The following is a 68,601-nucleotide window of genomic DNA, read 5'->3' as shown; positions in this document are numbered from 1 at the left end:
CCCCATCTTTCGTATTCATGTTCTTTTTTATTTAGAGGGTTAAATTGTTAATTTCATAAGGTTTTGATTGATAATAAGTGTTTTATTAATTAGTAGAGATTAATCTTTATTAAAGCCAATTGGTCTTTATTTATATTCTCGTAGTGTGATGAAATCTGTGATATTTCGATGAATACGCTTTTCCGCCAATCTCACTCGTTCCAGAGCCGAGTAAGACGAGAGAAACAAATACGTATACACAGGGTTTCAATACTAAGGCTCGTGGAGTATTAACTAATTGTAGAAACCCTAACGTTCAAATCTCCTTTCTAAGCACAAGAAGCAAAATATGGAAATAAGACGAAGAATACAAGGATAGACAATGTCATACCCCTACCCGACCATGAAAATATGGAAATATTTTCCTTTCATGATCGAAGCTAGGATTAACGCAAAACATTAATCCAGATGATCCCTAGTTCAATCACCACATGAATATTGCCTTTGTGCATTCGACCCTAACAAACGTCTACAATCACCACATGAATATTGCTTGGACATTTGATCTACAATCCCTATACTCACCTGTCCATTCTGTGTCAGTCTTAACTAAACGTCTACACATATTATTGATTTTTCTGATTTGAATTGTAATTAATTTCATATCTAGAAAGCCTTATGGGAAGGCATATTTATACATAATACAAAGAAAGCTTCGGATGCAACAGCACACATGCACATGCAATTCCTTTCCCTGCTGTCCATGAGTCAGCAACAAAGAAAGCTGAAAGCTTTACACCCTTGCTGTCCTTTACACCCTTGCTGTCTTGTTGTGCTGTGCTGTCTGTACACCCATGTGCTTTGAGTGCACACCCTTGCTGTATGCTTGCTGTGCTGTGCTGTCTGTACACCCATGTGCTTCTTCCAATACTCCCCCTCAAGCTGGATCCAGTAGGTTGATGGATCCAAGCTTGGAGAGGAGTCTTTGAAACTGATGAGAAGCCATAGGTTTGGTGAATATATCAGCCAGCTGATCGAAGCTTTTTACATAATGTGTCTGAATCACCTGCGACTGTACTTGTTCACGGACATAGTGACAGTCAACTTCAATATGCTTCGTCCTCTCGTGAAAGACGGGGTTTGATGCTATGTGCATGGCAGCCTGGTTGTCACAAAATAAGGTCATTGGTTGAGCTGTGAACACACCTAAGTCACATAAAAGTCCTTTTAGCCATATCAGCTCACACGTGGTTGAGGCCATTGCACGATATTCAGCTTCGGCACTTGATCTTGCGATGACAGTTTGTTTCTTGCTCTTCCACGTGACCAGGTTTCCACCAACAAAGGTACAATAACCAGTGGTGGACTTGCGATCGATTGCGTTTCCTGCCCAATCAGCATCACAGTACCCCATGATTTGAGTGTTGTCATTCTTTGCCATGAGGATGCCACGACCAACAGACCCTTTTAAGTAACGTAAGATTCTTTTGACAAGGTTCAGATGCTCGATGGTGGGAGAGTGCATGAACTGACTGGCAATACTTACTGAATGTGAGATGTCTGGTCTGGTGATCGTTAGGTAGATCAGCTTGCCGACAAGCCTCTGATATAAGCTGATATCCGAGAGTGGCGTGCCTCCCAAGTCAAGCTTGAGCTTGCTATCAAGAGGGGTAAGTGCAGGCTTGGCATCACTCATATTGGCATCTTTAAGTAGGTCCATGATGTACTTTCGTTGATTAAGAAATAGTCCTTTGTAAGAAGATGCCATTTCGATTCCAAGAAAATACTTCAACACCCCAAGATCTTTAACCGCAAATTGTTGTTGAAGTGACTGTTTGAGTGTGGTGATTTCAGCAGCATTATCACCTGTAATTATTAAGTCATCCACATATATCAACACAACTAATTTGCTAGCAGCTCTTGTGCGAACAAATAATGATGAATCTGCATTACTCCTTTTGAAACCAATGCTATGAAGAACGGTACTTAGTTTTGCATACCAAGCACGTGGTGATTGCTTCAGTCCATAAATTGACTTATGTAACTTACACACCAAATTAGGCTCTTGGCTTTGAGGGTGTCCTGGTGGCAATCTCATATAGACTTCTTCTTCAAGATCACCATGTAGAAAGGCGTTCTTCACGTCCATTTGATACATAGACCAACCTTTATTGACGGCAACAGACAATAGAACCCTTACTGAGTTCATTTTTGCAACAGGAGCAAATGTTTTCTTGTAATCCACCTCAAATGTTTGAGTGAATCCTCGAGCCACCAGCCTGGCTTTATGCCTCTCAATCGAACCATCAGAATTAAACTTGATCTTATAGATCCACTTACAGCCCACTGCCTTTTTTCCTTGTGGAAGTTTGGTGATGCTCCAGGTTTTGTGTTGGTCTAGTGCTTTGAGTTCATCTCTCATTGCTTCTTTCCACACAACTTGATTATTAGCCTCATAAAAGTTTTGAGGCTCACTGTGACTTGAAATGTTGTTAAGAAAGGCAGCATGAGATGGAGTTACCTTTTGATACGACACGCAATTTGAAATTGGATGCCTCGGTTTATATGTGACAAAATCTTGAAACCTTGTGGGAGGTTGTCTATCACGCCGAGGATTGCGTCGAGGTACTAGGAGATTTGTCTCATCCTCGTTCAGATTGTCATCCACACCTTGAGGATTTTCTATGTTGCCGTTGTCATCATCATGCACCGAGTCATCATCATCCACAGAATTATCAGGATGAGTACCTTCATTATTGACTTCAATGGGAGGTGTAGAAGTACAAATTCTTGGTAGAGGAATTTGGTCTAAGATGCACTCCCCCTGACTTGTGGCTTCATGTGATTTGCTGAAAAAAGGGTTAGCTTCATGGAATCGTACATCTTTAGATACAATTATTTTTCTTAGTTGAGGATCATAGCACTTATATCCTTTTTGTGTTGATGAATAACCAAGAAAAATACATTTGAGAGCTCTAGGGTCCAACTTATCTCGATGGTGTGACTGTATATGAACAAAACAGACACAGCCAAAGACTCTAAGATGTGAAAGGTCGATTTTTCTTCCTTTCATGACTTCAAGTGGAGATTTAAACCCCAAGACTCGGCTAGGAAGTCTATTGATGATGTACACAGCCGCCATGACTCCTTGTGACCAAAATCTCTTTGGTACGTTCATTTGTAACATTAATGCTCTCGTTTTTTCCAGAATGTCACGATTTTTCCTTTCAGCTACACCATTTTGTTGAGGTGTGCCGACACAACTTGTTTGATGCATGATACCATGCTTGCTCAAATATAATGACATGATATGGGACATATATTCGGTGCCATTGTCAGATCTTAGGGTTTGAATTCGAGAGGAAAAATGGTTCTTAACAAGATTGTGAAAATCCTTAAAAACTTCAATCACTTCACTCTTAGACTTTAAAAGGTACAACCATGTGGCTCTAGAGAAATCATCGACAAAAGTTACATAATACTTATAACCATCAAAAGATTCAAACGTTGGTCCCCATACATCTGAGTGAACTAGTTCGAAAACTTTACTAGTCCTAGATAAGGATGAGGTAAAAGACAATCTGGTGGCTTTAGACAAATGACATGTTTCACACGAAATTAAATCATTACCTAAGTTTGGAAACAAGGAAGACAAAACAGGTTGGGAAGGATGAGCTAAACGTTGATGCCACAATTGACTATCTTGGGATGGACTGGACTTGGCTTGAAATCCTCTGGGACTGTTTTTTGATATGTAATAGAGGCCATCAAGGTAAAACCCTTCACCAATCGTCTTCTTGGTGAGGCAATCCTGAAAAATGACATTGTGAGGAGAGAAAATGGCCAAACAATTTAAGGTATTGGTGATTTTTCCCACAGATAGAAGTTGAAATGGAAAAGAAGGAACAAATAAGGCTACTGACTCAATTCTGTCCGATATTAAGTTGATATTTCCCTTCCCTAAAACTTTAGAACTCTCACCATTGGCAGTTGAGACTTGAGACGGTTTTGAAAATTTTTCAAACTTGTGAAACTTAGAAACATGGTTGGTCATATGATCTGTGGCACCCGAATCAACAATCCACAAATCATGCATCATATTTACATTAAGAGCAGTTTTAAAAGCAGTCATGATACCTTGCATGTCATCTTGGGCTATGTGTTGTGTTTCTGTCAGAAATCCAGCAAACTTGCCTAGCAAAGCTATTGAATTTCCATCTTCAAAGCCGACCGTTTGGTCACTCTTAATCCTTTCTTTCTTGCTTTGAAGATACACTGCAAACTCATTTATGAGTACAGCTGGATTTGCAGTGAAGCTCTTGAGTGCATCAGACCTATGAGAGGTTGAGGTAGTTGCATTGTTGGCTCTATAAGTGTGGATTCTTCACTTTGTATTTTCTTTCGTTGGCTAGATAAGCCCTTGCTTCAGTTACATTGGTCTTTGTGCCAGTGTTCATGACTTTCCTTCGTACTTCTTCACGTTGGATTGTTGCACATACGCTGGTGAAGGAAGGTAGTTCGGGGTTCATGAGTATGTGGCTTCGTAGGTCTTCGTATCCTGGATCGAGACTTGACAAGAGTTGGAATATCTTGTCTTCTTCTGCCCTTTTCAGTAGTAGGTCGATACATTTCCAGCTCATTCCACATGCTCTTCATGCTGCGTAGAAGTTGAACAAAGGGCTTTCCTTCTTGATGTATGTTGGAAATGTTCTTCTTCAATTGAAACACACGTGCAGCATTGTTCTGGCTGCCATACATTTCCTTGACTGTCTGCCATAGTTTGAATGATGATTCAGAATAACTGAATATTTCAGCTAGTTTACGTTCCATGGAATTTAGGAGCCATGACATAACTAGCTGATCCTTGCAAAGCCAGATTTCATAAGTTGGTGAAGAAACATCAAGAACTTCGATGCTTCCATTTATGAACCCTAGCTTGGACCTTCCACCTAGGGCAAGACTCACTGCTCTTAACCAAGGTAAGTAATTAAACTCATTTAACAAGACCGAGCTTAATCTTTGATTTGGATTGACATCCACCTCAGACACGGTTGAGGAGGAAGGTATCTGGGAATCTCCAAACGAATAAGAATTCTCTTCCACCATATAAAGACCTATAAGAATAAAGAAAGAATTTTTCTTCCTTTTTTTTTTTTTTTTTTTTTTTTTTTAGTGAAAACTAATATAAAATTAAATTAAAAAGCTAGGGGAACATAAAATATATTTATATCAGCTTAATTCCCACGCGTGCTTGATGAACTGCCCGGATCAAATCTTCTCAAGCTTCTCGGCTATGACCAAAGGGTTACTCCTGGCGATCTCCTCCCTCCCGAGGGTCTTGAAATCGAACGAGCACGCGTGCTTCTCGGGGTACCTGTGAACACCGCAGAACGTGGTCCCGCACCTGCACTTGAACCCGGTCAACCCGACCCGTTTCCTGCAAACGGTGCACCGGTTCGGCTGCGACACCACCACGGAGTTAGTTTGGATCTGGCAGTTGCAGAATGCCCATGTACGCCGAGGCTTTGAGCAGCGTCTCGAGTTCTAGCTCCTTTGCGTCGTCGACGGTCACCAAGAGACTCCGAAGGGCATGGAAGCCACACTGCTTCGATTGCTGCAGGCAAGGAGGTGCCAGCAGGTTACTTTGGGCTAGCTTCCGGAACTGCCAGAGGCAGTGTCCCCGATTCTAGGATTGCTGTCTACAAAGTTTGCTGGGTATCTGGATGTGCCAGTGGCAGATATCCTTGCAGCATTTGATGATGCAATAGCAGATGGAATCAACTTCACTTGGCTCTGACTTTCCACTCGAATACTTGCTGCTTGGTTTCTGACCTCTGCTGGAAACTCTGGGCCTCTTCCGAAAGCGGTTTCCAGTTATGCACCTCGGATTCTGACGGTCACTACCAGAACCATTGACAGAGTTAGTTGCGAAAGCATACTTGGGAATGGAGAAATTTACAATGTGAGTTTGACACTGATCTGCACCTTTTCACTCAGAGTCTCCTCAGGTCTCAACCTCCGTCTTTGAGCCATACAACAGCGTGCTTTCCACTCACTCCCTCTTGGAGCACACCGATGTGTCGGTTCTCCTCGACATCGAAGCCATCTACGACATGGATAAGATGATGCAGAAGCAGGTTATTTTTCCTGCTCTGATACCATATTGATTTTTCTGATTTGAATTGTAATTAATTTCATATCTAGAAAGCCTTATGGGAAGGCATATTTATACATAATACAAAGAAAGCTTCGGATGCAACAGCACACATGCACATGCAATTCCTTTCCCTGCTGTCCATGAGTCAGCAACAAAGAAAGCTGAAAGCTTTACACCCTTGTTGTCCTTTACACCCTTGCTGTCTTGCTGTGCTGTGCTGTCTGTACACCCATGTGCTTTGAGTGCACACCCTTGCTGTATGCTTGCTGTGCTGTGCTGTCTGTACACCCATGTGCTTCTTCCAATACATATGCTTATAAATTATAATTACTTGGAGATTTGATCTACATATTAATATTCCTTTTGTGGCCCTGGTAGAACTGGGGCACAGCAGAAGTTAGCTACGGGCGGGGGTGTTGGGCAGCAGCCGGAAGGCGTGGTTGACGGCGTCCTATAAAACTATCTTGTCATTGTTGGTGTTTTTGAGCCGGAGAGTGACGAAGAGGGTGGAGTTTTTGGTGTCGACGCTCAGCCACATGAAGAGGGCTGTGAGGCCGAGAGTGAATATTAAGCTGAAGCAGCAGCTGCAGCACCCGGCTGATTGATCCACCATGTTTGTGGTTAGAGAGAGAGAGAAATGAAACGACGGTTAGAGGGAGAGAGAAATGATTGGAAAAAATACTCTTGGTCACTTCACTTGGTGTTTATGTAATCTTAGGCACTGTTAAGGTCTTTGGTATTGTGATCTTTAATTAATCTTTATAAAAGTCTTTGGTATTATTTAATCTTTATTAAAGTCACTTGGTCTTTATTTATATTCTTGTAACCAGGTATATACTCGCCAATACATTGTATGTTGCTTCCCCGAGTGTACACACTTTTGTGTCAATTTCACGGGACTAGTGCGATAGAATTTGTGATATTCCGATGTATACATTTTTGTATTAGTCTCACTTAGTTGCGTAAACGAGTTAATTGAGAGAAACAAATATGTATACACACGGTTTCAAGAGGCACATTATGCCCTACCTTCTTAGCAATCAATTTTGCGCATGGACTTGAATGCTTGAGTCGCTGATGGTAAAAGCTTAGCAGTTTCCTTGGAGTTGTGTGTAAGGGTTTTTTGCTTAATTATTTAAAGGGATTAGTCTTCTTCTAGCAGACTTCTTGGAACCTTCCTTCAATCCTACTTTTCAATCACTCAAAAACATCCAACTACATTTTTGATATTTTATATGAAACTTCAATAAAGTGATAATTAAATCTTGGATAACTTGGGTAAATGTTTGGTACTCTATTTGAATTCAGTTTTTTTTTAACTCAAAAACACTTTTCTATGTTTTAAACTTTAAAAACTTATTTGGCATGACTATTTTAAAAAACTGAACTCAAGCTTAACCTGAAAAAAAAAAAAAAAAAAAAACATATTCTCTAAAAACATAAAAAATGAGTTTTTAGAGTTTTTAAACTTAAAACTCACTTATTTATTTTCTCCTTCCTCCCTTCTTACTTTGAATTTTTCTTTTCTTCTTTCTCTCTTCTCTAATCTGTTGGAGAACAATTTATAAACAATAAAATAACAGAAATACAGAACCGAAATACTTATACTTTATTATTCAAAAATACTTGCAATACAGAATGCAATTATGTTATAGTAACAAAAAATTAAAATGATACTAACTTGAATGAATTGAAGGTAGAGGCTAGCGCAAACGCTATGTCCTTTGAACAATATTTCCGTCCCACTCATGTGCTTGTGGTTCTACAACGTCTGCTCGACCAGGATACAACTACCTAATTCTACAACCCGCGCTAGATTATAGAACTCTAGCGAATTAATTTGTGTGTTTACTCTCTGGATATTTTGTATGGAAGACAAGGAGGAAGAAAAAATGATTTTTGATGGAACTAAGGACTCCAGTTATATAGGCTCTTTCATACCTCTTCAAACACCTTTTGGATGTATCTGAAGCTATACAACTCTTTCCAAAGAGTAGTGTCTATTAATCAAAACGTTTTTAATTAATTTAATTAAAAACTTAATTCGAAATTAAAACTAATTGATCAGATTAATTTTAATTCATTTTCCTTGGCCCCAAGGCCCAAGGCCCTTGTCTTGATTAATTAATAGTAATCTATATTAATATTATAGTATAATCATCAAACCTAATCCACACAATTAGTGGCCCAAACCTCAATTCTCATTCCAAATGATCTAAGTTTTAATTACTAAGAAGAAGGAAAAAGCTTATATAAAGGCTAGTGAAAAACAATTGTTGCCCGATGTGGGACAAGAGGGGTCTCAAAACTCCTACATAATTTACTCTCTTCATTTTGTCTCTTCTTCCTTCTTTCTCTCTCTTTCTCTCTCTCCTCCTCTTTATCTCATCTGACCCTCTTTCTTTTTTCTATCTCTCTGATTTATTTCTCTAGCTTAAGTTTTAAGATTTAAAATTTTTAAATCTCATACAAAGCAAGTTTTTTTAGTCTTAAAAAAAAATTCAAGATATGTTTCTGAGAAATGTTTTGAGAAATGATGAATTTTTTTAATAGGATACCAAACCGGCCAACTAATGGTATGCCAATTGCGGATCTCATATTTTTGCTAATGATCTTGTCAAAATTTTCCACGTGGACAAATGGCGAGATCACCAACGTCGGAAATGAGAGATTTTCATGGCTCAGTATCGCCTTCTATAGTTGTTTATCGGGGCGAAACTTGCGTGGGTTATGCTTGGTGTGAAGAGAGTTCAACCTAAGTGGTGGCATCGCCTTAAACTGCCGGAATTGGCCTAAAAATTGGTTGAAAAAATGCCCAAAATACCGGGTCATAGATTGCGTCAACCTGAAACTTCTCTCCCTCTACAGTATAGAAGGCTAACTTCATTGTTGTGATCCAGAACAGGGAAGGTAGCATAATAGGGTTCACATAAACGAATTGGTTTAGTTAGTTTGCAATGGAGTGTACTACAATCTGATAAAACTACAAACTAGAAGCCCACCTCCTACGTGAACCAAAGAAATTGTAACAAAATATTTGAGCATGTTGCTGTTGACCCTAAAAACTACTAAGCCTACATGGTGCGCAGGTCAAGTAATTAATAAGCTAACTACGTCTTTCGGTTATGTGTGGGGCATGCCAACTCTTCGGTCGAGTTCGGCTGGGGAGTAAAATATGTTGATGTGGCGTTGAGCGCATTGTTGACTATCTTGCGACTGCTGCCGAGGAAGGAAGAAGTCTCGAGCTTTGGGTTCTAGAGCCTGAAGACAAGGTTGCTAGTTCTGCGAAGTTCATTATCAAATTCAGCTTTCAATGTGCCGAATGTAGTAACCTGGTAAAACCTCACTTTGCTGAGAAGGCTGATGAAATAAACTCTACCAACAAGGACTCGAAAATTCTTGTCGACCCAGACTTGAATAAATAACCAGTCGATCTCGAAGCAATGTTGTTTATCCAAATTAAAGATGCTTATTGATCGGCTGATTCTACGACTCTAGTGCTGTTTATCCAAATTGAAGGTGCTCTTTGATCGGCTGAATCTATGACTCTAGTGTTGTTTATCCAAATTGAAGATGTCGTCGGTTGCCTTCACAGTGATGTTTATCCAAACTAAAGATGTGTTGGCGAGAAGAAAGTAGGAGAGGATAAAATCTCAATGGTTGTTGAGAAACTTTGCATAGGGCAATTTGTGTGTTGAATTGGAGGGGCTTTGAATGATGCACGCCCTTCTCTATTTATAGTAGCAAACCCCCTCATGGCCGAGCTAGAATCGTACTCAGATTAGAACTCCTTAACCTAATCTGATTAGGTCTCGGCCAATCCTAACTCCAATATGACTCTGAACCAAGCTTTTTAACAAACCATATTCATCCCCTAATTCTCAGCATGATTAGCCTTACGACTCCTTGTTGCACTAGGTTTTGACTACCTCACTCTTATCTAAACCAATCCCCCTCGCAATAGGACTCGGCCTACCTTGACTGGATGGCCCATGACAATTCTAAATGAAGGTTTCTAGGCCGAGAACGGCTCTAAGCTCGGCCCAAACTATCATTTTGGGCCCAAACAGTTGCATTGTGATATGTAGATTGCCTTTGAATATTATACACATAGGCTTGATATAAGAAATCCCATTGCAATTTGTATCCGCATTATGAGTAATTTAAACTCAAACCCAACTCATTAACTTATAATGTCAAAATAGATGAACCCTAACTCATTTAAAAATTTAAAGTGTCGTGTCATGCTTTACCTATTTTACTCTCTCTCTCTCTCTCTCTCTCTCTCTCTCTCTCTCTCTCTCGTCAAGTCAACTGATCAAAAAAAATAATATCAAGTTTTTAAGTCAACTGATCAAAAAAAATAATATCAAGTTTTGTATAAATAAAAATAAAAATCTTCTAAAACTACAAAAGCTTCAAGTGTAACACATTACATAACCAAATCTCCAAACATATAATATGTCACTATCGTGCGAAACCGTGTCAACTCATTACGAACTCAACTTTGTAAGGTTTAACCCAAAACAATTTTCTGCGTATATTTGCATCATATAAGTTAATTAACTCATCGTATATAGTTTTGCCAGGTCCTACTAACAAGCACATAAATTCATGGTCAAATACCAACCGAATGTTCATATTTTAAGTAAAGTAGTGTTACACTTATCATTTACCTGCGCTATCACTTGTATTATATGTCTAATAAAAGTAGGATCTGCCAACGCATGTTCATCTCATCTCTATTATTTATTTTTCTTCCTGAGCTTCATTATTATTTATTTCCGACCCATTTATTTTCCCACTCACACACACACAACTCCTTAACTCCAGGTTTTTAAAATAAATGGTATATAAAGAGAAACAAATTCGTTAGTGCAGTGGACTTGGGTTGGACCAATTGACCAGGTCAGTGCGTTTGGAAAAATAAAAAACATGACGGCGTTATAAATCTCGGTCTTCAGGTGAGCAGGATTGTGATTTGTGAATTGACTAATATTACATTGTCTACCGTCTATCATCAAAAATTGAATAGAAAATATTTTCGGTACAAAAAGCTGGGACTAATATCTTCCTTCCCAATTTAAAAAATAGCACTGAACGCAAATTAAGAAAATAAAAAAAAAATCACAAAAAATTTAGCAAAATCAAAACCAGGAAATTGGACAAAACCCCCACCTGCCCAGAAAAGAAACCAATCAGGTGATGATCTGGTGCAGCAGAAAGCTTGATATCCTTCTTGTTGACTTTCCCACCAGAGTCATTGACCAGCACGTCAGCACCAACGTTCAGCCTGTGCCTCTTGGTCTTCCAAAAAATGATCTTGAACCTCACAGCAGTGGCCAAATCCACCCTGAAATTCACACTCCCATTGGGTTGGACCCCACTGGACACGGCGGTCCAGTTGAGCCCCTCTTGGGGGCCCACGACCACGTTCTTGGTGGCCGTCTTCTGGTGGCCTTGGTAGAACCGGGGCAAAGCAGAAGTTGCTACGGGCTTGGCGGAGGCGTTGGGCTGAAGCCGGAAGGTGAGGTTGACGGCGTCGTAGAAAACTCCCTTGTCCTTGTTGGTGTTTTTGAGCCGGAGGGCGACGAAGAGGGTGGTGTTTTTGGTGTCGTCTAGGGTCCGATTGAGGGCAGGAAGGTAAAATAAGTGGATGGTGCACTTGGGGTTGGAGGTGCGGAGGCTCAGCCACATGGAGAGGGCTGTGAGGCCGAGGGTGAATATGAAGCTGAAGCAGCGGCCGCAGAATCCGCCCGATGGATCCGCCATGTTTGTGGTTAGAGAGAGAAATGCGAAGAGAGTTATGAGAGGGAGAGTGCGAGAGAGAGACGATTGGAAAAACTATGATTTTGGTCTTCGTTAAAGTCTTCCGTCTTTATTTAATCTTTATTAAAGCAAGTTGGTCTTTATTTATATTCTCCTAGTGTGGTAGAATCTGCGATATTCCGATGTATACGCTCTTGTAATAATCTCACTCGTAGCAGGGCCGAGTGTTACAGACAGACACAAATATGTATACACAGCGTTTCAACAAGGCTCTTGGAGTCTTAACTAAACTACTTCTCTTCCTAATTGTAGAAACCCTAAAGTTCAAATCTCCTTTCTAAGCAAAAGAAGCAAAAACGGAATTAGGACGAAGAATTATGTCATACCCATACCAGACCACGAAATTGGCGTGCGATCTACATCGCGGTCGAAGCTAGGATTAATGCGGACATTAACCTAGATAACCCATGGTTCAATCACCACATTGTACATTTGACCCTAACAAACGTCGACATATATGCTTATTACTTGGACATTTGATCTACGATCCCTATACTCACCTGTCCATTTTGTGTCAGTATCTTTCCTATAACTTGTATAACATATTAGGACGATCTTATATGAAATAACAACCAAAAACCTCCAGATTTGCAATGAGCTAAGAGAAAGAGAGGACATAGAAGGCAGAGCATGCCATAAATTCTTATAAAGACTAGCAAGGTGTGAGTCGCGTGCTGAATAGTTTTTGTGACGCTTCTCTAAGATTTCACATGAACCGTCTAATTGGTTGGAGACTTGAAGCGTCGACTTTAGTTTCTACCAAGAGAATCCAAACGAGTAGCGACTAATAGAATCTTGAATGACCAATATTGAAAAACGCACTAAATACTGAAAAATACTGAATTTATTTATTCGAAAAACAAATAATTATATAAAGGGCTGGTGTCTTTCACAGTAAGGGTTACCTTTTTCCCTGACTACATTATCAGCATAACTGAGTTACTATTAAAAGATCAAACCTTTGATGACAAGCTTGCTTCAGCCTCTTTCTGACCTTTTTCCTCCTCGAACTTGTTTATAGCCACTTGTAATTCATCGGTTCCTCCAACAGCTCTCATGGTGTAGAAATATACTCCGAAAACAAAAGCTGACAGTCCCCCAGCAACTATAGCATTCTTTGTTTTAGGTGCAAGGCTCCTAAATCCTGACATCCCAGCCATCTAATAGCAAAACTCTACAGCAAGTTCAGCTTTGTGCTTCCAATCTGCAAATCCGAAAAGAATAAACTACATTTGTCTGCTCTCTGAAAGAAAGATGTTGTTCAGGCTAAAGAAGACACCGTAGTGTAGTGCTCTCTCTTCTTTCTCGGTTTTGTATGGAAAGATGATTCCGCCAAGCAATTTAAAGGGCAGAGAAAATATGTACATCAAATATCAAACAGTAAGGGAACATTACAAACAGGAGCCAAAATTTTCCCTTATATCCCATTGCTAATTAGGGATCCAAAACGATAAATTAAGATTAAGGGGGCGCAAAATCAATATCAAGCACACTGAAAATACATTTTCGAATGACTAATACAAGGAAAATGTAATTTACAACCAAACTTTGCATTACTTCAATATTTACAAGGTGAATTAATTTCAAGGAAAAAATATAATAAAGGATCTAATGGATATGTTATACACTTTCCTGGCCTATGTTAGAGAGTCAATGTAATATTTGAAAATTGAGTTTTACATTCAAAACAAACTATAATGAAGCATAAGATTGATGCAGGAGAGTAATCTTAGAAAAGTGATTTTATGAACACAATGCTCAATAGTCTAAAAACGTTTTTCCACTACATACACAAGTTCCCAAAAGACTGGATAGAATAGTGAAAAAACTTTTGAAGGTATCCCTTAGCTCAAGAAGTTAAACAACTTTCAACCAAGACTTCCACAGTTTTCCAATGCTTCAGGAAACTGGTTGGGGAAGGGCTGGACCTGTCTTGGTTGACCGAAGGCCCTACTTCTCTTCCCCGAGCTCATGGACTCTGATCATGGAGGGTAATAGGCAACCGCAAGGTCACTAAATGAATTCCAGAAAAAAATGTTTAACTTTCTATACCACTGAAAAAGAAGTTGCAGGGCAAGAGGAACAACCATTTGACTGCCCCAAAGGCTTCTATGGCCTTCTTGCCGTGCTTACTTAGCGCTTGCTATAAGGAACAAAGAATAGATAAGGTCGACAACGTAATGATCAACTCCTTTGTATAGTAGGGTATAGTAGGCGAGCGAGTTAGCATCTTACTTGAATTAAGAAAGACAGAGCTCTTTAGCAAAGACGTGTCAAAAAAACCCCTGGGATTATTGAACGTTAATCTGTCACTCTTGGACAGAGGTGCAAAAGCTCTCATGAGGGAAATCTCCTATTTTATCTATTGATGAGACAAAATGAATGCAAGTAAGCAAACAGCAGGGAGTTGTCCCAGTGAAAGTCATGTCACTTCCTCCACTAATAATAACATTCATTTGAAGCTTTAGACCACATAATGAAGCATGGAATCTAGCTTAACTATTAGTTTTCATGCAGTGGTAGTAGGTAGCAGGTAAAATTCATACCAAAACTTAAAAACACACAAAATATAGACTTGTCAATATCAGCTAGACTTTCTCTACCGGAGTCCGTTATTGCATTTACAATGTTTAAGAACAATAAATGGTAATCAAGATTGAAACTTTGCATAGATATGACTACCCCTACTCCGTTTCCTTCAGTTTCTACAAGCTCAAGGATAGTAGTTCGCGAAAAAACGATCAAGAACACCTAAACTTTCAAACTCCACAACCTTCTTGCGATTTCCCAACTCAGATTTTTAGTGTAAACAATAACACCTAAAGGAATTCTTATTTACAAAACGAAAAGGAACACCTAAATTTTCAAATTCCACTACCTTCTTGCAATTTTCCTGACTCTGGTTTTTTATGAAATGAGTAAATGGATTTTTTTATTTATATAACAAGAAAAAGAACACCTACCTTTCATCTGCAGGAACAACTTTAACCTTAAACCCTGTATGGTTTTCGAATCTATAAAATCCAGTTTGATATATCCAATGTGAACAGATAGAAGAAAACTTCAATCCCAACTTCTATAAATTCCCAATAATCTAAAAGTTAATGACAACACCAAGAATTCAACTTGCCTCTGATTACATTAACTTCCGGTAAAAAGCAATCAAATTTTGGAATTCAGGATTCGAACCTCCATGCCAACGTTCCAAATTTTCAAACAAACAGGGAAAATATTTCTAACAATATTGATCACCACATTCAAACCCAAAATTTGAAATCAACACAACTAGAGAGAGAGAGAGAGAGAGAGAGAGAGAGAGAGTACCTGAAGGTAAAATCGACCGAGATGGAGAGAGGTAATCAGAGAGTCTTTCTACTGTGTTCTTGTTTTAGGTCGTTTGGTTTAGGGCAGTATGGTATTTCCATTCCGAATTTGGGCTTTTGATCTTCCATTCCCATTTCGGCCCGTTTCAGTTCCTTAACTTTAGGCTTTGTCAAGAAAAAGAAAATTCCCACAACAAAAACTTAAAAAAAAAAAAAAAAAAACAAACAAACAAACAAAAACAAAAAACAAAACAAAAAAAAATACTAAGGAAAATTAATGAAAATGACTTAAAAACTTTGAGTTTAAAACAAAGGGTAAAGTAACTAGTATCAAGATTGACTTTTTAGTGTAAAATTATGGTTTTTCGTTAAAGTGAATAATACCAAAAGTTTTCGTTAAAGTTCTTAAAAAATTATGAGGTGGTACTATATGATTACAAAAGTTTTCACTTTTTCACAACCAAAAGCAGCATGACAACCTTTTTCTTTTGGGTAATGTTTACAGACGCTAAATTTGTAGACTAAATTTTGTAAACTAAATGACATGGAAGTAGATGATTAAATTATTACTTAAGTATTGATGAACTTGTTTATTTCTTATTGGTGACATATCATTTTAGTTTATGAATTTAATTTAAAATTTAGCCTACCTAACATTACTTTTTTTTTTTTTTAACAGTTAAAACTAAAACGACGTTGTCACCAATGTATTTTAGAGTGTAAAATTAGAAAGATCACGTTAGAGCCGCCACCGCATTTTCCCATTTTTCATTAATGTTTGTTTCTTAGCACTTAAGTTTTACGGATGTCGGAAGATTTCTATTTTGGCCATGAGGCATCCACAAGAACATGTCAAATTTGGACTCAATAAGTAAAGAGGTTTTTTCCCCCTTTGCGTGGAATAATACTTAAAGAGTTGTTTTGTACTTTTTTATGTTGTGTTTTTGCCTTGATTAGTTAACAGAGTTAAGAATCTTTGGCAGTTGCTTAATTCGCAAGCAAATTAGGATTTGGTCTTATAAACGGTTGGCTTCGATAATTAGTTGGTTTGATATATAAATTAACCAAAAAGGTGGACTAGATTGTGTGAGTGCGTGTTAGTGCGTTCGTTTATTTTTTATACAACGGTATATTTACAATAGGTAATGGTTTTTTTATTTTTAAGTACATTGATATTTTTACATTAAGAAAAGTAGGAATTCGGTTAAGCTACATAATAGGCAGCCTAATTTGGTATCGAATTCGTTATTTACAAGATTCAAATCTAAAACCTCTTACTTGTAAGTAAAAAGGAATATTATTATACCGTAGTATTGAATGTCACGTGTTAGAGGAATACTTTGACAAGGCACTGGATCCAGGTTAACCTCTCAGCAGAAAAAAAAATGACAAGTCCGGCAGAGACGAGGCCGAACATCCACAAATTTAAGTGAGGGCTGATGGTCTTGTAACTTCCACAAATTTAAGTGAACTCACGCCACTTCAAATTGATATATGGGATCAAAATCCACATTCCCAAATCTCCACATCAAAAGCCCAAACTGGTACAAAACCAGTCAAAATTAAACCCAAAATGGTACAAAGCCACTCCAAAACTTAAAAGACACAAAACCGCCGTCCAAATCGGAAGTACATGTGACCCACAACAAAATTCTAGATGCAACAGCGCACCTCCCAAATGGTAACGAGCTTGAATGAATTTTTCTAAAGATGATCTTTAGATGATAATAAAGAAAATTAAAAGATTATCTCTAGAAAAAGTCATTCAAATTAACAGTATCTAGTGGCAGCAAGTCTTCATTTTGTTGGAGAAGGACTAGAAGGTCACGATCCTTCAAATTCAATAGGAAGATAGCTGACACTTAATGAATAGAAGAAAGAAAATGTATCTCTAGAAAAAGTCATTCAAGTTAACAGTATCTAGTGGCAGCAAGTCTTCATTTTGTTGGAGAAGGACCAGAAGGTCACGATCCTTCAAATTCAATAGGAAGATAGCTGACACTTAATGAATAGAAGAAAGAAAAAAGTGGTTCACAAACCATACTTTTTTATGTCACGATTATTGTCCTCTTTTACATATATCAGGTAGATATATAGTTTACTTGCCATCAGTTTTGAGACGTTTTTCAAAGGAGAAATCTTGAGAGCCCTACTTTCTCACCAGTTTCCTGAACATCAATTTGAGTTTGGAGTTTATACTCCCTCAAAGTGAACTGCCTATAAGTTGATGGTTCATTACCGCAGTTTCGGACCACAGCATCGTAGGAGGGGCAGTAGAAATATGCCACAGATAATCTTTCAACTTCTTGTGTGCTAACCACTCGGTGTTTGATGCTCTTGTATGCGCCATTGCTCAAGGCCTGCGTTATATCACACACACGAATATATACTAGGGTACATGTTTTCCAAGAGACATATTTTGAAAGCTGGAATTGGAACATAAAATAGTAGGTACATACATGAAGGCATGAAGTTGAGTTTCACATTGGAAAATTAAGAAACCTTACAAGGGTTTAAGCGCAGTTGGGTCACTTACCCAACTTCTAATTGGATTCAGGGTGAAACCTTAATTTCCATGATACTATTTCACAGAAATTATACAAAAAGATAATATATATTTCATCATGTATTTCTACCCAAAAACATTCTATTTTGCGCAAAGAAAGATCTTGATATGTTGAATTTTAATATATATCAAAGTTCCTATTTAACATAAAAAGATCTTAATTTGAGTTAAACCCTAATCCCAATATCTAAAATCCGGTTATACTTAATTATATATTCCTTTTTTTTTATTTTAAATAAAAGTAAGGACTAGAATGCAAGACTCAACCTGCAAAACATATATATATATATATATATATATATGTATGTATGTGATCTCAGAATGCAACGTTTGAACAGTTTTTAATATCCTTAAAAAATCAACTTTACAAAACCATAGTAAAACTGAAATCCTTATCCTTTTTTTTTTTTTTTTTTTGGGGGGGAATCTTAATGAAACACTTCTGATACTGTTCATTTTTAACGTTGACATTTTTACCTTGAAAAGTCACTCCTGATATTATTCACTTACACCTTTATTTTGTCTTTTTTATTAAAACTAAAGTTTTTGAGGATTTTTGGTTAGTTTTCCTTTTTTTTTTCTTTTTTTTTTTTTGGTCAATAGAAACCCTTTTCCCTCATTAGTTATACAAAGTAAAATTTGAGCAATTAATTAAAAAATATACAAGTTTTACCTCAAAGAAGTCCCCAATGTTGACAATAAGAGCTTCAGGATTAGGTTTAACAGCCAACCATCTTCCATCTTTAAATATTTCCAGACCTCCAACTTGGTCCTGGTGAACTATAGTTAGGAAATCGGTATCGGTGTGCGAGATGAGGCCAAACACTTGCGAAGGAAATGGACATGGAGCATATCTATTCAGTCGAAGATAACTAGTTCTTGTTGGACAATTCTCTTCAAAGTAAATCGGTTTGACACCCAACGGCTGTGCCAGAATTTCAGCTAAGCGTTTAGCCAAACCAGACACCGACTTCACGAATGCTTCAATTGTTGATCTGTAAGACGGTAATTAACCAAACATCGGACAAAAATTGGGAAAATAAAAAACAAACTAAGGTCGTTTTGATAACCATTTTGGTCAAAACAAAAAATTTTTGGTTATTGTTTTTAGTTTTTATTCCAATGAACAGAAAACTACATTTTGAAAGCTACTTTTGTAAGTTTTCAAATTTTGGCTTGGTTTTTCTTTTAAATTTTCAATTGTTTTTTAAACTGAAAGCAATTATCAAACAAGTTTTCAAATGAAAACTAAAATGACAATCAAACGGACCATAGAAAATTTACTAGTCTATGACTAGAAGCATATTGTAGTGACAAAGTACTAGGGGCAGGAGCATAACATTTTCACATGGTGTTGTTAGCTTATGTGATATAATTATGGTTGAGCAACATACAAGTTTTTTTTAGTAGATAACGCTTTACTATACAATGACAACAAATAATTATGCATGTGCATTTTGGTGTAAGTTTGATCCTCACTGATGTTATTGTTCGACTAAAGAAAATGTAGGAAATTTTATTTTAAGCTATATATCAATAAACAAAACAAACGTTTATAATATTTTTGGACTACTTTCTCACTTATTGTTAGAACCAATTAAATTAGGATTAGGCAAAGCCAACAAATATGTAGCCAGAATTTGGACTTGCTTACCAAAACAACTGTCACTTTTCATAATCTTTTCTATATATACAATGATATAATTACATTAAGGGTTGAGTGAGTAACACAATGAATTAACTACAATAAATTAATATCAAACTTGCAATTTACGAGAACACAAGACCTACTAATAAGTGAAGAAAAATATCATTAGTGACTATTACTTGCATTATTTATTTTTTATCCGATCACAATATAAGTAAGAAACGCTACTAATAATCCATCTTAGTTAACTCAAAAGTGGTATAACATACCTAGAGACTAGAGAGGTTATACAGTTATGGCAATGTGTCTTCTGTACAACGTACATAACAAGGGGCATAGAGCACGAATATTCAAGTTTGTGGATTACCTCTATTGAAAGGGTGATTATAGTGTTGTTCATACACTCATTTTTACCTTTTATGCGCTCCTCTTAATTTTCAGTCATCAAATTAAACGAATTAAAAAAGATCAATGAACAAAAATCATCAGAGATATATAAAAGTTAAAAGATGGAAGGGGATCGTCTCCGGATCCCTTCCACCAATCCGGGTCCTTAAAATTTGATCCAACGGCTGAAGTTATTATAACTTTTAAAGGATCCCCTGTTTTTAACCGTTAGATTAAATTTCAAAGGCCCGAATTGATGGATTTGGTGGAAATGATCCGAAGAGGATCCCTTTCCAAAGAAAGATAAAACTAACCATATCGAAACTACCCAAAGCCTAAAACCCCAAATTATGCATGACGCCTGCAAAAGTGCGGAGTGTTGGCTTGTCAAATGACAATAGGTCTTTCACTTTCAGTACGACATGCGACATACTTAGGTGCTCTTTACCATATAATGCCAATCTATATTACTATAGATGGATTCTAAAAATAAAGGTACTCTGTCTATTATACGTCCTCATATAAGAACACAATTATAAGAGTTGCTGTACGAGTACATTCTTCAGTGATTAATATATTGATCTAGAGATAATTCACCTAAAAATACATAAAAGTAACTCCTAACAACTAAAACAAGCGCAAACACTTTCGTATTAGTACAAGCACTCCAGTACAAAGATAGAAAACACATGAGTGGAATTTGTTATAGTAGGGGGTAGAAAAAGGGCTGAAGGAATTAGTCCATGAATTTTTCTCCCTTTCCTTGGTCACTGGTCAGTTGTCTTGCAAATGTAGATATTATGAAATCTTATAAGTAATTTATTGATTTTATACTCTATATTTGTGGTACATCAATTATGTCATTTACGCATAATATAATACATCAATAAATAATACATGGCGATACTATCACACTAAAATTTAATTCAAAATTGGGATGGTTGTTACTTGTTAATAAAGAAAACCAAGACGATTCGCACCAAATGCGAATTTAAACCACATTAGTGCTAGCCCATTGTGAGGCTAAGTTCATCCCTTTTCTCCTCAGTGTAGATAATATCATTTGTTAAAATAAAATTAAATAAAGAGAACCAAGAAGATCATCTGTCCCATTTCTCTGTAGTTTAATCCAAAGCTTCCCATGTTATTTGTTAGCGTTGTAAAGATGAATATAAATACACCTACCAAAAGCAGATGCATTTAAATAGGGAAGTGAGTTTGACACACTTTTTAACCTCTTGTACAGTTTTGTTTAATCTTGGTTGTTGATTTTGTTAGACTCAAGGCCATAAATAAAAAAAGACTTGTGAGAAGCTAAAAAGAGTAAAAATCACTTCCCATCTAAACATATATGATCATCGTCTACTTGTTTTTATAAAGAATTTATATATATACGTACATTATATATATATATATTAAATAATTTAAACTATTTTTGAGGGAGGGATTTCTTATTTCAAGGGATATAGGGCAAACGAGAAATATATGTACTACAAAATGTTAGATACGAGGGATAAGAAATGCGCTACTTGATTAATTATTACAAATGTATGTAAGAGGTATTTGTAAATGATTCCTTTTAAAGTAATCATTTGTAGATCACTCTTATATATATACCTTTGTAACGCTCATGTGCATTCTAACTTCTCCTATTAATATTTTGTGATCTATTCCTTACTAGCTCGGCCACAATCTCTTGGGACTTGATAAAAATCCCACATCCGAAATAACCTTAATTAAGATTTACAGTTCAAGCTTCAAAGTTTATGATGATTTAGCATTCAGACTATTGCACCACAAGAAAGTGACTATTTAGTCACAACACGTTAATCACAATATGAAACTTCTTGTATCTAAATGCATATTAGTCGCAAATTTTAAAAATACATTTTACAGTCTAATTAATTTCAGCAAGATATCATTATCAAGGTATGCTTATCCTATACCTAAACAATTTATAAAGTATCGTTCTTACATTATCCATGTCATTTTCATTCTCAGAAATTTAAGTATAGCATCTCCACTGCTATATATTGTTTTTTTTTTTTTTTTGGTAGTCATAAGCCTGTTAATTGACAAATATATAATCATATATTTTTGTTTGTTTTTCTTTTCATAATGTACAAGAATGTTTTAAAAGTGAAAAGTACGTACCTGAGACTGTTGTGATGATCATTCATCGTTGGAATTTCGGTGAGAGATATATGAAATGCTTCTGACCATGAGAACTGCCTCAAACAAGTAGCTTGTGGATTCCCCCAGCGGTAATTCAAGAAATTCTTTTCAACCTTTTCTGCAAAAGGCTTATGAAATAGCCTCTTTTGCTCATTTTGCATACTCTTTATAACTTCTTGTGAAACTCCATGATTCACAACTTGGAAGAAACCCCATTGGCTGGCTGCTTGAGCGATCTCATTCATACACTTGTCTCCCTCAAAGTGACCCAAATTTAGATGGCTAAGATCTATCAGAGGCAGTTCACATTCCTCAACAAGAGAAACCTTGTCATCATCATGACTTGATAATGCTTCATGGGTGGAATTCTGTAAGAGTATTGCCTTGCAGGTTTGTTGGAAGGGAGGTTTGAAATCCATTAGGACTGCCTTCGAATCTGAAACAAGCTTTCAAACCCTCAGAATTTGCAAGATTTGAACCCTAAGAAATGGGGGATGTAATTAACTGAATGCATCCCACGAAATTAGACATTCCGAAATTAAGCCATGCACAAATTTAATATTTAATATTTAATATGAAACACAAGCAAACGACTCAATTATAGATTAAGAGCATACACTCTTGTACCTAAGATTTCCATTTGTTTTGGATTCACTGTCTCTCGATATCGCTCTCAAACTCTCGATGTCGCTCAATTATATATTAATGATCTGAAATGTTAAAGTGTATTTAGTTCTTTCAAGGATTTTCCTTGTAAAATCATCAAGCTAGATTCGAAAATTGTTTGGTCTGATAAATTATGCCTATAAGCACCAATTTTCATATCAAATGACATAGTAATGATTGATAGTTTTAATGAGCTGATTTTTAGAATGAAAATGATTTTGAAAAGAGTTTTGTTTAGAGAATAAAGTACTGTGCTGTATTTTGACAAAAAGGAAGGTACTTTTTTTGTTGGCTAGTTCAGTATCGCTCTCATACTGGTTGAACCTAGTTCATCAAATACCTGACAAGCTGTTAAACACCAGTCTCATGTGTACATTGCCATTGTTGGATATACGTATGTACATACATACATACATACATACATACACATACATACATATACATATATATATATATATATATATATAGCACCAACAAATTTACGAACACAGTAGCCTGAGAAAACACTAAAACGACAACAATTTAATTGAGTGATTTAGTGGTTTCCAACTTGAGTGGGTTTTTACAACACTGATCATTGAAAGAATACCTAAATTTATACGTGTGTGTGTGTGTAAAATAGTGTTATAGGGTCTATTGAGCTACTCCATCCACCAGCTTAACCAGCGAAGCTAACAAATTTATTAGCTTCAATTTTTTTATTGTTGGGGGGGGTCAGTGGAAAATGAGATTCAACTAACTACACATAATTATGGTAATCACGTTTCCATTTCTCTTGCAGACCATTTTAGGAAGAAGGATGATAAAACCCTAAGACTAGAAATCGCAAATACTTACACTGATCTCTTTGTTTATGCAGAAACCGTCAAACAGATGTAAGGGTTGGTGAACAAAATATTTTGCTAACAGAAAACAAATTTGTGTACAAGAAATTAAGATTGTTTCCAACTTGAAAACTTCCAATATACTTAAAGAAAATTAAACAACACGCAGCAAGTAGTTTTCGTTTTGTGATCTTCATATTTTTTTATCTTTAACTTGAATAAATCAAATGAGAATCAAGAGACATAAACAGAAATGCATAAAAATTGAAAACATGTGTGCGGAAATCATTCTCTTATTGTGATCACTCTTGGTGCAATAACTAAATGAACTACGATGATCAATAAGTGCACCTGATCGACTACCTGTACCCGTCCTCAGAGCTCCAAGTTAAGTCAATCTTGCCAATCAATACTTCGAAATGACTTAAATATAACAGAAAATTCTAGGAATCCAGGACAGTACGAAGATAAATATAGAGTGATCTACGCGAAGTTTGAAATAGAATTTATAACAGCTTCGGCAGTGGAGTGATCGGTAATAGTAGTGCGTTGATTAGAAATTTATGGCTGAAAGGGAGAACACGCGTTTGAATATGTCAACATACAGATGTAGAGAGAGATATTATGATCGTGGTTAAAAAGTTCAAGACTTGAACATCTAGTCATTTTACAGTATTTTTATTTACTTTGTATAAAACAAATTTTTCAGTGTTGCAGTTCCAATTTAGTTAGGAATATGATTATGTAAATCCTTATGTGTTTCTATAGTATCTTTTAGAAGAATTGGTGAATACTAAAGTGTGTGTTAACATGATTGTGCCTTTATTTATAGTAGTAAGGAAGGGAAAATCCTTGCCTTTCAATTAATACATATTTTATAAGCCACTGTTAGCATGAAAACATTCACCATGATGCATGAATCCCTTGTTTATCTTATATTTTATAATTGTATATTGCATACATTGTTCAATATATATATATATATATATATATATAGCAATTCATGCATAAACAATTAATATTTCCATCATGCAAATTACAATATATAATGCTACATTGCTATGTTGACGTGTGAGAAAAAAAAAAAAAAAACAAGAAAATAGAATCACGAACTAGGATTTCAAAACCCTAAGGGCTGGTTTAGAGTGTTTGGTAAACTTTTTTGTAAAAGTGATTTTGGAAAAAAAAAAAAAAAAAAAAAAAACAGTATGATGGTGTTTGTAAACTTTTATGTAAAACAGTTATAATTGTGTAAAATGACCAAAAAGGCTATAATACTAGATGTGCTATTAATTTAATTTTCTTAACAAATAAAGGTGAATTACTAAATATACTTTATTTTTAAAAGAAAAATATTTATAAACTTTATCTTAAATATTAATTAGTATGACAAACTACTTCAATTGAAATATTTTAGACTGAATAACTAGGATTCATTAGTACAATATTGTTAATGTACTTGAAGGTAGTCTAATTAGATGCATTCATCAAACTTGCCACTATTCTATTTCTTAATGTCTCTATCTCATGTGATTCTTTAACTTCATAATTTTGGTATTCTTCTTCATCATCATCATCATCATCATCACTACTATCGCTCTCTTCACAAAAATCCCTGGGGTCATCAAAATGACGATCACATTCAGAATACCTACGTATGTAGTTACGAAGAATCATTGTAGCAATGACAATCTTCACTTGCTTATTGAACGGGTAATTAGGCATATCCCTTAAAATTGCCCATCTTTTCTTCCATACCCCAAAAGTTCGTTCAATGATGCTCCTAAGAGAAGAATGCGTGTGGTTGAATAACTCTTTATGACCCGTTGGTTCGGCACCCCTATGAAAGTCCGGGAGATGATATCTTTCACCTTTATATGGTCCCAAATAACCTCTCATTTGTGGATACCCCGCATCTACCAAGTAATATTTTCCTGACAATTAAAAATTTTGTTTTGTATTGTAATAATTATACAAAGCAAGTATGTAAAATGTTATAATAATACAAAGCAATTATGAAGATTACCATTTGGAGGCTTAGAAAAGTTAAAATTTGGCTGAAAAAAAAAGCGGCTAACCAAGAGAATTGCAAAAGAAGAAGGTTGATAAGAAAAGGGAAAATTGGCTGAAAAGAAACAAAATGAAATACATATTTCAACACTTGCAACTTGTCATGAACAAAAAGTAGAAACAAATAATGACTTTGCTAACGCTGCCTGCTATAAAATCAAAGGCATGCCCCCACAAAACTTAAAAAGTAATTGTCAGCTGCTACCTGCAACTATATATATGAAATCAGCTAAAGTAACAATTGAATGAAGAGGTGCTCAAAAGGATCAAACTTTCAGAAACCACAACTGAACCCTAAAAGGTGGGATGCTTTAACTCTCCACTCCTCAGAAAGACCCACACAAAAGATTGCTCAACAACATTTCATATTGGCACACACAGAGGAATGAAAAGGAGAAAATCCCAAATTTAAAGATAAACCATGTGAAAAAACAAAGCCACATTGTAGGAAACAAGTTGTGTGTTTAAGAAACAAACAAACAGAGTACATAAACAAAAATTAAAAATTAAAAAGGGCAGAAAAAGAGGAGGAGATTTGGGTTCATGGATCTCATGATAACAAACAGAGCAATATTATCGTTGCCAATCAAACCCTAAGAACTGAAATTGCTTCATGGATCTCATGATAATAATTAGAACCTTAATTCAAACCCCAAAACTGAAATTTAGAGAATTAATTCAAACCCGAAAACTGAAAATTAGAACATTAATTCAAAAACCAAAACTGAAATTGCTTCAACGATGGAAGAGAAAGAGAGAGAGAGGGGGAGAGGGAGAGGGGGAGAGGGAGAGAAGGAGATGGAGAGAGAGAGAGAGAGTTATGTTTACCTAATCAATGAGATCGAGCTCGTTCGTTGGTCACCAAATAAACCCTGTTTCAGAAAACCCCAAAAAAATCAGTTCATCATCCATGTTAGCCACTAGAACCAAACCCTGAATTAAAATTAAACTACAAAAATACAAGCAAACTAGAGAGAGCAGCCAAACCTTAACCTAAAAATTAAATTAATTAAACAGCAAATATATTCAAGCAAATTGAGCACCTGGTACCTGGAAGGCGACGGCGGTGTAGCGTTGAGACAGACGGAGAGAGAGGAAAATGAGGAGTTGTGTAGCGGCATGAGGGAAGAGGGGCGTGCAGAGTATTTTGCAAGAGAGAAGAAGGCGTGCGGAGTGTTTTAAGGAATCAGGAGAAAGGAAGGGGCAGTATTGGCAAATTGGAAAAATTCATTAACAAAGTAATGTAGCTTCGTGTTTTGTATAATAAGCAGCTTCCACTGTTTGGTTTTTTTTTTTTTTTTTTTTTTCATCTGAAACTTTGAAATAAAGTTGTTTTGGGATGTTTATCAAACACCACAAACTCCCCCAACTTTTTTTCACACCAGCTTTTTCAAAAATCACCTCAACCCTAAACTGGGTCTAAAACCAATGGTAAAAATGATACAATGCGGCTCAGCCATGCCTAAAGCCGAGCCAGGCATGGCTAGAAGCTAAGCTGCACTGTGCCACTGGGTGAATTCGAGCCAAGCTTGCAGTTCCTGTTCCAAACGACTGCATTTTGGCATTTGTTTGCAGCTCATGTGTTGGGCCTTCTGTCGCACACCGAGCCCAAGCCCAAATTTTTCTGAGCTTCTCTCTATAGCATGCAGCTACCTTGATGGGTCCCTATTTCTCGACCCGCCTTGCTGCTGGGCCACTTTCTATTTTCCTGCACAAATTTATGGCCAACAACCCAATTTCGTAAATTAATGATTCATCTGAAGACATATGCATGATGCACTGCAAACCAAATACCCTATAAAAGAGGATCCATGCACTCTCTGGCTAGCTCTGGCGGATCATTTTAATCGCCAGAATGATATCTTATTACTTGAAGCAAGACATGACTAGTAGCACTTATGCCTCCAAGACTTCAAGTTTGTAAATGAGTACAATTATGAAGTTTGTTGAATCCGACCACTTCTCAAGTTCTGTAATGAGGGCTTGACTAAATAGGATCTCCTAGAGAAAACGTATTCAACTTTTTATGCCAGCAATATTGTCCTGCAATAACAATATAAGGCATAGAATTCATTAAGTTTTTGAATTTAATCTCTCTTTCTTACTACTTGCCGAAAAGCTAGCTTTTGAAGAAGAATTATCAGGCTAGACTTACTAGCTCGAACGATGTACCTGAAATGCATTCTACCACTTCTCAAGGATACAAATGACGCAAGAGGGGTCATTGCCGTGGCAAAAGGCTGAATCCCTAGCCACAAGACCAAGGTCGACAAAGCAGAGGCCCATCAAAGGGATAAATTCGGCCCTGAAGCGCGATTCCCTGACTCCTAAGGCTTCTAACTTCAAGAATAAGGACAAAGCTCAAACCAATCAGGATTCAACGAAAAAATCCATTAGATAATAAACCATTGGTTCTAAGCCATCTTTGGCGATGAATTAACAATTTGAAGTACCTTTTAGAGGAATTGAAATCCGTACTTCAATATAATGCGGAACCCCTTTTTCTTAAAAATGAAATAAAGGATTTTTTTTGTTGTAAGACAAGAACTATTTCATTCCGAATTAAGACCTAAGAATATTTGCAATTCTGGAATGAATCAATGGAAAAATTGGTTAAGAAGTCATTATCAATATCAAAGTGATCAGGAATTGGATCAAACAAGCCCTTTTAACTCAGTGGTAGAGTAACGCCATGATAATGTGTAAGTCATCGGTTCAAATTTGATAAGGGGCTTTGATTTTTTTCATAAATCATAAAACTTTGGTAGTAATATTCATATTTGAAGTGAGAATAAAGATATTTTTGATAGAGAATTTCTCTTATATTCGAACCCATAGCTGATAATAGAATTAGAATATATATTTTTTGTTTCCTACTCACACGAGCTCATATCCTTGCTCTTCTATCAATCTCTAATTCTAATCTTCCCCCCTTTTTACCTGCTTATGCGTTTATAGCACAAGACTTTACTACTCAAGCTGGATTATATACTCATCACCAATACATTGGAGGATTCATCATGACAGGGGGCGAGCTATGTTTTTTATTAGAGATTACAATTCAAAACATTACATTATGTCTATTTTTCATTGATAAAGGAGTATTTCCATGGGTTTGCCTTGGTATCATGTTCATACCGTCGTATTGAATGATCCCAGTCGTTTGATTGTTGTCCATATAGTGCATACAACTCTAAAACCAACCATACTTTTGTATCCACTTTCAAATCCAAATTTAAAATGAAAATTGGATTGAGTAAGTTTTATTAAATTAAAAAAAATTATAAATTAATAACGAAATTCAAATTATTATACATATCAAATAAAAATTAGGGGCCTTATTATTAATGAATATGATACTAGAAATAGACCAATTTTATATGACTGTTCAATTTGAATTAGCAAAAGCAATATCTCCTTACATAATATGGATTGCAAACATCCATGATCTAGATGTAAATGGTCAAAGCGAACCTTTTCATTCCGAATTACAAAGCTCAAACAAATCATGATTCAACTAATCTTGATGTGTTATAGTTGTAGTTCCAAAGAACATTGGTCCTGCATTTGCTAAGCTTCACCTGATGAAATTGCTAAGTATCATTCACTTCGTTAGAAGTTTGAGACAAACTTTGCACAAGTGGATAATCCTCGAAGATACCACCATGGAGATTTTTTATTTTCAGGAGGCATTCGCCCAGATGGAAGATGAGATAACATTATTAAGATATGTTGGCGGTGTTCCCTTAGCAGTTGAACACCTAGTGGCTGAAACCACCCATCCCCCCTTTTTAATTTTTATAGTTTAATTTTTTGAACAATTTCTATATATATGGATTATTTGTTTGATGTTTTATTTTAAACTTTTTGGATAATTACTTTATGGATATTATTTTTTGAATAATTAATTGAGTGAATGGAATTCGAATTTTACCTTATGCATGTTACCAAGACAATTAATTTATTTCTAGGTATGTCTTGTGGAAAAGTTAGTTGTCTACCAGATAGTGCAACTACACACACCATTGTACTAATGTCATACTTAAAAATTCACCTCTAACAACCATTTGGGCCCATCCAACCTAATTGAGGGATATGGTGCTACCCTATCATGTTGTCCAATGGCGCTACCCTAACAATCTTTTACTCACCCCATCCTGAAAGAACGTTGTTGAGATTTAGAGATATTCGAGAGAATAATTACCATGCAGAAACCACTGAGGAGAATTGTTTGGAATATCTTTGTATCAATTCATACGAATATCCCAGAAGCATATTTATGAGAAGATGGAACGCCTCCCGAATGGCTTATATGTTACAACTATTCGAGCCGCACCGACCATGTGGCCGCCCAGGAGCCCGGGTTTCAGAGCGTTTCCTTGCTTTGGTACAACTGTTTAGGAGATTCAGAAAGAGATGTGATGCACCGTATCATCAAAGTATCTCACGGGCATCCTCTTACCCTAAGTTTGAAAATCATTGATGAACTTCTATTATGTCAATCTTGCTCTTTCGGGAAGTTGAGTACTCAATCCTCAAATGCAAAGATTATTCACGACTAACCACTAATAGCTTTGTCGCATGCGGGATATAGGGCACTTCAGTGCCCCGAGAATGTTTCTTTTTCATGTGCCTGCACCCTCAATGGTGGCCAGAATTTTAGGATTAATTGGCATTTTGGGCAGAATCTGGCGCAAGAATAGGCTTTAACCCAAATTTGCTTTTAAGCCCAATGATTGGAGCAACTTTGGGAGAGTTTAAAACTTAAACTGTTCTTAGTTTTAATCCAACTATTGAAGTTGGTTTTAGTGTAGATAAAATCTAATGTATTAAAAAGAGAAAGAAAAAAAGATAGCTCTAGGTCCCAAATTAATTCAAGAGCAAATTGACAGTGACCACTATGTTAACAAGGCCGATTGACAAGTAATTGATTGTCTTGATGGTTAAAATTTTCCTCTTCAACCTACCGCCTCTTAAGGTTCAAGCCCTCCCCTCCTGACTCAAACTAGTTGTGGAATATTATAAGAAAAAAAATGAGCAAATTAGCAAAACAGGCTCTTTTTTTCCGTAGATCAACATTTTAGTTATTAACTCTTCGTGTTACAACCACAACAATTCATATAACTACATTAATAATTTAGCCATAATAATTCCAAGTAAAATAACTACACTTTGTTGAAAACATATAGATTTGATTATTGTTCTTACAACCCGTTCCATGAAAAATACGATGAGAGTCGCAGAACATGCAAATTGCACATTTTAGCCGTTAAAATGATTCATCGGAACGGTAAAAACTAAATGGCGAGTAAATAAAAACACGGTTATCCATTGTGCCCGCGAACGCGTGCTAAAGAGATAACAAGCTGCTGCTAACATTTGACTTCAAGGAAAAGGTGGAAGCAGAAATAAAACTGTTTATGTATCAGGTTAGTGCACGCATTTTACTCATCGTCTTTGTACGGGTACTCTTCTGGAATTTGCTTCAGGAGTTTTACTTGCAACTCGAATGCATCATCACCTCGAAGCATATCACGGATCCAACTAATCTCAGTCTTCATTGATACCTGACCATGGAAACAACGTAACTGTAAGGCACGAGAGAAATTAAAGAGACGGAGAAAATTCATGTCCGACATCAAAACAGACTCTCCACCACCCTTTCACTTTTTTAGGTTTTAACAGAACCTTCAAAACCCATATTCCCATCAGAAAGTGCTTTTAGCCTTGCGAATCAGGTGATTCCCCTCAAGCAGTTAATACAAGTTTTCTTAGATACTATAAGTAAAAGTGCATGGGGGAATAGAAAATCGAAATCATTCGGTAGGAGAAAAAATGGAAAACTTTCTACCAATACATGATATAAGAAAGGAACAATAAAACTTAACGACGACTGAAGCTGAGTCAAAGCATGATAAGAGTTATGTAAGGACAAGTTTGAAAAAAATATATAAATAGATAGATAACGATTTCACTAGCAGCGAGCTGGCTTTTTCAGCTACAACTTCCATAACTAATATTTTAAATGGAAGAAATAAAATTGAAATCATAAGCAGAAAGTTATGGTATTCTCTATATAAGCCAAAATAAAAGCCAATATCAATGAGGCATGTTAAGAATAAGAAATTGTCTTCTGTTATATAGCGGCCACATAATTCTAGTGACAAAAAGGGAAAACCATAAATCTCAGAGGGGGCATATGTCAAAGCAGTGCGGTAGAAGAGACTATTACAGGTACAACTCACCATTTCTAAGGCGCCTCTTACGACTCCACTTAAGATATTGCAATAGTAAAGACCTTGGCAAGTATCTGGAAGCTCAACAAAGTCTACAAGAGGATTGTCCTCCAGAACAATACTGCAACATGTTCCATCAGCATCCCAATTTGTAACAGATGCAGTGACCCCCAAGAACATTTTGAAACCAACCTGTAGAAAAAATATCGATGGAGCAATGATGAAAAAAAAACTTCATCTCTTCGTCTGGAAGCTTGGGCCAATTGAAAAAAGCACAGCAAAAAGCGAACATTTTTCGATCTAGCGAAGCATGAAAAGATTGCAACAAACACTTGAGGAACTGTCTTGTGGAAGCCAATACATGTACTCACAACCCTGGCCCATTACCATTTTTCCATCGCCAGACAGCCTCAAACCCAAACAAACTCAGTATACAAACCTTAATTCCACTTCTTAATGATTCTAAATTCAATATTGTTAGGCCTACTAATATGTTTTGTTGCACAAGCAGTGGACGGGATTCAGCATTTAGCATTTTGATCAATCAGCCATTAACCATGATCCAAATCGTGGTTTTCACTAACAAACCTCCGCTGTCATCCCCAAGAAGGGAGAAGATAGAATAAGTGAATTAAATTTCCACCAACATTAAGTGGAAGATATTGGTACCAAACAATTCAAAACATTATCGGAAGTAATAGAAGATTCAAAACTTCCATGCAACAGGTGGTAGACTGAAGTGAAATGTGCAGCACATACCAAAGTTCAGCACAGAAGAAATAGTTTACCAGGTTTTAGAACAATTAAGATCCACAGAATATTCAAATTTGAAAGGAAACAGACGTTAATGACAAACCTTTGCAATTACTTCAGCTGTCTCTTTGAAGTCAACACATCTAGATACATTAGACTTTGCTAGAAACTCATCAATTAATCGAATGCCGATATTATAGCCCCTGAGATGCAATTAAATTGTCGTGTAATCAGCTAAACTGAAAATTAATTACATTTATATCAAAAGTTATGGTTGCTGGTCATCAAACATTGCACATTGCCAAATAAAAGTTGTCCTCCTTGCAACACATTTATAGTTCAAAACAAAGATTGATATAAATTAACAGACATAAACAGAATCCTACAACAACGAAAAAAAGAAGAAAAAAAGTTAATTGTCAATGCACGCAAGCACACACTTCCATATAATGTAAAAGCTAGAACTAAACTTCTAAGAAAGGCATAATTCTCAGAGAAAAAAGAAACAAACAAACTTAATTAAAGTAGAGCATAAAAAAATTACATTTGATCAAGCTGCTTGTTAACCTCTTCAACCTCCTCAAGATCCGTGAGCAGCTGGCGCACAATCGCACCATACGTCAACGTAAATAACTCCGCATTCTGAAACCAATTCAATTTCCAAATTAAGAGGATAAAGAAAACATTAGTGATTTTAAATATGTTTGGATGCTGAGAAAAAATAAAAAAAAGTAAAGACAAGGCGCGTAGGGGTTTCACTTACCACCCGTTCAATGTTAGCAAAGATTGCATCACCAGATCGAGGGCCAACTGGAGGCATGGTGATCTAAGCTAAGACTGAGAAGTTTGAAGGTTTCTGTGCAAAATTACAAAAAATAACTCAACTTGGCCTCGTTTGATAACCATTTTGTTTTCAGTTTACTGATTTTAAATTTTAGTTTTAGTTTTCATTTGAAAAACACTAATAACATAAAGTTTGTTTGGTAACTGTTTACAGTTTTTATTTTTTGGTTTTTTATCAAAAAGAAACAAAATACCCACTTAAGATGGTTTCTTTTCTCGTAATTGTTTTACATGGCTAGTAAATTAGTAACGTATGTTTTTCACACAACTATAAACATAAGAACAAGTTAAAAAGCAAGAAAACACAGTAGAATTATAATATAACAACATTAACATACATCAATGTCTGTAGTAAGAACAAACCAAATGACACAAATCAATATAAATCCATCCACCTTCGCCATAACATTCCAATAACATAAAAGCAAAGAACCCAAAGAGTGAACACAACCCCATTCATTTTCCCACCAAAACTCAATCCACCAATCTTATACACCAACAAGCCATTTTCTCTAGACATTGTTTTTCAAAAGCAGCTTTTACACGCTATTAATTACCTTCAAGTAAATATTAATGTTATGGTAACTCCACGACATATTGACATACCTTATTGTTCTTTTGAATATAGGACATGTAGATTAGATACTATGGATAGTAGTTTATCACTCCACTTTGTGTACAGAGTAGTCTAAGGTCTTGTTTCCTAAAGGAAGAGCTTTCTTATATAAGTTTTCTTTTTGAAGATGGATCTGACCAAATGCACTTATCGATTCCTTATGCTATGTTTAGATGAGGGACTTTCAAAGTCCCAAAGAACATTGGGCTCTATTCTTAAAACAGCACTACAAGAGACTACTGAACTACACAAATGCTTCAACACTACTCTAGAACACTAAAATTGCACTACAAATGTATAGCACCTACACTAGAACACTACAAATGCACTGCAAATGTATAGCATCACGTCAATTTCAGAGTGGATCCACATGATTTTTGTAGTGCTTTCATAACTATTTAGCCTAAGTTCTATAAAACTTTCAAAGTCCCTCATCCAAACGCACACATAGTACAATACGGAAAAACAAACTATAACCCCCTTAGCACAACAAATATTAACGGATATCTAGACGTTTAATGTTTGCCAACGGTGATAATCGAGGGAGCTCACACAGGTGAAGGACTCAAGTACAGAGCTTGAGTGCAGGTCAGTAGGCTCCTTATGGCCATAGTCAACACATCCAAATGTGTCAACTTTCAACCCCTCTCAACATAAATCAAATTACCCAAGAGCTTCAGTCATCAAACATTTTCTAAACCCTAATCACCAAATTCTCTCCATACATCGACCGACTACGAAAATATGCCAATTCCCAAATTGAAGCAAAATTCATAAATGCCATGAAGAATCAGTGCACAGAACCAAATCCCAAACAAAAAACACCATTAACAAGCAAATCTCACGCAAATTATCAAGAAATCACAAGCAAAACCAGTTTACTGACAGTGACAGACCCCTAAAGAAACCCAATCAAATATATCATATCACATTTAAAATTCAATTGTATACAGAAACTTTTCGTACCTTTTAAACGACAAATTGCAATTACAGTGAGAGTCCACAATTCCAGCGTGAGGAAGGAGATGAGGGTGAGATCAGAGAGAGAGAGAGAGAGGGAGAGGGGTATGAGACGAGGTGAGGTCGTGTCTCGACTGGAAATGGTACTGGGCCTTTCGGTGTTGGCTCAATGGGCCTAAATAATACAACAGATAAACAGTGACAACTCCCCATTGCAAAATAAGTAATGCGTAGACTAAATTATTAAACCACATTTGTAAATCATGTGATGTGTCACTATAGATAATAAACACGTTAATCAATAATCACATCATATGGTTTACAAAATTTATCTAATATTTGATATTCCTAGCATTATCCATGCAAAAACGCCCTTGCCACTTATAGCATAATCTCCTAATTAGAAGTTGAATAACTATCCAACTAATTATACAACCATCTGCTGGAAAGAACATGGACGAGTACTTGCCATTGGTAACTACACTCCTAGCAACTGGTCATGGATAGATCTTGAAGAAACTCCCACGATCAATTTTGGAATTAAAATGGTGTTGCACAGTTAGGGCTAGCTAGCAATGTAAGTCGATCATAGCTAGTTTACATCGCTGATGAGGTACTTCATAGTTTATTCATATCATATGTAGTTATCACTGCGAGAAGCAGCTGGGGGGGGGGGGGGGGGGGGGCGTTGTTAGCATAGCAATTGTCACACTTGTAGCAATAACAACCCTAGCAACAACCACATTTGCTCTGTGGTAATTGGCCTTTTTCCTAGCAACAACCGCACTTGCTCTGTGACAATTAGCCTTTTTTCTTGTAGTGTATGTACTTCACTTATTTGTGACTTCCATCCCAAAACTGGTCATGTACAGATCATGAAGTTGGTGGAGTCATTTTTAGAGTTACACTGGTCATTGGAAAAGTTAGACTACCAATTTTGCTATGAGGTGTTATTTGCATTGCAAATGAACAGTTAGCCTAGACCGTCACTATATGATATATTTCATCAATATTTATTGCGACCGACAAATGTATCGATATATTTTCAACAAAATCAAATACAATACCGATGCACACACAAATTCAGTGCATTTTTCTGGATAATGAATCAGTGAGATCGTTAACAGAATTTTTTGTAACACACCAATGTACATGCACGTAAGGTATAAGTTATCCCCCAACATACAAATGCTAGGTTAAATATTCTCAACATACAATTTAAACAGATGAATGCAGGAGTACCAAAATAATAGAAATTGCAGCAGCAGAAAGCACATACGAAAGCAATATTAATAACCCAAATTACTGAGAATACACAACCACAAAAGAAAACATTAGATTCACTTCTACTCCTCAGACCAGGAAGCTGGGACAAGCATCAATGAGCTCGAATTCAAAAACCACCGCGGAGGCGGAGTACAAGATGAAGGGTGGACTCCTTCTGGATGTTGTAGTCGGCGAGGGTCCTTCCATCCTCGAGCTGCTTACCTGCAAAGATCAACCTCTGCTGGTCCGGAGGAATGCCCTCCTTGTCCTGGATTTTAGCCTTGACATTGTCAATAGTGTCGGAGCTCTCCACTTCCAAAGTAATGGTCTTCCCGGTAAGGGTCTTGACGAAGATTTGCATACCACCACGGAGACGGAGAACCAGGTGGAGGGTGGACTCCTTCTGGATGTTGTAGTCGGCGAGGGTGCGGCCGTCCTCGAGCTGCTTGCCGGCAAATATCAGCCTTTGCTGGTCTGGGGGAATACCTTCCTTGTCTTGGATCTTGGCTTTGACATTGTCAATGGTGTCGGAGCTTTCAACCTCGAGGGTGATGGTCTTTCCGGTCAGGGTTTTCACAAAGATCTGCATCTGTTTACAGAAAAAAAAAAATCGTAAATCAATGCCCTTAATTGCTTAAGATCCCGTTTGGTATCAGTATCTTTGTTTTCGAAACAAAAGACTCCTTACATTCATCATTTGTTAAAACTAAAATTTGTTTTTCAAATTGAATACAAAACAACCTCCAATATTTTCCTGTAATTTATACAAAATTTATTGTAGCAAAGTAACTAATCAAATCAAACGAATATATAAAATTTTAATCAAAACTTGTGTCCTAAATTTCCAATGTTCTCAGGCGTTCATAAAAAAAATGAAAAATAAAAAATAATTCTAGGAAATAACTGATTGAATCAAACAATCAAACCCTAAAAAAATACTGAAGAACGTAAACTGCAGAATATGATGGGAAATATGTACAAACCTTGAGAGAGAACGAGAGCCAGCTAGACAGAACTTCTATATGCCTTTGCTTTCAACGATGAATGATTTGGCATCGAAGAGCCTTAATTTATAGGACCGATTGCCGACTTAATGCATTAGAACCACAAGTCTACGCCACGCGTAAGGATTAATTATTTTCCTTGGCATGCACGCCAAGATTAATTAGGATATTATTAGCTCTTATCAAAAAATAGAATCCAAATTTTAGAAAATCACGGATGCTAGATTTCAAATTTATAAACAATTTGTTTGGAAGATTTTGAAGTCCCAAATCTAGTAAGATTTTATCCTGGATAGATAGAAGACTGGTTGAACCATACTTTTGAGTTTTTAGGATACCAACTGTTTCTGAAATTGGCTAAAGTTACTTTTGTTTTTTGGGTAAATTACATAAAACTACCTTGACTATTGGGTCATTAACAGTTTCATGTATCGTTTTTAAAAAGTTTCAATGTCATATCTTATCTTCGAATGTGTAGCAATGTCATACTTTTCATCAGTTGTCTGTCAATTCCTCTGTTAAATGCTGATGTGGTATGAGGCGGGGCCCACTTTTTATTAAAAAAATTAATTAAATAGTAACTAATTAAAAAATAAACCAAACCCAGATCCCATCACCCCCCTCAGAAACCCCATCCCCTTTCCTATCCTCCCCATCCCCCCCCCCCCAAAAAAAAAAAAACCTTCCTTCCAAAGCCAGAACCTCACCACCCCCACCTCCCCCGCAACCCCTCCCTTTCTCCCTCCCGAGCCTCCCAACCACCTCCTTCTTCTCGACTCTTTTCACCTTCCCTCCCATTCAAAGAAAAAAAAAACCACTAGTTGAGGTGGTCCGACTTTGACGGGAAGGATGAGGTGGTCTAGGGAAGGAGGGTTGGGTGGGGTGCGACGGACGGAAGGAAGATTTTTTTGGGGGGGGGGGAGGGACGGAAGGAAGCTTTTTGTTGGGGGGGGGGGTGGATGGATGGATGGAAGGAAGCTTTTGTTTGGGGAGGGGGGGGACTGACAGAAGGCAGGTATAACATTACAACAAATTCAAAGATAAGGTATGACATTGAAACTTTTTAAAGAAGAGGTATGAAACTGTTAATGACTCAATAGTTGAGGTAGTTTTATGTAATTTACCCTTTTTTTTTTTTTTTTGGTACAATAAAATGTATTTGTGACTGACTTCATGGTTACAAGACGTACAGTCATATAGAAAAAGAAAGAAAAGAACTTTTGAAACACACATGTTAGATGTCTCACTTAAGCCACTTAGTACTATGTTCCATGTTATTAATCTTTACTTGTAAGTGAGAGACATTAGGTTCGATTCTCGTCAAACGCGAATTTGAATCACATTATTGCTAGCCTGTTGTGGGGTTAAGCCTACTCTTCTACTCGTTACTGTAGATAATATTGTTTGATAAAAATAAAAAAAAATAAAAAAGATGTCTCACTTGTATTATGACACTTGATGTACCAAACAAAATATTTATTACGACACTACATACTATTGAAGGAGGAAAATAGGAAGAGTGTGGTGAGGAAAAAAGATAAACACAGAGTTTAATATCCAACTTGATTATCTCCTCCAATTTAGGCACAAGATTAGTGAACTTAAACCGATTGTACATGTGGCCTTTATAAAGTACTAGCAAAGGTAACACACTTTGTATTGAGAAATATATTTTTTTAAAATTTATTTTTTTAATTTTTTTAAAAGAGCAATTATTTGTTTTTAACAGGTTGGCAGACATCCCAAAAAAAAAATATGGGTTGAAAGTTAGGAAAGAGAGAGAGAAAGAGAGAAAATGAGTTGAGAGAGTATTGATAAAGTGACATAGTTGTGGAGTTTAGAAAAAAAAAAAACAGTAAAAACTTGTTTGTACAAAATTACTTTAATGCTCACATTGTTTTATTTTCTAATATCTTCTTTCCGTTTTGTATTAGAGGGTATAGTAATAATTTTATTAGTTTTTGTTTGATAATAAGTGTTTTACTAATGCGGAGTTTACCCTAAATTGTATTAAGTGGCTTTGAAGATAATTTTGGGTTTGATTTACCCTAAATTGTAAATTCTCAATTGATGAAACAAAAATAAATAAATAAATAAATACGAGTGTGATTTTTTCTCTCTATAACTATATTTTACACAACGAAATTTGAGATTTTCTAGTCTAAAGGAATGGGTATTTAATTTTTATACATATCTTTTGATGTATCAAGAACGAGACTTTTCATTTTTTTAATAACACAAAAATATGACTAAATTGTAATATTAACTTAATTAAATCTAAATGAAATTTTTGAGAAGACCCTTTCATAACTTCCTGAAGTATTTCCATACAACCGGCTCTTTTTCCCGAATTTTACTCTTAGCAACTCCTATATTTTGCCCTTCACGCGGACGTCAATTGCAGACGGTGCCGTTTATTGCCCAGAATGGACAAGGTCATTAGACCGACTTACCAACTCAGAAAGCCAGACATTGTTTTTCTGTTTCAACTTCTACTCGCTCCCAGCTACCCACAGCTGTCACTCAAATTAACCAAACCCAAAACTAGTGCTCTCATCAGCGCGTGGATATCTAATGAAAACCCCTGCGCGTGCAAATGACCAAAGCCAGTCTCCCCCTTGCAGGCATTTTTAAGTTTATTTAATGATGATTATTTGTTTGTTTATTCAATAAATATCTATCTTAAAGCCCCAATTTTCTATTCACTTTTTCCGTCTTCCCAAACAGCTATCTATTAAACGCGGTCGAGAGAACTCGCTCAGGCTCATCTGATATTTGGGGTTAGGGTTTTTTTCTCGATACGACTCGCCAATTCCAAAACCCTAATTATCAGATCAGGTAATTCGTTCTTCGATCCCCTTACCGATTTCTGTTCGTCTTTGTTCTAGGGTTTTTTATGGTTTAATTTCTGGTCCGAATTTTAGGGGTTTTGTATAAATTGGAAATCTTTTATTTTTTTTTATTTTTTTAAAATTGATATTATTCTGAGAGGTAGAATTAAATTAATTTTTATTACTTACAGGACGCTCTGGAAAAAAAACTGGGAATTAAGTTCTTTTTGGTGGTCATTTTTAATTTTTCCAGGAAAGTACTTGAAAAATATATTATTTTCATGTTTGATTAGATGTAGCCGAAAAGTTTGGTGCTTTTTTCGAACCCTCTTTGTTTTTGGGTGTCAATTAGTTTTTCCGAGGGTGAGATTGCAATTGATTCGATATAGATTTTGTTTACTCCCTTGTGATTACGCAATTGATTATTCCGGATGAGTTGCGAAAATTCTTTTCGATTATGTGATCTGTTCTTTTTATGTGTTATTATCTTGATTATATGTGATGGAGGACATGAAGATTTATATTTTTTTTGTTTAATGTGATCCAGGTCTGAGCATTCCGGTTAGCAGGGCCGCTTAGTTGAATCAGCTAAGTTTCATGTCTGATATCGACGTACAGCTTCCCACTGCCTTTGGTATGTTTAGGGCTAATTCGTAACTCATTTGTGTGTGTTTATGTGCTTGAACGCATGCTTGTGTGCACCTGTATTCGAATCCAGTTGGATAGGTTGGTCAATAGGTCCAGGACGTTTGACTGGTTGAAAAACTCGGTACCTATATGCTCGAGAGCATTTTTAGTCACTGATATTCAGTACTGTTGCAATTTAGTAGACGTGGAGTTTGAGAAATTGGTTTGTTGTTGTTTATCAAGAGATAGTGTCAACTAGTGTAATTCAGCAATCTGACCAACATGATTTACTCAAGAAACCAAGCTAAACTGATTATCTGGTCATTTTTGATAACCTACATGGTTTGATTTGGTTACAATTCTTTCGGAAGGCGTTGGTTCAGTTGTTTGGATCGTGGTCTTTAAGATCTGATTTAACCGACCTGGACCAATATGTATATGTACTGGTCAAAATATAGGGTTGTGAGTGTGGGGATTTGAACTGTAGGCATTTAAGTTATGGATTACTGTTGCTTCTTAGCTTCTTATCTACTGAGCACAGCAGAGCAGAGACGATTGGAAGTCATTTTCATTTTTATATAATATAAGCACAGCAGAGACGATCTTGTGCATCAAATCCAAATTCACTAGGATAGATTACATCTCTTTTCCTAAAAACTTATGAAATGTGATGGTAGCTAGGCTACTCCATTATAATTTAGTGGGCTTTTTACTGCAAGGTATATAGATTTGTGTCTAGTTGTTTGATATTTTCTAAATAATTATACGTAAAGTGGGAGAGCATATCATTCTTGGGAATCTGAAATATGCTCAAAACTAAAAAATTTCACTGCTTTGTACGTGTCCCTTCAGTTCTCTTGATTGCTGATGAGTTTTTCTGTGCTTATACATAGTTGGAAAGTAAAAAATTCTGATTTATTGATCCTTCAGAGTGCGAAACGAGAGTATAGAAAATTTTGTTAAGACCGTGGAAAAAAATGTCTGCTGCTTGTTTGTCTAATTTTGCATAAGGGGGCTGGAGTATGAAAGGCTATTTTTCATGACATCCTCACATTAGGTTTTTGTTTTCACTATTTGAACATTGGATTAGTGCTTTAAATTTTTATGATCTTCTGAGATATGACAATTGATTGTGGCCTTGCTTGTTTTTCATCCCTTCTTATGTGTCCCTCCATTTATCTAATTGAATTGCTGTTTCTTGGGTTCAGATCCCTTTGCCGAGGCAACTGCTGAGGATTCGGGTGCTGGGACAAAAGAGTATGTACACATCCGTGTACAGCAACGCAATGGCAGGAAAAGCCTGACTACTGTGCAGGGATTGAAGAAAGAGTTTAGCTACAACAAGATACTCAAAGACCTTAAGAAGGAATTTTGCTGCAATGGTACCGTTGTCCAGGACCCAGAACTAGGACAGGTGCGTGCTTAACAGTAAAATCTATAATATAGTTTCTAATACAGCCCCTAATTGTTGTATTGCTGTTTGTCTGTAGGTCATTCAGCTTCAAGGTGATCAGCGAAAGAACGTATCTACCTTTCTAGTCCAGGTAGTTCACAGAATGGTTTGATGACGTTAATGTTGTACATGTATTATAAAACTGTCAAAGTTGCTTCCTTGATTATTCCATTAGATGGTCTTACAGAGCCAATTTGGAGGAGTCTGGTCCTGATTCACATTTTTGTTTTATACAGGCCGGGATTGTGAAGAAAGACAATATCAAAATTCACGGTTTCTGAGCCGTTGCAACTTGCAGTAACATCGGCCTCTGCATAATGCGTCTCTCTGAAGTTCTGAACCCTCAGTTGAGAAGTTTGTTATCTGAATGTTGTATCATCTATAAGCCAGTCTGCTATGTGGATTGTGTTTCCGGTGTCTATTAAGTTTCGATAAACTGTGTGATGTGGGTGACTTATGGAGCGTATGACAACTTGTGGCTGTCTTAATTTCAATGTCTATGAAAGTATTACGCTTTTACCTAGATTTCACTTGCATACTCTTTATCAGGGCCAAAATAAAATTAAAACAATTCTAGAAACGAGATAAAATGCTGTATTTTGTCAGATTCTCGTTAAATTTTCTAACTGCTAAATGATGACGTGGCAATATCAAAATCGTAGACACATTCATATCCTTGAACTTAGAGGATACGCTACACCTCGAGGTTTTTCCAATACCATTAAGAAATTATTTTGTCTAGTAACTCGTAAGTAAGAATGAAATTGTACATCATAAAGAACAAATTATTATATCAAAACATGAGCCTATGGCTCTTCGATTTTACATGATTGAAGGCCTGAAGTTCCTTAGTTTTAGTTGCATAAACAATCCAAATTAATTTTTTTGGAGGATGTCTCTAGGCATTGAGCATGAATTTACCATACAGCAACCTATTTAGTGTATTTTTACAAAGATTTGATTAAAAACAAATAAAAATGGTAAATTACATTTTATCACCTATATTTTGAGTCATATGACAAACTCATATCTTATATTTTAAACATTGCAATGTCATGCATCAACTTGTGAATTCATTGTAATGTCAAATCCTCGTTAAATTTTTTGTTAGTTTGATTACTAAATGATGACGTGGCAAATGTAGGGCTATATTTTGGTTGATATGGATGTCAAGTTTTAACCACGTGAATGAAAAACTAATAAAAAAAGGAATTATTATTAGCACTCTAAAAATTTCATTCTACACTTCAAACTTTCTATATTAGAAAAGAAAAATATGTAGAATGAGATTTTTGAAGTGATAATAACACTTCCCATAAAAAGTTATTTATTTTAAACCAAATAAAAAATATTATAAAATAAAAAAATGGATTTGGGCCCTACACCCCCACCGCATCTCCTCCCTTCTCCGCCCCCATCCTCTCCTTGTACCCTTGTACCTCCGCCTCCTCCTCATCCTACGGATTCCTCTCTTTCCCGAATCAGCGCAGTTTCTACAACAAAGCACCTCCTCCATGACCCATGTGTTTGCCGGCAAAGAATTGGGATAGATAGCCGGTCGAACTTAGGAAACTTTTTGTTTAATCAATCAGACTGTCAAGACTCCTAAACCGGGCTGAGAAACTTGATACCATATGATAATTACAAGCACGCAATTGATGCTATTGGAACAAGCAGCGTGCAAAATCACCACGGAAGTGATGTGGTCATTATTTTGCCATCTTTTATCACATCTTTGATTAGCCAATTCAACTTTTAAAATTTTCTTAATGCAATTTGCTATGATATCGACGTACAAACCTACAAGCTAATCACATTTTCTTGACAGTTTGCTATCAAACTATCAAGATAATTTCCCCATGGCTAGTCAAGTTTTACCCTGATATTCTGAAACCCCATGCCATTTCGATCTTCCAGCCTCTTTAAATATCCTTGCATTTTCAAGATAATTGCCAATAATTTTCAGACAATACCATGACTATTAAAACCACAATCGTATCTAAAAAAATGATTGAAAATTATCTTGATCTTCTTTCAACTTAACAGCTCCAAACATACGAACCGACAATATAAAAAAATCGAGTCCAAACTGTTGAGAATGAATTCTACATTGAAACCTCAACCTTCTTCACAAACAAAACCCTAAACCTAGAAATAAAACAAGAAAGTATAACACTAAAAAAAAAAAAAAGGGGTCCAAACAAGACGCTTAATTTAGATATTTTATGATATATGCAATTGGCTTGCTCGCAGAAGAAAATGCAATTAGAAAAGTTGTTTCGCATCCAAACAAGAAAGGTAAATATATTACGTCTTTCCGTCTCAATGACAAGGACAAAAACCTCATTATAGTATCAAATGCAGCCCCCCATCCACATATGAAAAAGATCTCACAAGTAGTGAGTGAAAACCAAGTATTTCTCATACCACTTTTTTAGGTAAGAATGTTGATTTTCTTTAAATGTTGCCGACTTTATATGGCTAAACAGTAAACAGTGAGAGCCCAATATATTCATTTCTGAAATGAATATCTGTTCAGTTGGATCATTTTTAAATTAAGTTTATAATCAATAGAAAATAACCATGTTAATCAACACTTGAGTAATGAACTAATCATCAACAATCTCATCATTTGGTTTACAAATTGAGAAATGCTAAGGAGACTATCTCGCTCAAAGTAAGGGCTGGTTTGGTATTGCTGTGCTTTGAAAACAAAACTGCTTCTGCTGTGCTGTGAGAATAAGCAACTGTGAAATAAAGTAGCAGAGCGTTTGGTAAACTTTTTTTGTAAAAGTGCTTTTGGAAAAAAAAAAAAAAATCAGTATTATAGTGTTTTGTAAACTTTTATGTAAAACAATTGTGATTTTGTAAAATGATCAAAAAAAGGTATAATACTAGATGTGTCATTAATTTAATTTTCTTAACAAATAAAGGTGAATTACTAAATATACTTTATTTTTAAAACAAAAGTATTTATAAATTTTATCTTAAACATATAATCTAACATTTAACAAGAAATCATAATCCAACATTCAACATATAATCCAACATTTATGTTGCTTCACGCTTTCAGCTTTTTTTCAAAGCTCATTTTTGCTGCTTCACGTTTTTAGGTTTTTTATTTTTTTCACCAAAAAACTATGAAAATAAACTGTTTTTAAGTGTTTACCAAACATCTTTTTGAGCTCAGCTTTTTTTGGTTCCTACTTTTTATAAAAACACCTCAATACCAAACCAGTACTAAGACTCTTCGTCACCCCATATTCTTGACACAAAATTTTATAACGGTAACACAAGAATTGTATAAAAAACATAAAATAGTGAAAAGTTCATAGAAAGTCACATTTAAAATAATCTCCTTATCATTTTCCTTGTAAACTCGGTCTCTCTAACATTTCCCTCTCTATTCACTCTCCTCACACACAAACACACACTGGAGACTGGTTCATGCTTGCCACTTGGACCTCCCAAGAGGTTCTAGACCCTTCATATCCTATCCTCTTCCCACGTGTCCATCTTTAATTTTACATATATGTCACCCTCCTCCTCGTTAAATAACCACTCTCCTCACTTCCATCTTCTGACTTGCAAACGCTAAACCCCCAAATCACCCCATCTTATCATCTTCTCTCTCTCTTTCTCTCGCATCAATCAATGGCAACCATGGCTTCCACCCTCACCTCCTCCTCCCTCACCGCCAAGCTCCAGAAGTCCTCCCTCCTCGACTCCTCTTTCCATGGCGCTCCCATGGTCCGCCTTCAGCCGGCCAAGGCGGCCCCCGCCAACAACGGCGGCCTCTCCGTCTCCATGTCTGCCAACGGCTTGACCCCCTCCTACGATTTGAGCGCTTTCAAGTTCGACCCCATCAAGGAATCCATCGTCTCCCGGGAGATGACCAGGCGCTACATGACTGACATGATCACCTACGCCGACACAGACGTCGTTGTCGTCGGTGCTGGCTCCGCCGGGCTATCCTGCGCCTACGAACTCAGCAAGAACCCCGACGTTCAGGTGGCCATCATCGAGCAGTCCGTCAGCCCCGGCGGAGGTGCATGGCTCGGTGGCCAGCTCTTCTCTGCCATGGTAATTACTGTCATTTATGATTAATTTTAATATTTTTTGAAAATTATTAATTATTTGAAACTTAAATTATTGATTTGTTGTTGTTTAATTATCATTTTTGGTCGTATTAAGGTTTCCCGGGTACTTAATTTTTGGGCTTTTTCTGGGGAATTGTTTGTTAATTTGAAATTCATGTTTCTCGGTAAAATAAATGTAACGTGCGACTGTGACACGTGTCGCCTTGCCCCGTCTTGTTTGGATAATTTGACCTATGTCATTGTGCATATCTGTTTTCATTTGCATAAATATTTGTTAATTTATTTTTTGTAATTTATTTCTTTATTTCTATTTTTTGTAATTAATTAAATAGTTTGATATTGTTGTATTTTCATTCGAAAATCAAACAAATTTTGTAAATTTTGTAGAAAAGTAATTCCTTATTAATTAATTCCAAATATACAATATATATATATATATATATAGATTTCATTTGTGCACTAATTAATCACAATTAGATTGCTTTGATTATGGTGAAATTCATGGAAGCCAGATTATCCCGCTATTTGGTTAACATTACAACAATCGCAACCAAGTCTTATTCCGTTAAATGGGGTTGTCGGTATATTTGGTTTTTGAAATACAAATTGTACTTTTAATTTTCATAGCGTTCATTTCTCACTAGAACATTTTATCTTGTAATTTGGAAAGCAATATAAATTTCGAAAATATTTTAATGTTCTAACTTGAAAATATTTTGTCTTGTATTTTGTAGTACTTAGATCTAATTTATATGTTGACATATATAGGTTGTGCGCAAACCCGCCCATCTCTTCCTTAACGAGCTCGGCATTGACTACGATGAGCAAGACAACTACGTTGTCATCAAGCACGCCGCCCTATTCACCTCCACCATCATGAGCAAGCTCCTTGCCCGGCCCAACGTGAAGCTCTTCAACGCTGTGGCTGCAGAGGACTTGATCATTAAGGGTGGCAGAGTTGGTGGCGTGGTCACCAACTGGGCCTTGGTCTCAATGAACCACGACACACAGTCGTGCATGGACCCCAACGTCATGGAGGCCAAGGTTGTGGTGAGCTCATGTGGTCACGACGGACCCATGGGAGCCACCGGCGTCAAGAGGTTGAGGAGCGTTGGGATGATTGAGAGCGTGCCCGGGATGAAGGCCTTGGACATGAACGCAGCTGAGGATGCTATCGTGAAGCTCACAAGGGAAATTGTGCCAGGAATGATCGTCACCGGCATGGAAGTTGCTGAGATTGATGGATCCCCAAGAATGGTACATTTCTGTCACGTTTGATTTGTTCTTGATTTATTTACTGTTCATTTGACTATATCGTCCTTGGAGTCTTATCCAACTACTCCAAGCCATCGCAGCCACATTTCATCAAAATGGTGATTGTGGTGGTGGGCTTAGACGGTTTACGTAAAACATTAAGGACTACAATGGTTGATTTTATCGAATTTCGACATGTAAATGCATAGTGTAGATAGACTTCAACACTAAAATGTTTACACTAGCGCATTGGTATGGAAATTGACAATGGCCTCTACTGGGAAACCTTTACCACTGTCCTTTTCCTCTCCTCTCCGCGTTTGATTACGAGAGAAAAACTGTGTCGGACGACGACAATTACCTTAGCCTCAATCCATACATGGTGATTGTTCATTCAAATGAACATGGTCCAAAAGCTCTTCCATTCTTTCCTTGTTCTTTATATTTGGAATAGTACCATTACTTGATTTTTATGGGGTCCAAATAAGATTCCCACTTTATATATTTACACTTTGTATTTGGGTTTCGTCGATTACTTAATTATATAAATGTGGTCCTATTAATATGATTCTTACATTATTGGGGATGCAGGGACCTACATTCGGAGCCATGATGATCTCAGGGCAAAAGGCAGCTCACTTGGCATTAAAGGCACTGGGACTCCCCAACGCTTTGGATGGATCATACGTCGGAGGCATCCAGCCTGAGCTGATCCTAGCTGCTGCAGAATCCGCTGAGATCGCCGAGGCTTAATTGTTGCGTTATATGTTAATAAACAAGGAAAAAACCAGTTTCGAGTCGAAAATAATAGCGCGGTTGAGGAGTGAGCGATTTTTTATGGTAGCTAAGTGATGGTTATTGTGGATATTTGATGTGGTTTGGGACCTATGTGAGTTTTGATAATAATGTGGACGGATGGATTATGTCTCTCTGTGTTGGATGTTTGGCTCAGGCTCTGTTGGAAAAATAGAATTTTACGGGGTAATTTTCATGTATTCTATAATTCTCAATATAAGTACATACAATCCTTGTTACATAAGGAAATACAATAAAGCACTAGAATAACGTTCTTTAAACATGACTTTAATAATTACACATATTTACATTTTCTTTCTACATACTAACTCACTCAATACTCCCCTTCAAGTTGGTGTATAGATATTACACATGTTCAATTTGATAAGTGAGTTATCAAAATTTCTACTACACACAACATGAGTAAGAACATATGCAAGTTGCTCTTCTGAATTCACAAACGGAATTGCTACAATCTTCTTTTTGAGCTTCTCTTTAATGAAATGTCGATCAACCTCCACATGCTTCGTCCTATCATACTGCACTGGATTCTCAGCTATCTCTCTTGCTGACTTATTATATCAATACAATTTCATCGCATCTTCCTGTTTGAAACCAAGACCCCAAAGCAACTTTCGTAGTTAAAGGATCTCACACACACCATGTGCCATACCCCTATACTCGACCTTCGGCAAAAGATCGTGACACCACTTTTTGTTTCTTGCTTCGCCAAGTAACTAAATTACCTCCAACGAATGTAAATATTTGGACGTAGACCGTTTATCAGTCACATCACCTGCCCAATCAGCATCAGTAAATCTTTCAATCCTCATATGCCTATGGTGCTTATACAAAATCTCTTTTCCCGGGGCAGACTTTAAATATGCCAAAATTCTCATCACTGCTGCCATATTATCCACACTTGATGAGTGCATAAACTGACTAACCACACTCACTGCATAAGCAATATCCAGACGAGTGTGAGACAAATAAATTAGTCTCCCTACCAGTCTCTGATATCTACCTTTGTCAACCAGTTTCTAATTGGGATAAAGTCTCAAATAAAGCTTCTCTATAATAGGAGTATCCACAGGTTTACATCCAAGCATGCATGTCTCTTTTAATAAATCTAGAACATATTTTCGTTGAGACAAGAAGATACCTCTACACAAATGACCTACTTCTACTCCAAGGTAATACTTTAAATCTGCCAAATTCTTCATCTCAAATTTGGCGGCAAGACTCTGTTCTAGTTTCATCATCTCTTCTGAATCATCAACTGTTATTATCATGTCATCTACATAAATAATTAAGGTTGTCACTTTACCACTCATCTGTTTTAGAAACAATGTATGGTCGGAGTGACTTTGGTAATATCCAATCCTCCTCACAACTCGAGTAAATCTACTAAACCATGCAAACGGTGATTGCTTCAGCCCATAGAGTGACTTTTGCTACCTACATACTCCGTTTTCCCTCCGGCATTATACCCCGGAGGAAAATCCATGTATACTTCTTCTTCCAAATGCCCATGAAAAAAAACATTTCTTACATCAAATTGTTTCAGTGACCAATTCAAATTTGCAGTTAAAAAAATAAGAACACGTACCGTATTCATCTTGGCTACTGGTGAAAAAGTTTCCTGGTAATCAATACCATACATTTGAGTATATCATTTTGCTACTAACCTTGCTTTATACCTGTTTATTGATCCATCGGCCTTGTACTTAATTGTAAAGACCCATCTACACTCAACCGGTTTTTTTCCCTTTGGCAGTTCCATTACCTCCCATGTATCATTTTTATGTAATGCTATCATTTGTTCATCCATTGCAGCAGCCAATTTAGGATCCTTCAAGGCCTCCTTAACTCGGGTTAATACTTGGATTGCTTCCACATTATTCACCCATGCTTGACGTTTCGGTGCAAGATTCTTGCATGACACATAATTTGCTATTGGATACCTCACTCTTCCTTCGGGAGAAAACCTGTTAGGAGGAACACCACGATTTTGCCTTAGCGGCAACTTATATGTACCCATAGCATTATTGAGATCAGTTACATGAGCATTGGTGGTACTTACCTCAAGGATATTCAGAGAAGACACATCGGGTGGCACCATCGAGCTCAAGAGAGAAGGGGTTGTAGGTTTGGCAACAGCTAGTGGCTAGATTGTTCCAGATTCCTTTGCAAATCCTTGCCGATATGCTATGCTTGTCTCGGCAGGTAGCGGCTGAAGCTCTGTCACATACTCGGCAATTTCTTGCCGAGACCCATTTATCTCATTTTCAACAGTTTCTTGCCAAGACCCATTGTCTAATATTTCCAACCATCCAAGATCACCCTGATCCCAACTAGTGTTCTCCCCCTGGGGATCTGAAGGTGATGGGAGCGAAGAATAAAAATACTTGGATTCAGAAAAGGTAACATCTATAGTCGTATACATATGGCAAGTGTTAGGGTGATAACACTTATACCCTTTCTGTTGAGATGCAAATCTAACAAAGACACACCAAAGAGCACACATATCCAATTTTCTATGATGAATCTTGTGAATATGAACATATGCTACACACCCAAACACATGGGGAGTGAGGTTGTTCATGGATACTACATGAACATGTTCTGTCAATACTTGAAGAGGTGTATGGAAGTCCACAACTCGAGATGGAATGCAGTTAATCACATACACAACATAGGTAACAACTTCAGGCCAAAAACGTTTAGGCATGGACGCACCAATAAGCAAGGCACAAGTAGTTTCCAAGATATAACGATTCTTTCTCTCAGCAACCCCATTTTGTTGCGAAGTATGCGAACATGTAGTTTGATGAATAATTTCACGATCTTGTAGAAATCGGGATAACTCAAAATTTATGTACTCTCCACCATTGTCAGAACGCAAAACTTTAATATTAGAGGAATACTGAGTTTTATCATCTGTTGAAACAGACGAAACACATCACAAACTTCACTTTTATATTTCAACATATACAACTACGTCATACAAGTGCAATCATCCACAAAAGTAACAAACCACCTAATTCTCGAAGTAGTACTAACAGAGGAAGGTCCCCACACATCAGAGTGTAGGGCCAGTCTTTCACGTGTATGTTCACCTTCACACCGCGCGCTCGCCTTGGATCCAAGTAAGTGCCAGTCCTGTAGTATAGATTGCATTAGGCAACTCCAACTTGTAGGTGACTCCGAATAGCGCTAGTCTTCACGTGATTGTAGCATTATAGCGTATATTATGATTACACCCATTCCTGTTGTACATGTTGCATTAGGCAACTCCGACTCGTGTGCTAGTATAGATTGATGAGCATTAGTTTAGTCGTACAAGTCGCATTAGGCGACTCCGACTTGTATGCTAGTATAGATTGATTGAATACCTAATTTTACTTATATTACTGTTGAGATATTGTGATGCGGCATACTTCTGGATTTACTGTTGATTTGCATTTGATTTCATACATATACGTAGTATGATTTTCTGGAAACTATACATGTTTTACAGTGACGGGTTAGTATGTTCAGAAAATAAATGGATTTTATAAACTTTTGTTTTTGCCCACTCACCCTTCTGTTTTTTGCCTCTCTAGGTCCTAAATAGCTGATTTACTTTGTGGCATACGAGGATTAGCCGGCGATTTTGACATACGCCTAATAAATGTAGGAACTGTTCCCAGTTGTGTATTAAGTACCTAACTAGTTTCGACTGCTTTATTTTGTCATCTATGCTCTGAACATTTGTATTCTATGGATTCTACCCACTACTGCTCACTCACTTTATTAGTTTAAATAAGTTCTAGTTTCGGTTTTAATTTATTCACATTTTTACATCACTTACACTTTTGGCTATGTCATCTTCGGGTGACGGCCAGCATGCCTTGACTCCGATCGGAGTGTGTCATTAACTTAAACATACTTGAATTTTTGAAAAAAGTGATATTTGTGTGAAGAGAAATGCTAAGGATACTCTCTTAAAAGTTGGTCTCTCAATGGACTCTCACACCTCATGTTTTTATTACAATGTTTTGTAATGTTGCTATAGAAATCAATGTTAAACTACGAGGGGCAGAGAAACACTTTGAGGGAGTCTCATTAGCATTTCTCTTTTTGGATGTATCCATGTGAAAATGTGGAATGGCTAAATTCGTACAAAAAATACGAGAAATTATTTATTATGTACAGAACACGAGTAGTAAACCAAGTGTCATTATATGAGTAGAGGATTGTTTTATTTTTGAAGTTTTAAATTTTTTAAAAATGACATATGATACATGATATCGTGTTCTGGACCCACTGAGAAACCTTTACAGAAATAGAATGATTTATACAGCAGAAGAAATAATCTAAGGTTAATGATTCCTAATTCTTTCCAATTTGTAATTACATTTAGGTCCTGTAATCATTATTCAAATCGTTCCAGACTCCATTGATTGTCCGAAGCTTAACCGCTCTCAAGGTATCCCCTTACCCTAACTCCTTGTTTGGTTTCCGAGAATTCCTAAGAAAATAGAGACCAATCGAGAGAAAGAAAATAAACATCAAATTTTGGTGGCCGGGCCTGAGATTGAGAAAATATGGAGGAAATGTTGGCAATTTTTCTTTCCATGCTTCTTGTTTTGGGATTGATTCCACTATTTCTATGGAAACGCCGTCAAGATTCTCGATCGCCGCATGAACACGAAGGAGAACCTCAGGTTTGATTTTTGAGCCCTAATTCTTTTGCAGCGTAATTGTTTTCAGTTTTGTAATTTTTATTTTATTTGTTATATAGATTTTTTCTGGATTTGTTTATATTGGTTTAGGTTGCTCAGAGGGAGGCGGTATTGCGTGCGCCTGGCGGTCGCTGGATGCGTAGGAGGCCGGCTTCTGGAGCAAGCACATCAGCAGCTGCTGCTGCACCAGGTGTAGAAGGTTTGTGTTTTACTTTGAAGTGACTAAATTTGATTTTATATTAGGAAAAGATTGGATTAAGTTCATGAGTAATTGTGACTCTGCGGTGTTGTGATGTTCGTTTCTCTTTGATTCGAGAAGCGATTGTAATTGATTGAATTGTGATTGAAATAGATATCAATTGGTAAGCAGTGGTGAGATAGTCAGGAACAAAAATATAAGTAACCGTATCCGTGAGAGATAAAGGTCTGATCAAATTAGGATTTGCGGGGATGATAGTTTACACGGTTTGATCTGTTGGGGTAGACCGATGATTATTTACAGAGACGGAGTCATAAGGTTTATGGATTCATGAGGAGGGTACAAAATTTGAGGAAATAAAGGATGTATTAGGTATTCTGTATGGAAAATGTACCCGGCGTATGAAGTGCAAATTTGGACTTGTATAGATGCACATTTTGTATATGAGCCTTTGCACTAGCTAGCTAGCTTTTTAAGTGCTAATGATATTAAATAAGTTGAAAAATGTGTTATCCTGTCAAATGAACTCATAGTATGTATTTTTAAATATAGAATCCGTTGAGGGAAGTGATGAGGAAGATGTTGAGGGCGAGTATGATGCTAAAGCATCCAAGAAGAGGGAAAAGAAGCGCCAAGAGCGGGAAGCACAACGACAAGTATTCTTTCTTTCTTTTACTTCTTGATTTGAAGGATTGCACATACTTTATCTCCCCCTCTCCAGTCCTGATTAAAATTTCTAGTTAATGTGTCCTGTCCTGTCCTGAATACCCAACAGGCCTTAAATTTTAGTGAGTTTCTAATTATCCGACTATCTACATTGAGTAATAAAGACATAAACCACTTCTATGTAGTCACGGAGGTGTAGGACATGTTAGAAGTTTGATTGCTACATCATTCAATATATTTAAATTACCCAAATGGTGGAAATAACTGCAACATTCAATTGAGTTTATGCTTATGTTCTTGGAGGATCCTTGATTATGGTTTACTTGTACTGCTTTTATATTATTTTCTTCCTTTTCCCTTCAATTGAAGCACAACTAATTATTTACTTGAGTCCATTCTTTATTTGAAGGCTGAACAAGCTGCACGTGAATCTAGGGTAACAAAACAAGACCGCTATGCTGAAATGCGGAGGAGGAAAGATGAGGAGCGTGAAGCACAGGAGCGTCAGCTGGTGCGTTGACGTCTCTCTTTTGTTTCTGTTTTGGAAAATTAGGATGTGTATTTTTGTGTTGTTAAGTTACTGCCTGAAGATTTGGCCACTGTTTTGTAGGAGGAAGAAGCCAAAGCGCAAAAGGCTAGGGCGGAGGAAGCTGCTGCTTTAGAGTTTGAGAAGTGGAAAGGCGAGTTTTCAATAGATGCTGAAGGTACGACCGAGAATGAAGTGCAGGATGGACGTCAGGATTTGCTTTCTGATTTTGTGGAATACATAAAGGTAGAGTTCAGTTAATTCATTCAAAGATATTGTTCTATACTCTAGCTCCCTAATATCTCCATCGCCATCGGGTTGCACAAAAACTAGGGATGAAAAGGAGCTTCTAAGTTTTGGGGGTTTAAGGTTGGGTTGTAGTTTCTAACTTATCCAATCCAGTTTAGAGTTTATTAATCTTTTAACTGTTTGTGTCGTTTTGTTTCTATTCGAGACATGAGGCTTTCAAGTTGAGTTGTGATTTTGTTATTAATACTACTGTTAATTTTGACATTGCAGAAACATAAATGCATTCCTCTGGAAGATCTTGCTGCTGAATTTAAGTTAAGGACTCAGGTAACTTATATTTATCCTGAAGTAACACATAAATCAACAATTTTCATGTCTTCTTCGTACCTCAAAGTGCATTAACAGATGAAGTTTTTATTTGAAATTTAGTAAGGCATATGGAAGTATATTTTCTAAAAGTGATTAGTCAACTTAATTTACCAGATTTGGCTTACTAATTTTTCAATGCAACTGATGGTTCATGCAGGAATGCATCAATCGAATTACCAATCTCGAGAGTATGGGTATGTGCAGAGCTATTTCCTCATTGACTTGTCGTACCTAATGAATAATTCATTCCTTTGCTTCAGAAGGTAAAATACCTTTTCGTTGAGAATGAAAATGTTGTATTTGTCTGTGTTAGGGCGACTTTCTGGCGTCATGGATGACAGGGGGAAATGCATATACATCTCCCAAGAGGAGATGCAAGCTGTAGCAGACTACATTAAGCGTCTGGGAAGGGTAAGCATTTCGCATCTTGCTAGCAAGTCCAACCAGTTCATAGACTTGGAGCCAAAAGCGCAGTTTGTTGAAGAAATCAGCGGCGGGGCGGAGATAACTGTCGCTTGATTTGGTTAAAGTAATGAAAATCGTGCACACTGAATTAACAGGATATGTAACTATAAGAGATTGTAGGGGTAGGTTTCTTAATTAGCGTTTTGATATTATCTTCGGTTATAGCTGTGTTGCCGTGTTTATTGTACTGACTGGATACCCTAGTTCCCAAGTATTAACGAGGAGCTAACTTCTTGAACAAATGGTGACTCTGCTGCGAATAGACGTGGAAGAAAGCAATTCAATTAAAATTATATGAAAATATAGGGGTACTCTTTATGGAAAGCGAGTACTTTAAACTACTTGAGCTACAAGTCATTGACGTAATTATATCCATTATAGAAGTAATAAAGGGTAATTAAAATACTGAAAAAGTAAGGAAGAAGATAGAACCGATTTTTTAGCTAAAATGATCTTTGAGATTGGATTTCCTTACTTTGGTATTGACAATAATAATCGATAAAAGCGGTTTTTGAGTTTGTTCACCGTAAATCATTTTGATCATTTTGCGAAAAAAGTTGTCAATATTCTCATTAAATTGTCACGTAAACGACTACGTGTTCACCTTTCTAAAGAGTATTTTTGTCAAACCAACATCTCCACTTAACGAGAATATTGAACAGATTTTTTACAGAATGATCAAAATGATGTACGGTAGACAAACTCAAGGACCATTTGTATTGACTTTCATTATCAATGATCAAAGTGAAGAGTCATGTCAATCTTAAAAAACATTTTGGCTAAAATCCTTAAACAAAATAAACCTAGCTAGGATACCCATAGCTACTAATTTTTCATGCCAATCCCTTTGTGCAGCACATCACTTAGTGATATCCAACACAGATTCGACTCTCACATTTTCATGCCATTTTTTTTAATTTTTTTTTTATTTTAGTACTTGAACTTTGTGAGTACTAAAAATAAAAACATGATTGGTCCAATGCAAGTTATGTGACATGCAGTTTTTGCCAGCTCAAAACGGTTAATTAGAAGGTGATCACAGCAACTTTTTTCGGTGGTTTTGGTCCGAAAACAAGAAGAGAGAAGAAAAGCTCAGAAACGGCGTAGTTTATCATACCGAAATCTATTTACAGCGTGTGTAACAGATATATTTCCGTACAATGTCGACCAGAAAACAAACAGTATCGGTTTCATGGACAACGTTCCGAACCTGCCGCTAAAACTAGCGGAAGAAAATAGAGCTTGACCCAGTCTTTTAATGTCGCTCCTCTTCTTTATACCTAGCCATCTCTCTCTACCCTGGGGTTTACACAGTCCTCCCAGGGCCTCATAGCATCTCTCACTCGCCGCGTCCTCGCGCGGCCGCCTACCGTTCAATAGATCTCTCTCTCTCTTTCTCTCTGTCTCTCTTCCAAGCGACACACGAAACAACCCTCAACCTCGAAAAATAGACAAAAACAAAAAGAAAAGATTTGAAACCTCAAAGCTCGCTCCACGTTATTGTAAAAAGCAATGATGGAAACTAGTAATATGGTCATGAGAATACCCTGGACGTCCCGCGCGTTCTTTCTTCATGCAATGCTCGTGGTGTTTTTGGTGTTTTCGTGTTTTAGGGTTGAGATTTGTTACGGACAAGACGAAGATGCTGTTGTGGCAGCTCCTCCTCCCGAGCAAGAAGACTGTGACGGCATTTTCTTGTCGTACACGTTTACCTCCAGGGAGAAGGAGTTGCCGCATACGAAAAATGTGTCGGCACAGGCTTGGGCCTTCAAGTCAGAGGCGACGATCTTGAACGCCGGGTCGACCGAGCTCAAGGCGTGGAAGATGTACATAGGGTTTCAGCATCGGGAGATCTTGGTGGCCGCGGAAGGAGCTCAGATGGTTGACGGTGGTGATTTGCCCGTCGATGTTGGAACCAAAGGGGCATACTTTGCCGGGTATCCAATGACAGATTTGAAAACTATGATTGATACCGCCGGAGATTATACCCAGATTCAGGCTAAGATTGCGTTCAAAGGGACGCAGTTTGGGATGGGAGAGAAGTCTACTCCGATGCCCAAGACCATCTCCATTGTCAATGATGGCTTCAAATGCCCTGCTGCTAAATTTAAAGGTAATTAGTTAATTAATTATTCTGAAAATTTGATATTACCCCTTGAAACTATATTTTCCTCTACTAAAACCCATCTTCTTTTGTTTTCTTGAATAAAGCCCATTGACTAGCCTCCAACTAAACAAATTCTTTAATTAAGTTTGACTTTTCAAATTGTGTATTTTTCGAATGCCTAAACTACCCCTATTAATACTTGGATGGGGTTTTTGGATCAGTTACTTGTTATATCCATTTAATTAATTTTATATATTTTACAAAATAATTCATGCCATTCATTGTATATTCAATGTATTAACTTTCAAATTGTTATAACGTGCCAATTGAAAAATAATAATACTAATTTCATAATTTTGTGCATTACATATATAAGTTAATTTACCTACCAACACAACAATAAACCTAAAACAGCTTCGGCTAATATTTCAATCCCTAATACACAAAACAAAAGCTATATGTTCCGCACAATTCTTACCTACAAAATAGTCTATACCTATTACATCAAACCAAAATTTAAAGGGTCCAGTTTACTTTCAAAACGATCTAATTTACCTACATGATTTATGTGCATTAGATTAAAAGTTTATTTAATTGCCTACAAGCACAAACCCACAACATTCGAACATTATCTAATATCACTATTTTTTTTTTTTGGAATAGGTAAATTAATTTAAATGTAGGTAAATTAGTATAATATTAATAAGTAGGTAAATTAATTTAAATGTAGGTAAATTAGTATAATATTTTATAAGTAGGTAGATTAATTTAAATGTAGGTAAATTAGTATAATATTTGTATGTAGGTAATTACATGATTCAAAATGCAGGTTTATTAGTATAATATTTTATAAGTAGATAAATTAATTTGTATGTAGGTAATTACATAATTCAAACAATATTATTTTTTCCGTACAAGATTGTCTTTCTCTTTTAAATTTGGTAAATTAATTTATATATGTTGCTAATATTTATGATACAAGAAAGGTAAAATATCCATATGGATTTAATTGCTCATCATAATTAGGATGAGTAATAACATTTATTGACCAAATTAGGATTCTATGGCATAAGTTGTAATTGTATTGTAATAGTTGGTCATATATTTGTCTACATGGTAGGCTATTTGAAATTTGGATTTTATTTGAATGTTTAAATTTAGATGGGTTTTTACTTGGAAAATAGGAGTTTGGAGGGCCTATATCCAAAGAACCCTTAATTATTGGATAAGGTTGTTTGTGTTATTAATGATAATGGTTAACATGCATTACATTACATGTGATATTTTGAGAAGTATGTTTGCAGAACATATGATTTTATGAGATTCAAGATTGAATATTTTGATTTTGATCAAATTGGCATTCTTATTTCTGGGCTTTACATCTTTTAGGACGATCGATTAGATTGAACATCAAGAAATGTATATGGTTTTTAGTCCAAGATATAATAATGATATTAATCAGACATATAAAACTTGAAAAGAGTATCAATTCAGTTCCTAATTCTTCCAATGATTCTGTTGTCAAACCGTGATCTCAATTCCATAAATCTCTTCATACTTGTATTATGTAAATATGTATTAGTTACTATTTTCCTTGTCGTATTGTATACGGTCAACTCTTTAACTGTATATATAAATTAAACTGACATCGACACGCTCTCTAATACATGCGAGCTCTACCTGTGTATGATATCGTGTGACTAATAATGTCAATATCATATGTCGAATTAACACTATTCCAATTCACTATCTGACAAGATAACAAATCAAATATTTTGGCAAAAAGAACATACTAATATACGAACCTTGAAAGGGTTCAAATGCATGCATTGACACATATCCTTTTTGTTTTCCTCATGCAGGGAAGACTGCAATGTCTGTATGCTGTAAAAAGGACCCAAAATTCAAGGCGAAGAAAGTCGAGAAAACCAAATTCATGCCACGTCAGAACGGGGATCTCTCAATCACATACGATGTAATGCAAACCTACACAATGAACTACCTGGCTCAGATCACCATCGACAACGTCCACCCGCTTGGCCGCCTCGACCACTGGAACTTAACCTGGGAATGGATGAGGGGAGAGTTCATCAACACCATGAGAGGAGCCTACACTCACAAGAAGGACACAAGTGCATGCCTCTACGGCCAAGCCGGAAAATTCTACAAGGACTTGGACTTCTCTCAGGTCATGAACTGTGAAAAGAAGCCCGTCATCACCGACCTCCCAGCCGAGCGAAAGGATGATCCCAAGGTCGGCAAACTGCCCAGCTGCTGCCGCAACGGGACCATCTTGCCGAGGCTCATGGACAAGGCACAGTCCCAGTCCATTTTCCAGCTGCAAGTGTTTAAGATCCCACCCGACGACAACAGAACTGCCATAACTCCACCTCAGCAGTGGAAAATCAGTGGCGTTCTGAACCCTACTTACAGATGCGGGCCCCCTATTAGGGTTGACCCTACTCAGTTCCCCGACCCAAGTGGGCTCCAGGCCACGTCAGACGCCATTGCCAGCTGGCAAGTGGTGTGCAACATCACCAAAACCCCGGTCCCCAGATGCTGCGTCTCGTTTTCGGCCTATTACAGCACCTCTGTGGTTCCATGCAGCACGTGCGCGTGCGGGTGCAAAACATCTGAGACGGACAAATGTAACCCTAAGGCTCCCGCCATGCTTTTGCCTGCCGAAGCTCTCCTCGTGCCATTCGCAAACAGAACCGAGAAGGCAAAAGCATGGGCCAAAATCAAGCACTACGACGTGCCTAAAAAGCTTCCGTGCCCTGACAACTGCGGTGTCAGCTTGAACTGGCACATCGACTCTGATTACAGCAACGGGTGGACCGCCAGGCTCACTCTCTTCAACTGGGGAACCGACCAGTTTCAAGATTGGTACACCGCGGTGAAGATGAACAAGGCCTACCAGGACTACGAAAACGTCTACTCCTTCAACGGGACGAGGATGGAAAAGGACGTCAACAACACAATCTTGTTCACAGGGCTCAAGGGTTTGAACTACTTGGTGGCGATAAAAAACGGGACGGATCCGAAAAAGAATCCGATGATCCCCGGGAAGCAGCAATCGGTGATTTCGTTCAAGAAGAAGCACTATCATAATATCGATATCAAAGCGGGTCAAGGGTTCCCAACGAGAGTGTTGTTCAATGGAGAAGAGTGTGCTCTTCCTAAAGTGTTCCCCAAGAACAATGCAGGACATCTCAAGTCTAATGCTCTTTTGGTCCTATGTATAGCCATCATGTCTTTCCTTTTCATGACAAATCGCTTCCACTAACCATCAGCAAGGCTAGTTCTATCTGCAGGTAATTAGTAGTTAATTGTATATAAATATCTAATTAATTATGTTCATCAATGGCAGTTGTCATTGGATTATATGAATAAATGAGGTTCAAATTGGAAATATAAACAAAATGAAATGTTAATTATAACGTCAATTAGGGTTAGCTAGCTTTTGTTTTTCTATTTGGGCCCCATGCAGATTTGAACCCTACGTCACCTTTTTCAAGTAAAGTAGAGATTGAGTAACGCTAGACCAAACGGTGATGACCACCAATTACAAAAGATTGTTTTTTTTGAGTTAGTTTCAGTAGCTAGTTAAAGATTATTGATATATCTAGCTTTCACTAGCTAGAAAATTAATTAATTAGTTTTAATATTTCTGAGAATTCATGATTAATGATCGGATTTATGTGTTTTGTCATCCTCATATGATGGGTGTTGTCTGACGTCAGCTGCAAGAAGACCGGTGTTTATGCACTCAAGGCTGATAAAGAACCATGTATGAGTGACGATGCTACCATGGTTTCGAGGCCTGTCCATGCATACTCGAACTCGAGACACATAAAGCAGATGATGAAGAGATTGTAACGAGTCACAAAACAGACGTTATGATAATTTGAATAAGATTTTATGTGCAAAGTAGCTATTATTTACAAATCACGAGGATGGATTCGCGCGATCTTTTTGTTTTCCTAGCATTTTTTTTGTGTGTATCTAGGATCGATGCAGTCTCTAATGTTTGTAGTAGTTCCAAATGTTGGAACAGGGTAACTAGAAAATTCAAGATAACATATTACAATACAAACATCGATTTTTAAGACAAGCCAGATTGATACACACACACACACACACACACATATAGATGAACACGTGTGTTAATTTCCAATGAACACTGAAATAATCATAATAATAATTCAATCGCTAAATGATCATCTCGATTAGCTGGTCTGTGGAAAGGATGATGAACCTAAATTTGTATCATAGGACTATGGTCATTAATTAGTATAGTACAAATCCACTTTTAAGGATTTGGCACTAATCTAATTAGTTCATGAAAATGGTGTTTAACTTGTTAATGTCCTGGTAGAGAAATTAAGATGGCAGCTTGTTTGAGGAGTTCTTTCGGGTTGGTCTCCCCCTCATCGTGGCATTTTCAAACTCGATATTGGTGGCGGCAAGTTCCCCTCTGCAATACCACTTCCCCGAAACATGCAGAATTCGAGCATTTTACTTCGAATTGAAACTGTCATTAGATGCTGGTTTTTCCTAACCAGATGCTCTATCTGTAAGAGCAGAAAGATCCTGCCTCTGATGGTAACCTCTTTGAGGAAGTTAATTAAGGGGTGCATGGATCTGTTTCGTAAGATTTCAATTTATAATTTCCTAGAAGTTGTAATAATGTGGCTCATACATAAGCAAAACATTCTCTAAACTATTATGATGTTGTTACCTGGGATGAGAAGCTCCTCCTAGAGTTCCTTATTGAATGTTGTGTACAACTAGAAATAACTATATACCATTTTTTTTTCTTTCTTTTTTAACACAACTATATTGGAGGAAGAGATGTGGGTTAGATGTGGGCTAGTCAAATAACGGGTCAACCATAAATAAATATCGAACTTGTCATTCGTTGGAGTTGTACATCTAACTTTATATTTACAAGTAAAGAGAAATACTACTAAACCGCAGTACTAGTAAAGACTATGCTACACATTTAAGCTAACATCAAATTCTCCAGTGGTCCTTCTTTCCTTTGTTTATGATAAGTTAATATGGGACTATACCAGAACTGGAATTTATCCATGCCTCCTCTCAATATACAACAATCTAAAAGTCCGTTTGATAACTATTACGTTTCTTATTTTTATTTTTTATGCTTGTAATATGAAAAACGTATATTCGGAAACGAGGGATGAAGAAGGATGATAAGAAATGAAAAAGAAAGAACACAACCTTTACCGACACAAACTATCCAGACTTTTGAAAGTAGGTTTAGTCAGCATGGTTCATATTGCCTATACTAGAGTAGGTTTAGTCAGTGTGGATCATTCATGCAAGAGGAAAAAAATCCTTTCCGGATCTCTTCTCCCAGGGTCATCGGATCAAGTGATCGTGGCCCTTGAAATTTAATCCAACGACTAAAAACAGAGGTTCCTTGCCGTTAGATTAAATTTCAATGATCCGAATCACTTGATCCGAAGAGGATCTCTTTCCCATTTAAGAAACCATTTCTCTTACATGACGACATGACAACATTTTACAGTACAAGCATTATAATTGAAAATTTTCATTTTCTTTGTCATTTAAATCTTATCTCTAGAAAGTTCATTAAGTTTGGAGACCGTTTGATCATTTATATATATCGAATAAATCTAGGTAACAAATAACACCCTCATAATGAATCATCAATTCATTCATCATGGCTAAACAATTTCGAAGTTAAAAAGTTTTTTAGAAATGATCTTTATATAACTTTTGTATAATAAAATAATATCACGTGATTATGTAATGAATGACTATTTATACAACGATAAAAGATAAGTGACAAGACTCAGTTTGAATAAGTACCTGGCCTATTATTTAACTTGTTAAATGCTCACTTATTATAAAAAAATAAAAAATAAAGGTCATATCTTGCACTCTTGAAACCTATCCTCCCTTGCATTTCTATAGAAGTTTGCCTTCACAAAATAGGGCATGTATTGGGATTGTTTCTGAAAAGGCTAGAATACGTTATGATAACAAAAAAATGATTTTAATTACCTTTGGCCGAAAAACTTAAACGTGCTTTTTTGGGTTGTAGACATGCTTCCAGAAAACACTTGGATTTTCAACAAAAAGAAAACTTCTACATATTTATAATGATAGTATTCCGAGCAAAAAAGCATATGAACATAACTGTTTCTTATTTAAACAATCCCAAACGAGCCCTAAATTTGCGAACTTGTGGCCAGTCTTTTCATTTCTAATTCTTTTGTTGTGTTTATGTTGCGATGAACTTTTGTGTAGGTTATACCTATTGCATATTCACTTCTTTCTAAAGACAGACACACTATGAGAACTACCCACATCTTTTCCCAATATAATTACCGAATGAAAAAAAAATTAAGTGCCTGCACTAACTGCATATGGTTATGGGAGGAAGGAAATACAAGAAGACATTTTCAGAAAGAAAACTGCAAGTTAATTTCATGTCTTAGGCTTGGAGCACTGCACAAGCTTCAGCATTTTCCAACCCTCATAATATCATTACGAACAACGTATCGTTATACAAAATATAAGCCTCCGTTATGGTTGTACAAAAATATAGGCCTATAAAGAATGTTTGTAATGTACAATTAATTTGGACTAATCTCACAGACAACAATTTCTATTGGGAATATTTTGCACAGTGGACCAACCGTGCAGCCTCTCTCAACTCTAAGCCAAGATCATGTGCGAGTAAATTATAATCTCTTGCCAAATCAGGTAAAAAACAACGTAAGCAACATCGTCTTACTTCTTTCGGGTGGCCAATAAATCGTGTGTAAAGTGATGCTATGTCTTCTTGGGCGCCTGCAGTAACAAATCAACAAATGATGTTGCAACTTTGAGTGATTAATATAAGAACATTTGACATGAGCGCACGCACACGCACAAGAAATGCACAAATATAGATATGAAAATTGAATAGCAACATTGTATACTACACTGCTCCAAAATAAATTGAAGTACCTTTTTTAGATATTTCTTGTGGAGTTTCAATGCCCCAGTGCAAGCTTTTTTGGCATCTAAATTTCCAGTTATGTCATTCAATATCTGGTGGAGAGAATAAGTGAGGTAAACGGGTGAGAGTTGTAGAAAAATTAAGATCCAACTCACTCGAATGAAAAATTGATAGCTCTTGAGTATTTGTTTATCAAACGGATCAAAGATTCTTCACCAGTCCCTAATGACTCTAGAGAATTATTTTGAACTTCTCCCTTAGGGCGTTAGAAATGGCCTATACACAATTTTGGTCCAGGCAGTTTGCTAGGGCTTCCAATTTTGTCGGAAAAACTCCTAACTACATCCTCGTAGTTAACATTAGGTTGCAATCAAGCCAAAAATCCTTAAAATGATCACTTTTAATGTTTTCTTTTAAGGGATTAGACAACGCATTTGAAATTTTTAAGAACCGTTAAGGTAAAACCATGTCAAATTCATGGTCCAATCCCTTACAAAACAACATGAAGATGTGATCATTTTTAAGGGTTCTGATCTTGATTGCAACCTAATGTAAGCTGTAAAACTACACGGACAAAATTGGAAACCTAAGATAACAACATTGGAAAAGTTTCATTTGGCTTTTAGAATTTATATGTAATCATTTGTAAATGAACAAAACGATAGCAACATAATCTTCTCAGAACCATGTTTGACTACTGTAGCTGAAATCCACCTTTTCAAGGAAAGATTTAATAGGGTTGGCTGATAAATGTCGCTGCTCTAGTCTCCGATTCCTATTTTTCTCTTACTTCATTTCACATTTCAGAGTAAATTACTATATATCCCAAATCCACCCAGCATCCTGGACCCTAGTTTGGCCAAGGCCAGCGGCTTCTTACTATTAGTAATTCTTGTTTATTGTTTTAGATGACTTTATCACTAGGCTGTCCCCACATGGACATGTTTTCTGCTTAAGTCATGTAATATCATTCTCAATATAATCTGACAGTCGATCAGTTCTAAGAATTGCAAATCGTCAACTGATAATGCTAACCTTAACAACATCATCCAGACCCCGAGCTTCAGTAAGTAGCTTTGAGCTCTTATCTTTCAGGACACTGGCAACAAGGAAAATAGAAATTGGGAGCGGTGCTTCTGAATTCTTTGCTCCACTTTTCATGTTTTCCCTCTCATACTTCCCACACTGACGTGTTGACTTTGGTTTGCCTTTAGACCCCTCGGCCTTCCCACTATCAATATCAGATTCTTCGTACACACTGAACAAGTCAGGGTCGTATTCAAGGGCCCACATCATCTGTCAAAGTTTAAATGAGATAAATTCTTACCAGTATAAGTAAAGTTCTTTTAAGTTCGGGATGCAGCATAAGAAATGTGCTATAGTTATTATAAAAATATACATAACCATATATACATACACACGAAGAACAAGGATATATTTGGCCAAAAAACGAAAAAGAAAAAGCGATATCTATGTAGCTATAGAAATTTACTGTGCAGGACGCCCTTTCTTTATTATAGAGAAGAAGTGCATAGATACTATTCAATCAGGAACACATATATCCCAATTACACAAACAAATGATCTGGGGTATTGGTCCTTAATATCAAATGCGTGTGATAGTTCTTAAAACCTATGTTCAAAAAGTACTTGTCAAGTAAGTATTAGCTTGCCAATTTTTAGTTGGAAGAAATAAGGTCTAATACAAAAATTCTGCATATATTAAAATTCAAGGAACTATATATAAGTGGAATTATGGAGAAAATTTTGATTACTTCGGAAAGAATGAAGTGGTTTTTCAGAAATAGTTTCAAGGATTCAATAAAAGTATTTATACATGCAATTATTAGATATAATAAAAAAATCCAAAAGGGAGAATAGAAAAATATCAAAAAGTTACTAACAGTAACTTATTCTCACCTCCCAAAGGTATAAAGAATCACAAAAAGAGAATTCTCGACGGAACAAAACCATAAGCATCCGGAAAGCAAATAAATAGTCACCTCCACCTAGTGTCTCTGCACTCCGAATTAAGTATATCTGTTACTATCTCCCTCATTTTTGAGCAATATGTTGAGCGATGTAAGAGAAACATGACACAAACATAGCTAATTTGATATTCAAATCCTAATAAACGTGACATTTTTTTTCCTTAAATAAATGTATCAAATATCTTCCAAACGGTTGGCGAACATGAATTTTCATGATCATTTCTGAGAAGAAGATTATGAATAATTAAATATGATGAAAATCACATATGATGTCCCCAAATTTTTTGATAAGGAAACATATATTTTCTCGATGTTTGACAAGTAAATGGACATAAATTGTAAACAGCAAATTAAAAAGACAATACCTAAGTGCTCATGAAGTTTTGGATCAATGACTTGAGTAATTGAAGCCAGATTACTTAGTTGCACCTCCACCCCAACAGAGCTATCGGTACATCTGAAATTTCCTCGCTTTAAATTTCAAATAAGAACAAGTCATAAGAAACTGGAAACCAAATTAACCGTCAACAAATAACTTTGTAGCTTTATAGAAACAGCACGTAACTTCAAATGAAAAAAAAAAAAAAAAATTGTAGCAATTTAAGATTGCACATCTCCTCTGTTAATTTCTGGAAAGAAGAGCTTAGCAACCCTAGTTTTTAGACACACATGATAGGCATTGATTTGATGCAACACCAGAATGAAAAACAAAGTCAAATATTTAGCTCAAAGTTTTACCAGTCTGCGCATCAATCGTTCAAAGCACCAAAATGCATCTGCTTCATCATCTAGAAGGATAATCATGGGGGAGCAAAGATCACTCATTCCTGATCATCGTGTCATGAATTGCGGAGTTTAGAAACATAATTTTCTTTTTCGTTTGAAAAAATCAAATATGAAAATATTGTCCCTTCCCAAAGTGTAGGGAAGGGATGCAATCAGTACTAAAATGATCACTCTTATGTTACCAACCTTGACAATAGCCGACATCTGTATCTATCCAGGCATAAACAGCTAGAATATCCCAAAGTTTTGATAAGTTCTCTTGCTTCTCGTAAAATACTAGTGTCCTGTCAGTACGAACCACATCAAGACCTGGCATACAAATAAAGACAAACAGAAAAGTTATCTACCCTATCAAGATAAAACATGAAAAATTCTGCAATCCATCATGTTCAGTACTTTTCACATCTTGCAGGTAGGTTATGTAAAGACGTGATGAAAACAGAGAATTGAACAATAAAAAAGTCTGAGTTGTACATCCAACAACAAAAAGAAAAAATGCCGGACCATAAGAAAAACATGTTCCTCCAAAATAACCATAGGATGCATATTAAAATATGAACACATATAAATATATCACAAACCTATTTGGTGTAGAGTAAGCATCCACTGGATTACTTTTTTGTCAGTTACTGGTTCCATAGCATTATTACGATTTGTGCTTGAACCATTATCCTGAGAACCCTTGTCTGGATTTATTTGTGAAAGTACTATGGGATCCTGAATGGGCTGACCATCTTCAGTGATTACGGGGGCAGTCATAAACCTACCACTCCCAACAACAGGAAACATTTGGCGGCAATCTTCCTTCCACCTAGCATATTGCACTCTGAAAATGACAAAGCATGATACTTAATAAATAAAACCGCATAACGGGACAGGTGAAGCATAACATGTTGGAATCTGACAAGATAACATTATGTAGAGCCTGTATGTTTGGAATATACACAGCCCACACAAAATAGAGATGCTGGAGTCTGGATCACTATCGTATGAGGAGGAAACCCTTAGTCTTTTGCTAGCAAGTTTCGACATTGCTGTCAACTAAATTTATTTACTCATGTACATCGCAAGTTATAAAACTCAACTCATGGTATTGACCATTCCTTTCCCAAAAGGTCATCTTTGAATTACAAAACATAACGGACTGCAGTAATAAAA

General features: G+C 36.6%; 11 protein-coding genes across 17 annotated transcripts in view; 4 read left to right on the top strand and 7 right to left on the bottom strand.

Moving 5' to 3' along the window:
* Positions 1–11,080: 11,080 nt before the first annotated feature.
* LOC103948766 (protein NDR1-like) lies at positions 11,081–12,487 on the bottom strand. The gene has a single exon (XM_009359832.3). The coding sequence runs from the start codon at positions 11,906–11,908 to the stop codon at positions 11,264–11,266; it is 645 nt and encodes a 214-aa protein (XP_009358107.2). The 5' UTR covers positions 11,909–12,487; the 3' UTR covers positions 11,081–11,263.
* A 304-nt stretch (positions 12,488–12,791) lies between these two features.
* LOC103937019 lies at positions 12,792–15,432 on the bottom strand. Of its 2 annotated transcripts, none has more exons than XM_018644941.2 (2): positions 15,290–15,432; positions 12,792–13,177 (listed from the first exon to the last, which is right to left on the bottom strand). In XM_018644941.2, the coding sequence occupies exon 2, from the start codon at positions 13,123–13,125 to the stop codon at positions 12,919–12,921; it is 207 nt and encodes a 68-aa protein (XP_018500457.1). In that variant the 5' UTR covers positions 13,126–13,177; positions 15,290–15,432; the 3' UTR covers positions 12,792–12,918. The 2 variants fall into 2 exon arrangements, with proteins under 2 accessions (XP_018500457.1, XP_009345201.1); XM_009346926.2 differs by having other exon boundaries at positions 12,792–13,169.
* A 1,872-nt stretch (positions 15,433–17,304) lies between these two features.
* On the bottom strand, positions 17,305–24,072 carry LOC103937027 (gibberellin 2-beta-dioxygenase 8-like). 2 transcript variants are annotated; one of them, XM_009346932.3, is made up of 4 exons: positions 23,918–24,072; positions 22,044–22,500; positions 18,528–18,849; positions 17,305–17,648 (listed from the first exon to the last, which is right to left on the bottom strand). In XM_009346932.3, the coding sequence occupies exons 2-4, from the start codon at positions 22,481–22,483 to the stop codon at positions 17,415–17,417; spliced, it is 996 nt and encodes a 331-aa protein (XP_009345207.2). In that variant the 5' UTR covers positions 22,484–22,500; positions 23,918–24,072; the 3' UTR covers positions 17,305–17,414. The 2 variants fall into 2 exon arrangements, with proteins under 2 accessions (XP_009345207.2, XP_048443384.1); XM_048587427.1 differs by having other exon boundaries at positions 23,906–24,062.
* A 6,702-nt stretch (positions 24,073–30,774) lies between these two features.
* Positions 30,775–35,195, bottom strand: LOC103937028 (trafficking protein particle complex subunit 3-like). Of its 3 annotated transcripts, XM_048587450.1 has the most exons (7): positions 35,039–35,195; positions 33,377–33,469; positions 33,158–33,255; positions 32,717–32,816; positions 31,870–32,052; positions 31,292–31,371; positions 30,973–31,191 (listed from the first exon to the last, which is right to left on the bottom strand). In XM_048587450.1, the coding sequence occupies exons 2-6, from the start codon at positions 33,431–33,433 to the stop codon at positions 31,333–31,335; spliced, it is 477 nt and encodes a 158-aa protein (XP_048443407.1). In that variant the 5' UTR covers positions 33,434–33,469; positions 35,039–35,195; the 3' UTR covers positions 30,973–31,191; positions 31,292–31,332. The 3 variants fall into 3 exon arrangements, with proteins under 3 accessions (XP_009345208.1, XP_048443405.1, XP_048443407.1); XM_009346933.3 differs by lacking the exon at positions 31,292–31,371 and having other exon boundaries at positions 30,775–31,191; XM_048587448.1 differs by lacking the exon at positions 31,292–31,371 and having other exon boundaries at positions 30,775–31,191; positions 33,377–33,479; positions 35,039–35,139.
* A 954-nt stretch (positions 35,196–36,149) lies between these two features.
* Positions 36,150–37,386, bottom strand: LOC103948773 (polyubiquitin). Its single transcript, XM_009359837.3, has 2 exons — positions 37,282–37,386; positions 36,150–36,887 (listed from the first exon to the last, which is right to left on the bottom strand). Exon 2 carries the CDS (start codon positions 36,885–36,887, stop codon positions 36,426–36,428), a length of 462 nt encoding a protein of 153 aa, XP_009358112.1. The 5' UTR covers positions 37,282–37,386; the 3' UTR covers positions 36,150–36,425.
* Positions 37,387–39,983: 2,597 nt separating this feature from the next.
* Positions 39,984–42,736, top strand: LOC103948771 (protein translation factor SUI1 homolog 2). 2 transcript variants are annotated; one of them, XM_048587420.1, is made up of 6 exons: positions 39,998–40,140; positions 40,325–40,386; positions 40,681–40,767; positions 41,969–42,174; positions 42,251–42,304; positions 42,450–42,736. In XM_048587420.1, the coding sequence occupies exons 3-6, from the start codon at positions 40,731–40,733 to the stop codon at positions 42,492–42,494; spliced, it is 342 nt and encodes a 113-aa protein (XP_048443377.1). In that variant the 5' UTR covers positions 39,998–40,140; positions 40,325–40,386; positions 40,681–40,730; the 3' UTR covers positions 42,495–42,736. The 2 variants fall into 2 exon arrangements, with proteins under 2 accessions (XP_009358111.1, XP_048443377.1); XM_009359836.3 differs by lacking the exon at positions 40,325–40,386 and having other exon boundaries at positions 39,984–40,140.
* A 3,032-nt stretch (positions 42,737–45,768) lies between these two features.
* LOC103948770 (thiamine thiazole synthase, chloroplastic) lies at positions 45,769–48,562 on the top strand. The gene is made up of 3 exons (XM_048587439.1): positions 45,769–46,296; positions 47,082–47,570; positions 48,159–48,562. Exons 1-3 carry the CDS (start codon positions 45,868–45,870, stop codon positions 48,318–48,320), a joined length of 1,080 nt encoding a protein of 359 aa, XP_048443396.1. The 5' UTR covers positions 45,769–45,867; the 3' UTR covers positions 48,321–48,562.
* Positions 48,563–48,943: 381 nt separating this feature from the next.
* Positions 48,944–50,484, bottom strand: LOC125478813. Its single transcript, XM_048587446.1, has 6 exons — positions 50,149–50,484; positions 49,972–50,004; positions 49,829–49,880; positions 49,525–49,659; positions 49,109–49,317; positions 48,944–48,967 (listed from the first exon to the last, which is right to left on the bottom strand). Exons 1-6 carry the CDS (start codon positions 50,482–50,484, stop codon positions 48,944–48,946), a joined length of 789 nt encoding a protein of 262 aa, XP_048443403.1.
* Positions 50,485–52,727: 2,243 nt separating this feature from the next.
* Positions 52,728–55,882, top strand: LOC103948774 (DDRGK domain-containing protein 1). Its single transcript, XM_009359839.3, has 8 exons — positions 52,728–53,071; positions 53,180–53,288; positions 53,841–53,944; positions 54,364–54,465; positions 54,565–54,726; positions 55,000–55,056; positions 55,256–55,292; positions 55,412–55,882. The coding sequence occupies exons 1-8, from the start codon at positions 52,952–52,954 to the stop codon at positions 55,615–55,617; spliced, it is 897 nt and encodes a 298-aa protein (XP_009358114.2). The 5' UTR covers positions 52,728–52,951; the 3' UTR covers positions 55,618–55,882.
* Positions 55,883–56,948: 1,066 nt separating this feature from the next.
* On the top strand, positions 56,949–61,740 carry LOC103948775 (COBRA-like protein 10). The gene is made up of 3 exons (XM_009359843.3): positions 56,949–57,676; positions 59,533–60,984; positions 61,414–61,740. Exons 1-2 carry the CDS (start codon positions 57,076–57,078, stop codon positions 60,954–60,956), a joined length of 2,025 nt encoding a protein of 674 aa, XP_009358118.2. The 5' UTR covers positions 56,949–57,075; the 3' UTR covers positions 60,957–60,984; positions 61,414–61,740.
* A 2,448-nt stretch (positions 61,741–64,188) lies between these two features.
* LOC103948776 (rab GTPase-activating protein 22) overlaps positions 64,189–68,601 on the bottom strand; it is a 6,670-nt gene continuing 2,257 nt past the window's right edge. The window contains exons 4-11 of one of the 2 annotated variants that reach the window (XM_048587451.1): positions 68,025–68,269; positions 67,630–67,752; positions 67,396–67,484; positions 67,023–67,128; positions 66,587–66,684; positions 65,703–65,963; positions 64,676–64,759; positions 64,189–64,516 (exon numbers count right to left, since the gene is read on the bottom strand). In XM_048587451.1, the coding sequence (XP_048443408.1) occupies positions 64,499–64,516; positions 64,676–64,759; positions 65,703–65,963; positions 66,587–66,684; positions 67,023–67,128; positions 67,396–67,484; positions 67,630–67,752; positions 68,025–68,269 (1,024 nt within the window). In that variant the 3' untranslated portion in view covers positions 64,189–64,498. The remainder of the gene's footprint in view (positions 64,517–64,675; positions 64,760–65,702; positions 65,964–66,586; positions 66,685–67,022; positions 67,129–67,395; positions 67,485–67,629; positions 67,753–68,024; positions 68,270–68,601) is intronic. The other variant, XM_048587452.1, reaches the window with a different exon arrangement.

This window comes from the organism of the source record quoted next, unplaced genomic scaffold (genome assembly GCF_019419815.1).
Source record: "Pyrus x bretschneideri cultivar Hongxiangsu unplaced genomic scaffold, Pyrus_bretschneideri_v1 Contig267, whole genome shotgun sequence".
NCBI classification, from domain to species: Eukaryota; Viridiplantae; Streptophyta; class Magnoliopsida; order Rosales; family Rosaceae; genus Pyrus; species Pyrus x bretschneideri.
Note: the sequence above shows the minus strand (reverse complement) of the source record. Positions and strands in the feature narration are given on the sequence as shown.

Excerpts from the sequence above, each read along its gene's own strand:
- LOC103948766 (XM_009359832.3), bottom strand. The coding sequence starts at position 11,908 with ATGGCGGATCCATCGGGCGGATTCTGCGGCCGCTGCTTCAGCTTCATA.
- LOC103937019 (XM_018644941.2), bottom strand. The coding sequence starts at position 13,125 with ATGGCTGGGATGTCAGGATTTAGGAGCCTTGCACCTAAAACAAAGAAT.
- LOC103937027 (XM_009346932.3), bottom strand. The coding sequence starts at position 22,483 with ATGGATTTCAAACCTCCCTTCCAACAAACCTGCAAGGCAATACTCTTA. Across the intron at positions 18,850-22,043 it reads GATCATCACAACAGTCTCAG|ATCAACAATTGAAGCATTCG; the intron begins GTACGTACTTTT and ends ACCGTCTTACAG. Across the intron at positions 17,649-18,527 it reads ACATTGGGGACTTCTTTGAG|GCCTTGAGCAATGGCGCATA; the intron begins GTAAAACTTGTA and ends GATATAACGCAG.
- LOC103937028 (XM_009346933.3), bottom strand. The coding sequence starts at position 33,433 with ATGCCTCCAGTTGGCCCTCGATCTGGTGATGCAATCTTTGCTAACATT. Across the intron at positions 33,256-33,376 it reads TTGCTAACATTGAACGGGTG|AATGCGGAGTTATTTACGTT; the intron begins GTAAGTGAAACC and ends AATTGGTTTCAG. Across the intron at positions 32,817-33,157 it reads AACAAGCAGCTTGATCAAAT|GGGCTATAATATCGGCATTC; the intron begins GTAATTTTTTTA and ends ATTGCATCTCAG.
- LOC103948773 (XM_009359837.3), bottom strand. The coding sequence starts at position 36,887 with ATGCAGATCTTTGTGAAAACCCTGACCGGAAAGACCATCACCCTCGAG.
- LOC103948771 (XM_009359836.3), top strand. The coding sequence starts at position 40,731 with ATGTCTGATATCGACGTACAGCTTCCCACTGCCTTTG. Across the intron at positions 40,768-41,968 it reads ACAGCTTCCCACTGCCTTTG|ATCCCTTTGCCGAGGCAACT; the intron begins GTATGTTTAGGG and ends TCTTGGGTTCAG. Across the intron at positions 42,175-42,250 it reads AGGACCCAGAACTAGGACAG|GTCATTCAGCTTCAAGGTGA; the intron begins GTGCGTGCTTAA and ends GTTTGTCTGTAG.
- LOC103948770 (XM_048587439.1), top strand. The coding sequence starts at position 45,868 with ATGGCAACCATGGCTTCCACCCTCACCTCCTCCTCCCTCACCGCCAAG. Across the intron at positions 46,297-47,081 it reads GCCAGCTCTTCTCTGCCATG|GTTGTGCGCAAACCCGCCCA; the intron begins GTAATTACTGTC and ends TGACATATATAG. Across the intron at positions 47,571-48,158 it reads TTGATGGATCCCCAAGAATG|GGACCTACATTCGGAGCCAT; the intron begins GTACATTTCTGT and ends TTGGGGATGCAG.
- LOC125478813 (XM_048587446.1), bottom strand. The coding sequence starts at position 50,484 with ATGGTGCCACCCGATGTGTCTTCTCTGAATATCCTTGAGGTAAGTACC. Across the intron at positions 49,318-49,524 it reads AGTAGGTCATTTGTGTAGAG|TGAGTGTGGTTAGTCAGTTT; the intron begins GTATCTTCTTGT and ends TTGCTTATGCAG. Across the intron at positions 48,968-49,108 it reads AATATTTACATTCGTTGGAG|GAAGATGCGATGAAATTGTA; the intron begins GTAATTTAGTTA and ends GGTTTCAAACAG.
- LOC103948774 (XM_009359839.3), top strand. The coding sequence starts at position 52,952 with ATGGAGGAAATGTTGGCAATTTTTCTTTCCATGCTTCTTGTTTTGGGA. Across the intron at positions 53,289-53,840 it reads TGCTGCACCAGGTGTAGAAG|AATCCGTTGAGGGAAGTGAT; the intron begins GTTTGTGTTTTA and ends TTTTAAATATAG. Across the intron at positions 54,466-54,564 it reads AAGCACAGGAGCGTCAGCTG|GAGGAAGAAGCCAAAGCGCA; the intron begins GTGCGTTGACGT and ends ACTGTTTTGTAG.
- LOC103948775 (XM_009359843.3), top strand. The coding sequence starts at position 57,076 with ATGATGGAAACTAGTAATATGGTCATGAGAATACCCTGGACGTCCCGC. Across the intron at positions 57,677-59,532 it reads CCCTGCTGCTAAATTTAAAG|GGAAGACTGCAATGTCTGTA; the intron begins GTAATTAGTTAA and ends TTCCTCATGCAG.